The sequence below is a fragment of the Staurois parvus genome, unplaced genomic scaffold, assembly GCF_062004578.1.
Source record: "Staurois parvus isolate SC_StPar_1 unplaced genomic scaffold, SC_StPar_1.0 ptg001032l, whole genome shotgun sequence".
NCBI classification, from domain to species: domain Eukaryota; kingdom Metazoa; phylum Chordata; class Amphibia; order Anura; family Ranidae; genus Staurois; species Staurois parvus.
The window spans coordinates 108,628-166,742 of record NW_028318828.1 but is presented as its reverse complement, the minus strand read 5'-3'; the positions used below and the strand labels follow the sequence as shown (position 1 = coordinate 166,742).

At 44.5% G+C, this 58,115-nt stretch overlaps 1 long non-coding RNA gene across 1 annotated transcript; it reads right to left on the bottom strand.

The window, feature by feature from the left end:
- Positions 1 to 15,527: 15,527 nt before the first annotated feature.
- LOC149441048 (uncharacterized) lies at positions 15,528 to 31,342 on the bottom strand. The gene is made up of 3 exons (XR_016307442.1): positions 31,255 to 31,342; positions 15,971 to 16,060; positions 15,528 to 15,597 (listed from the first exon to the last, which is right to left on the bottom strand). It is a non-coding gene; the product is annotated as an uncharacterized LOC149441048 (long non-coding RNA).
- Positions 31,343 to 58,115: the final 26,773 nt, after the last annotated feature.

The window sequence follows — 58,115 nt, the reverse complement described above, 5'->3', positions numbered from 1 at the left end:
AGGCGCTTCATAAGTTCTATTCCCCATCCTGTCCATGAGGGGAACCAAGCCCATGCCTGGTCGCCCTCAGAGAACAGTTCCCTGCGAACTCTCCCTGCCATCCTTACCTTCTTGTGGACCATCAACTCTTCATGGTCCATCACTACATAGGATGCGGGGACTAGCTTTATGAGGGCACACGAACCTTTCGCGTTCTGGGGAAATGTTCTATAGGCTGCCGAACCACACAGAAAATAGTATGGACCTGTCAGAGCAGAACAGGAGGAGTTCCTCGTTCTGCCTCTGGCACTGAGCAACAGTTGCACAGACTGGGGGATTGCTCCCTCAGTCTGCACATCACATCCGTCCTTCCAACAAACGTGGTCTGGTCGGTCAGTGTGGTTACTCAGAAGGGAAGTCTGGTTAGTCAGATTGACGGTTATACCTCCCTCACAGGTGGTAGTCCCAACAAACTTGTTACCTGTGCCAAAGCTGATGTTAAAGCACACCTGAGGGCTGCCTAGCTGTCCAGTTACCCATAATGGACTGACGAGGGTCCTACAGGAGCTAGAGCTAATATTGGTGCTGAAACTGATGTTACCTGCTAAAAATGTGTCATTAAGTTCTACCGATAAATGTCTACGTGGGGGCTGACCAGGGGTCCCTTGCTTTTTCATGCCGACGCGGATGTCATATAGGGCATGAACCGCGGCCATTGCGGACATGTGATGACTGGGTGGGGGCTTAGAGCATACCCAACAGTTGGTTTTGTTGGCGGTTCTGGCTAAACGCAGGTGCATTTTAAATAAGAGGTTGGGGTATCTGCCATCTTTTTCACCGTTCACACACATGTATGACATACAAACAAAAAGAAAAAGGAAAATGACACCCCTCATTCTCTGGTGTAGCTGAAAAGCTTCTTGCAGTGGCTTGCGTGCACCCAGTTGTCTCGTCCCTCGAGTTTGAGTGAGGTAGGTGTCGTCAGCTGGACTTGGTATGGTCCGGTGAACCGTGGCTCGAGTCCAGTTCTTTGATGTTTCTTTAGGACGACCCAATCACCTGGCTCAATAGAAAGAACACCTGTTATTGTATTTGGATCGGGGAGCGATTCGCGAACCCGATGGTGTATCTTCTGCAGCTCCCGTTGCAGAGATTGCACATAACCTGTAAGCTGTGAATGCAAAGACGACAACTGTTGAGGAAAGTACAACCCTGTTTTGGGAGGTCCCCCAAACAACACCTCGTAGGGTGACAGCCCATGTGGTTGCCGAGGGGCATTCCGGATGGAATAGGGGGCAATGGGGAGACACTCAGGCCAAGGTTTTTGGGTATCGGAAGACGTTCAACCTTACCGCTACTCTCGGGGTGATATGGGGTGTGTCGCCGCTGACTCCAGTTCCACCAAAGAAATGCAGTCGTGTCCTTTGGAAGAGAGGTTAATAGTGGACAAAGAAGACATGTTAGCAGAAGAGGTGTTAGTATTGTTAGTCGTGTTGCAAAATTCAGCACTGTCATTGCTGTCCTCCCCCCCCTTCTCATCTTCCGACACAGGAAGAAGAGAAGCTGGGTTAAGAATAGTGCATCGTTTGATAGTGAGGTTAGTAGGGGTTAGGAGGGCTTTCCCCTGAAAGGGGTACCTTGCCTTGGATGTCCTGTTTTCGCAGGACCGTTCTTGCTGCACTGGTGTCGGTGAGGCAAGGGAGGGGATATTTTAATTCCTCTAGAAAAAGATGGATCTGGGCCGACACCGATTTGTCAACTTCCTATGAGAATTCATAGGAGTTACTTACCATGGTGGTCATAGGGGCGGAGGGCTCATCAGGAATGAACTGCCACCGACCTTTAGGTAATTGGGGACAGCTCCTCCTCATGTGCCCCGTTTGGTGGCACTGGAAGCACCTGGGTGGGGGCCTATCCTTCCTGTGACCCAGATCCCTTGGTTTTTCGTGTGGGGTCTGGGACATAAGAACTTTGGCCTTGTCTTGTTTTCTTCTATCCATTTCCCTCTCTATTGCCGCAAGAGTGGAAAGGATAGCAGGGATAGACATCTCATTATATTCGGGTCGGGCCAGAACCAGCCTTTCCCGAATTTTAGTATCGATGCCTTCCAAAAATTTGGCCCGCAACAGAATGTGCGTCGCGGTCACCTTTACCCCTTCAGTTGGAGCATCAGGTCCAACTTCCAGATCCGCATCCAGTGCCGTCTGCTTGAGACGGCGCCAGAAGCAGGCGCTTTCCTCATTAGGACCCTGGGTGAGCTTCATCATGTCTGTAGTAGAGGTAGCACCATACATTTCTGGAAGCTTTGCCTTTAGCTGTGTACAGAACTCTTTGCCCCCTGAAGTCATCTCCTCATGCGTGGTTATAGAGCACCCTGCAATCACTGTACTGGCCACTTCCATGCCCACCTTTGCCCATAGGATCTGTGCACAATCTGACCCACTCATACCATAGCTGAACTGGTTTTGTCCAAACATTCGAGCAAATCCTCTCGGATTGACTCGATAGTCCGGGAGCTCAGCCAGAATAGTGCGGATCTCTGCCGGGGTGAAGGGGACATGCCAAACTACCCATTCCCCTAAAGTCCGTTCCCCCTGTGCATTGGGAGGACCTTCAAATTGCTGCACCCTGACTGGATAGGCCTCGGTCCGGGAAGAGTGCAAGGGCTGACCCAGCATCATCGGTGGGCTTAGATTAACCACCTCGCTTACTGCACCTTCAGGTTTGAGGTCCCTCAGATCAGGGTATAGCTGGGGGGCAGGGGTCTGATCAGTGGTTCGTAGCGCTTTGATGCAATCTGCCCTGTTTCTTAACCGGGTGTCTATTCCCCTTGATTCACAGATAGTCTGCAAATCGGTTGTTGAGAAGGCTTCATAGTTGGAAACAGAAGGAGCTGGGGTGAAGCAGGAAGAAGGGAGAGGTAGAGGCAGAGGCTGAGGCATAGAGACAGAAGACACAGAAGGTATGTCAAGAGTGACGTCACTAACAGAAGAGACAGGTGCAGTTATACTTATCTCAGCCACTGTTGGTTGTTCGGGAACCCCAGCAGACCCTGATCCTGCCTGCCTTAGTAGAGTCAGCCCTGAAAGAGCTTCCTCCACCTCTGACACTGGATCCTCCTGTTTTATTCCCTCTGGAGGCCAGGTATACATCACCTGGTTCTTCCGGACAGACACCAGTTTATGTATGCCCTGCTTCCCTAATCGGATTGACCTGTGAAGCCATAGCTGTGCGATCTCTAGTTCTGACGCCTGCATCCGTGGTTCAAATTCAGAGATGAATTTTTCCCACCTCCATGCGTCAAATGTACCTTCCCGGGGAATTTCCCATCTGGTACCCTTCGACCATTTATTCCACCTTTTGAGGGGTTCTGTAGACTTCCCCCCCAAACTCACCTTCATCAGTTGTGCAGCTGTCCTTACCCTGAAGAGGGCTGCTTCCCCCTCTCTCTTCATGGACTGACTACTGCCCATCGTGACTAGTCACTGGTATATATCCCGCGTCCGGGTACCTGTTTACCCCCTGGAGCACTCGGTGGGATCCTACCGAGAGGCCTGATTCCACCACTTTCCCAGCACAGCGTAATTTATGTGATACTTATCGATCACCCGAAGCGCATCAAGTGGCGGTCAGACTGAGAGCACACCTCCCACTCCCACAGCGCAATTTATGCGATCCTGACCACCCGAAGTGTTTGTGGTGACCAGGCTAAGCGTTACTTCCCAGGACCGCCCACTCGCACAGCGTAATTTATGTGGTTCTCATCACCCACTGTGTTTGGCAGGCCACACCGCACAATGATGAAAGTGGCTTTTCTCTCCCTGCACACAGTAGCTAACACAAGTCAAAACAAAAAGAGGGGTTCTTGGATGTTACTTAGGGGTCACTGGTTGGGCAGAAACCTACTAACTGACCTTTAGGAAATTTGTGTAAAGAAAAAAACTTTCCTAATACACACAGAAAAACCCTTTTTCAACCTGAAAAACTGTTAAAAAGGACAAAGTGGATCCTTATGAAAAACACGGGACGTTTCACAGTAAAACAATTACACAGAGGTAAACCGAAAAACTGCGCCAAAAGTAACCTTGTTGCTGACGCAAAAATCACTCCTATCAGCACCGCTAAACGCTCCACGTTATACACGCAATCTTCACTGCAACCACCTAGAACCGTTTACACAAAAAGTCTGCTGGACGTGAAACAAGCGACACAGCAGCTTAAAACAAACCCGCTTTACAATAAGGAACTACTTTTAACAGGAAAAACACAAGAAAAACATAATCACTATACAAGAAATCTATGTGCAAAAACCCAGACTTCACTGCGCTCACTAAATGTGGAACACGTGAAGGGAAAACTCGCTTAACACACTTTAAATTGGCTGGCAATACGCAAATTTAAAGCTAAAAGCAAACAAATGAAACTGTAAAAAAATTTGGATTAAAAACACAAAATGGGTCAAATGCATATAGGAAGCTGCATACACATTGCATAGAGATTACTGCACATATGGTAGCCAACAAAATGGCCACCAAACAAAAGGAGTCCATGTGGTTAGTCAAGAAGATGACCCCCCACAGAGGAGCACATGGCAGATACTAGAATTACCCCCCACAGGGAAGCACATGGTAACACTAGAATGGCCCCCCCACAGGGAAGCACATGGTAACACTAGAATGGCCCCCCCACAGGGAAGCACACGGCAGACTCTAGCCTCAAAATTGCCTCTAACCTGTTATATAAAACAGACTTTTAGACAGAACATACACTGGACAATTACACAACAATATACAGCACACATACAACACAATTTGGGCACAATCACAGAACAGACATAAAACACCAACATATCACACTAACATGCACATGTAACAGAAAGAACCCACTGCTGCATGCTTGCTGGGAGCAGTAGTACCACAAAACATTGTACAGACTACATACAGAGATCTTACAGCAGTTAACAATTAACCTAAGCCTTTCAGCACTGTAATAATTACCTCACGTGGAGGGGGTAAAGCAATCACCACAGTACCTACAGCCCACAAATACTTACCTAACACTATGCAACAACTTTTACCCGCTAAAACATATACCCGTTTAATTTTTGGTTGGAAGATTTTTAAACTTGACCAAATCCAGCCAACCAAACCCACCCCTCTGCTGCTCTCCGCAGAGACAAACCCTTGTCTTTCACCCACAAATCAAGAGTTTAGGACAAAAACCGAGGTCCTTGTTAAGCGGTATTTCTTGTTAGCTAACAGAGAGCGAAATCAGCCACACGAACACGCAAAAAGCGATCCTCTTAATGGCAGAGAGACCTGAAATGTGCCAGCATACTTTTTGCTAGTTCATGATAGCTCATTCCCCCCTCGTTCTTGGTTAGCTACGCAAGAATACGCGTTAGTATCCACCAGGCTCGCCAAACTGTCTTGGAAATTCGCTTTAACGAATTTCTCCTTACCGTGAGTACTCGCAGTTGGATGCGCAGAAATCCCCCATAAAGCTGCGCGAAACTCGCTTACCACGACTGCAGCTAAACTACACGATTCCTGCCCATCCAAATACTTTGGTTCTGTTGAAATGTAGGTGATTGGAGCTCCGTTACCCTAGAATGATCACACGACACTCTAAGGCTGGTTGCAATCCACATAAGGGCCGGCTTCAGGCTCAGCTCTCTGTTTTTATTAAAAATACACACATGCCCCCCACATGAATAAAGTCAATCCCCTCCCACCGAACAATGCAATGGGGATTGCCTATACAGAGGATGTACATTCCAATTGGAGCATAGCCTTTGCTATTATCTATCACTGGTCCTCCCCCATGAGTCTTCTGAGGTCAGCAGACTTCCTCCCCTTCCCCCCTATGAGCCATCTGAGGTCATATTTCCTGTCCTACTAGCTTCTATTGGTATGTAAAATTCTCTGCACAAGCATCTCCTAAAAATACCAGTCTGTACCTGGATGGGCCCGATACGATCTTTATTAAAACACATCCATCCAAGATACAGTTCAGATTAGTAATGGGTTGTAAGATATGCATAAGCCTACACGTGGAGTTCACACCGCTTGCGCATTGCGTTATGAAGCCCACGTGGTACTATGCTGCTGATATGTGGATACAGGCCCACGGTCTACTGACAGCAGCATTCGCATGGAATGCTGTGGTGGTATACACGCCGGTCTATAAGCGCAGATCTGCCATCTCATCCATTACCAAGCTGAGTACTGTAATACATACATTGTACATGCGCATGGCCCAATTGCAGCCTTCAGAGCTTTAATTAAGCCACACGAGAGACATATGAATAACACGAATATATGACACATTTAAAGTTCGACCAATAATACAAAATTTCCATGACAGATTCCCCGATCTTAAAAGGGCAGCACCTCTTCGGTTGGCATTTTGGCATCGCCTTGGTTGTATGAAGACTGGAGCGCTGGTTTCGTTCGTTCATCTTTTGGAGTCCTCTGGAGGAGATGTAAGATGGCTGTTAGGAAATGTCTCTGAGACCTCATAGTGAAGACCATAGGATGATGGGAAATCTACGGTGGCTTTTAAGCAACAAAATGTGTAACTCAGAAAATAATCTATAAAACTGTAATACAAAAGTGCCACTAGATGGCGATATTACACTTTACCTTTTACCTTACATTCCCGTAGCATAATAAACTAACAATGGACATAACATAAAAATATGCTGAAGGCATGACATACTACTTCTGAATGCCTGCTTCAGCTGTCCTTCATATCAGCTCCAGTCATCAGTGTGTTCCTGCCTAAAGCCTACTGAGAGCTTCGACACACCACGCATGCACTGTAAAATCCAATTAGTAAACCTTACTTAAAAAAAGTATGCAAACCGATTGGCTCAAAAAAACTAAGTAAACTAGAATAAAAATTGTATTTTCTTCTTACAAATGCTTATTGAGTGTGGTGAACTTACACTTTAGTATACACAACTAACAAATAATAGTGAATAGTACTTGGACATTTTACGTTAGGTGCACTCTTAACTTAGTATGGAGTACTCAGATTTGCCATTTAAAATAACAAAATAATTTTAAGTTAAGTTTACTGTGTAATGTATTCCAAATGACACATTTATTTAGGTTGGGTTAACTAATGTGATATTTTCTGCAACTTTGAATATTGAGTTGTGGTTACTTGCACAGCAATCCGATTTACTTGTTAAAACCATGCAAACCGATTGCCTTAAAAAAACCAAGTAAGCGTTACCCCCTCAGTCTCTGCCCGAATCACACACCTACTGAGCGACATATCCACTTCCTTAAACTGAACCTCTCCAAAACCGAGTTTCTTGTCTTCCCCCCAGCCCGGACACCACCCCCCATTGACTTCTCCATCACATCCAACAACGCCACCATCAAACCCGCCCTGCAGGCCAGAGTACTTGGTGTCATTCTGGACTCCAACCTATCCTTCCAGCCCCAAGTCCAATCTTTAACAAACTTGTGCAGACTCCACCTCCGCAACATCGCCAAAATACGCACGTTCCTAACCCCAGAAACCACTAAACAGCTCATCCACTCCCTCATCATATCATGACTCGACTACTGCAACTCCCTCCTCACTGGCCTGCCTCACCGCTGGCTATCCCCTCTTCAGTCGATCCTGAATACGGCTGTCAGACTCATTCACCTTTCCAACCGCTCCGTTTCCGCCACCCCCCTCTGCCAATCCCTCCACTGGCTTCCAATTGCGCAACGGATCAAATTCAAAATCCTAACACTGATGTACAAAGCTGTCCACCATACTGCCCCGAACTACATCACTGACCTAATATCCAAGTACCGCCCAGCACGCACACTCCGCTCTTCACAAGACTACCTTCTCTCTAGTTCCCTGGTCTCCTCCTCTCATGCCCGCCTCCAGGACTTCTCCAGGGTGTCACCCATCCTCTGGAAGTCCCTGCCCCAACCCATCAGATTATCACCTACTCTCCTCTCCTTTAGGCGCACCCTGAAGACCCACCTCTTCAGGGAAGCCTATACCACCCCCTGCTAACTTGCCGACCTCCTCCACTCTTCCTACCACCCCATCCCCCACAGCTATCTCCTCCTGTACCACTATCCCCTCCCTCCTAGATTGTAAGCTCGAAAGAGCAGGGCCCTCAATCCCCTCATGTTTTGCATTGTATTGGTATTGTTCTGTCACATGTTCTGTCCCCTTTGTAATGTACAGCGCTGAGCGAACTATTGGCGCTTTATAAATACTGTATAATAATAATAATACTTGTTTTATTTTAGTTTTATCCAAACATCTATTTTACATTAACATCTTGCATCTGCCCAGTACTGCAGACAAGCGGCGCAGGCAGGCCAGACTATCTAACTGTATGGCATGGGCCTGTTTCTGGGTTTGGCGCCCCCTGCCTACCCATGCTGTGATTGGATGCAGTACACATCAATCAACAGGTTTCAGCCAATGATTGTGGCTGAAACCTGCTGACCGGCTCTTTCAAATCACGTTTACACAGACACAGCCAGATCATTGTGCTGTGAACAGAGGTCGTGTTTCTTCTCCCTGACAACTAAATCTGTTAAGAGCAGCACATATGACACACATTACACTTCACAGATAACCACCCCCCCAGTCAGTGTCATTAATACAGTGTACATTATTGTCTGATCACTGTATTAGTGTCACTATTGATGTCAGTTGGTGTCCCTCCCAGCCAGTGTGTTAGCTCTAGATTGCCCACCACTCCATCACAGTCACACTATGTTGCTGTACCGTCATTACAGTATAGAATCTATAGCTGTGTAAATTCCATATGTGTAGACACAAACCAATTAATATACACTTATTTGGATTTTGTTTTAACCAGAATACGATCATTTTTTTCAGAATACCAATTTTTTTTATTGGATGTTTTGTAACAAATCTATATCTATTAAAAACCTAGTGGAGATCAAATACCACCAAAATAAAGCTCTGAGTGAAAAAAAAAAAATTGTATATAAAATTTAATTTGGGTACAGCGTTACATGGCTGAGCAATTGTCAGTTAAAGTAGCATGGTGCTGAATAGAAAAAAAATGACCTGGTCATGAAGTGGTTCCATTCTCACAGGTACATATAAATAAATGACTGTTCCAAAGTTCAAATACAATTTTTTTTTATTTTTCTTACTGTTATAAGAAATAACATTGTTCTTTAAAACTTTGTTACATAACTCGCTTTTGAAAACATTTAGGCCTCATTCACAGCATGAGGTTTTGTGCACCTTTTTCTGCAAGAGAATGAAAACATCTTCTGCGCTATGTTCATACCACAAAACTGGTATGTGCGGATTTTGCCTGAGCAGGATTTGGCCTGAGCAGGAACCTGCAACAATGTATGCAATTTTCTGTGTGAAGAAAAAAAAAATAAAAAGGAAAGGACATGACATGAGCATTGTGGAATGAACAGGGCACATACAGACCTGTTTATTGCCATTGTAGAGAATTTACATATTAATTACACAAACTGTTAAAGTAAGCAACAGCCATAATAAGAAACGTTGATGCTTGGTTTAAAACCTGACAAAATATCCAGAGTTTTCCATGACTGCCTATTTAAATATACCTTTTCATACAATTAAAGTGGTTGTAAACCCTTCCATATACATCTAGTGAAGTGACTGGCCTTAGGTGATACAAAGATGAAACATCCTCCTACACAAGTTATACCTGTTAATCTGCAGTCTTCACTACAGCCATTTAAAGTGCTGTATTTATAAAGCTTGTCCGAAAGTTCAGAAAACAGAGGGTGGAGAGCTGAAATGAAACTCTGCAGAAATTCAGTGAGGAGAGCTCTAAGAACTGTTTGGTGGGATGAGACACCTCCTTCACAGGAACAGAGCTGAGGCTGTCAATCTGCTAGAGGGCCCTCCAGTCACCTTTTTTCTCTTGGTGTCAGGAAAAAAAACTTGTCAGAAGTGATTCATGCCGATATGGAGAAATGAAGCAGCAGAAATGAAATTATATTCATTGCTTTTAATGGAGACAAGTACACACTATAGAGGGATATACTTTGTTCATATTTCATGTCTGAAGTTTACAACCATTTTAATAGTAGTTTTCCTCCATGCCATTTTACACCATACTCACAATAGGTCCACTAAATTAACTCTGCCTGCAAGTAAAGGACCTTTTACAGGATGAGTAGGAACTAGTGAAAGAAGGACCACTTTGCATATACAAGAGATGTACAAGCTGGCCAACTGTATCAAAATGATCTGTCTCTGGTCCTTGCATTCCAAATCACCAAAATAGAAAATATAGGCATAGCTCATTGCATATATCACAATTGACATTAAAGCTGACCAACTGCCTCAAAGTGATTTGTACTTACATGGAATAAACTCAGTGCATATATTATAGAGATGTACAAACTAGACAACTGCATCCATGAGTTTATTCCACGTAAGCACAGATCACTTTGAGGCAGTTGGTCAGCTTTAATATCAATTATGATACATGAAATGAGTTTAGCCCACATTGGTAATATACAACCACTCAGGTATGTTTGTTGTATGATCAGAGATAGATTACTTTGAGGCAATTGAACATCAATTGTATTATATGAAATTACTTTAGCCTGTATTGGTTCTGTACAACCACTGAGGTATGCCTATATTTTCTATTTTGGTGATTTGGTATGCAAGGACCAGAGACAGATCATTTTGATGCAGTTGGCCAGCTTGAACATCTATTACAATAAATTTTAAAACAGCACACTAAGGTTTCTGAGCTCTGTGACGTCAGCTAACTTTAGTCTACTGAAAACAGGTCACAGGCATGCAGAAAAACAAAACAAAACAAAACAAAACAAAAAAACAGACATTCTAACACAACAGGAGATTCTTCAGACTTTGCAGTTTTGGTGGGAGTTTGTTCTCCCATGTGCCAAGCATCACTCTTTGAATTAAGTTAAAAGTGTTTTTCATGGCTTTAGGGTATTCCAGGTGTAAAGCATATAAAAGTCCAAAGAAGAGGCAAAGTGCTTGAGGTAGGTTCTGGAGATCCTCCATTACAGTACCTCCCTTGGCTATGATGGCGATAGACTTTGGGTCAAGCTGGAGATGATTTGGAGAAGCAGGCATACTTTCATCAATGACAGTCATCAGTCCAACAGGTAAACATGCCCAGACCTCATCGCTGTCAGAAGGCTATACAAAAGCAAACATGATCATTTGTCACTGTGTTGTATATGGTTAGTTTTAGCTTCAAGGTAAGTCAATCTATTTTTGGAAGGTTTCTTCCTTTAAAGCATTTTTTTAAGCGGTTCTAAAGGCAGGTTTTTATTTTAATGCATTCTATGCATTAGGATAAAGCACCTTCTGTGTGCAGCAGGTCCTCATTAATTGAGACAGCAGTGGGGCACCATTACCTCCCATTGCATTCAAAGTCAGTGAGCCAATGAGGAGAGAGAGGAGATGGGGCCAAACCGCAGCTCTGTGTCTAAATAGACACACACAGCCTTGGCACAATTGCCCCATACAGCTGCTGGCTGTAGGGGCACTCAGCAGGAGGGAGGGGCCAGGAGTGCTAGCAGGGGACCCAAGAATAGGAGGGTCTGGGCTGCTCTGTGCAAAACCATAAATATTAAATAAAATGGTGCAGCGCTAAATAATAGAGCACAGTTTATACACACAATATATGCACATGCGTGATATCACTCTGATGGTGATCAATAAATGCAAAAGTTCAATATAATAGTGCGGATCATGGAGAGATCCTAATTCCAGGTGAGTGGACGTCCTGATCCAAGGTGTGATGATAAGTGTGAACCACACAAAATAGGTGAAAAACGCACTCACCAGATGTGCGTTTAATATACGCAATATGTAATCCTGCGTCACCAGGCCATAGAACGATCATCAGATCCCAGATCAGATTGTACCCAGATCACCATCCCGGCTCCACAGAAGTAAGGTCATCCGAAACCGCTACCAGGTGTCACCACCAGGATCCTGAGTCCTCCAAATGGGCACTGCGAATGATAGCACTCACACAGAGTGCCCAATAAGAGACCTCATAGCGTGATACTGCTTTAAAACCTTTATTCAGGGTTGGTAGGTGTGGGGTACATGAAAATTTTAACCAAAAAGTTTACTGACCATATGCATTTCAAGGTGGTTAGGTGTCCTGCTGCTGTTGCTGCCCCCCTGACGCGTTACGTGCGATGCACGTATTCATAGGGTTCAGGGCCAGCAAGGACATCCTCTTCTGTGCTATTTATAAATGTGAATGGCAATTCTGCCTAATGCGACCGCCATTTTCTCGACTATCTGCGCATGCGCAGAACGTCGGCGTCTTCTTCCCGCGCTACTGCGCATGCGCGAACGATCGGCGCCATTTTGTCGTGGATCGCAGATGCGATCCACAGCAGGAAGTCCCCTGCAGTGCGGCGCCATTTTGTTGGCAGTATAAAGGGATACAGGAGCAGTATTAACTGCTCCAGGATTTATTCAGCCAAAAGCTTTAAAATAGCGCCTTTGTGCAGACTGGGGGGAGAGATTACTCATATTTCCAGGGCTCTAATTAGGTGCACAGGGAATTATTCCAGAGATAATTATACATTTAAAAAACATGGAGTTTACTCAAAATTATATATATGCATATATATAAAAATTTGTATAATGATACAAAATCCATCCTGTTTTGCTTAAAATCAAAACCAGGTTAGGGATTAAAACCGACATAAATATTCTCCATGGGTATGTAGATATAAATAGCACTCCAAATATATGGTCAGATAAAATACAATGTATGTGTACAATTTGAATTAACAAATAATGTATATAAATATATATGAAAACATATGGTCATAAACTCCAATAAAATGCAAAATCTTATGAATACATAATAAAAACACATGATTAAAATAATGTGATATTGAATCAATATATCACAATAAAATTCCATTTAGAAACAGCTTAAAAAATGATGACGAGAAATGGGGAGAAAAACTCCATTAAAAGGTGATAACAGGAAATCGGCCTGATGTTGTATGTTGATAACATATATATAATTATATTCATAATGGTTTGGTGTTTAATCTTAAAATGTTTAAAAAAATTTAAATAAAAATCTATATATATCTGTAAGAACCCGAAAGGGCTGGTGTAATTCCTCCTTCTGTTATCTATTGTCTAAAAAGCAATTTAGATCGAAATCTATATTCAATCCCTTGGGGTACAAAGACCCAAGTTCATAGATCCACCGCGATTCAAGCTGAGATACCGCCCGTTTTCTATTTATTCCTTGCCAATGAGCATTTACAATACCTATGCCCATGAATCTGAGTGACGAGGGATCGCTATTGTGGTGGATTTTATAATGCTGTGACAGGGAGTGGTCTTTGTATCCCTTTTTAATGTTGTTAACATGCTCCTTCAATCTGTCTCTAAGGCGTCTGGCGGTACGTCCGACATATTGAAGGTTGCACGGACATTGGAGCAAGTATACCACAAATTTACTTGTGCAAGTTATAAAATCTTCAATGTCATTATGTTTACCCCTCGTTGTAGAAATAAAGTGATTGTTCTTAATAGTATGTTTACTGCATCGACAGATAACACATTTTCTACAGGGATGGAATCCTTTTAGATTAGTGAACATAATTGTATTTGTGGGTGGATCCACTATATTGGGGGGCGATCTTGTTTCTAAGCGATGCCACTCTCCTAAAAATAATTTCCGGTTTCTCTGGCAATAGTGTATTTAATATCGGATCAGATTTCAGAATCCCCCAATTTTTATTGATAATGCTCGTGATCTTTCTGTGTTGCAAAGAGTAATTTGTAATAAACGGACATATTTGTTTTGATTTTTGTTTAGGAATGTTATATATCATCAAATTTCTATCTGATTTACCTATGATATCTATGGTCTGATCAAGGGTGGGGCCATCATACCCTTTTTGCACAAATTTATCCTTAATTATCTTAGCCTGTTTGTAGTAGGTCTCCACATTAGTGCAATTCCGCTTGATCCTGGAGAACTGACCCTTTGGTATATTACGTAACCAAACTGGATGATGACAGCTATCAGTTGAAATAAAGCCGCTTCTATCCGTTGGTTTAAAATAGGTTTCAGTCATTATTTTACCATTATAGTTTATTAATACCAGATCCAGAAAGTTAACACTGATCTGTGCAAAACCAACTGCACAAAAGGTGGTAAGTATAACACGTTTGTTATATTTAAACAGAAAAACACACAAGGACTTTAATATCACTGTAAATTAGATAGCTATATACACACGCAAAAAAGGGTATAATCCATCTGGATACACAAAGTAGTTGTAATGATACAGTTCTACTAACATGTCTAAGTTGCAAGATTGTGTTCAGGCATTAACATTTGTTTTACCCTCCCTCACTAAGGGATTACATTTTATAATCTGCCATGCCCACCACTGTACTAGTGATATAATAAGTATTAATCTATATTTCTAAGGAATACAAAGCGAATCCTCCCCACAACTGCCAAGGTGCAACTTTGAAAACTTATGAAGCAGGTGATGTAGAATGTACTGGGGTCATCACCAAGTAGAACAGGGAGGCCTCGAAGCACAAGGTGTGCATTGCTGTCACATCAGGTTTCTAGAAGTAAATTATCAAAAGTTCAGTTTAATATTGCATAAAATGTAAACCTACATGTTTATGAAACAAATATCACACTATTTGACAGTTCAGGAAAGTTACTGATTGAAGTTATTTAAATTACACCCATAGCTTTGATGTTTTAACATCATTGGATCACAACTTCTCAAGACGACTTTAAAATATTGAAATCAATACAGGTAGCAACATAGGCCAAAAGGGATAGTAGTAGAGGTTACAGGTTGTACATTTATGGAATCTTACATATTTCTGTATATTACAACAAAGTGAATCATGAAAGGTTTTGTAAGTTGAGAACAAACAAAAAGAGGGTTGCAGTAGACTCCCCTCTGAATTAATTTGCTGCACAAACATGGACAATGTCTCTCTAACGCTTCCTTTCTTTGACTTGGAGATTGTGACAAAGCATGGTGTGTATCGATCCAGGGCATTAAAAATGTTATTCTGCAGATTTGTGGTGGCTATTCTATTGAACTCTGCAAACACCTACAACACAAAAACAAAACAAAAAAAAAAATCTCTTTTGCCCTAATATTTGAATAAGTTTCTCCCAAATTCTCCAGTGCCCCAGCAGGCAGATCCTTGTCCTCCCTCTCTCTATGGTTCCCCCAGCTTTTCCCTCACCTTTACCTGTGAAGTTCAATGGTTTGTAAGGTAGACTTTTCTTCCTTACAAACTACTAAACTCTGCATTCAGAGATCATTGGTTTGTAAGCCAACACAAAACTGCTTAACTCCTAAATTTACTTACCAACTACTGAACTCTGCCTTACAAACTACTGAATTCTACATGTATAGTTCAGAAGTTTTGTGAACCAGAGCTCAGAAGTTTGAAAGGCAGATTTCTAGTTAGACCTATTGCAGGAAAATCCATTAAAATATTACTAGCTATTGGCATCTTACCTCCAGTGTACTGAAGCCCACTTTGACAGAGTCTGTTCAAGGAAGAGATCTCAGGCAGCTGCTGTGAGCAATTCTTCTGAAAAGGACAAAATTCCTTACTTAAAAATAAGTTCCCCCTTACAACCTAGAGGTTAGTAGATTACAGACAGACACAGTCTTTGATTCCGTATGTGCATTCTTTATAAGCATAGGAAACTACAGCAAGCATTGAAAAAAATACTACAATAAAATATTAAATGAAACATTCAATTTTAAGTTAAGTGGTTAGGATAAGTTCAATGGTTTAAGGCAGCATCCAGAGTTCAGTAGTTTGTAATGCAGAGTTTATATTTACCGCCTCCATCCTGAACACAGGCTTTTGTGCCCTGTAGCACCCCCCTTCGTGGTGGGCAGTATCTGCATCCACTCCCCCATATGGTCAGTGTTTATGTACCTCAGAAAATACTCACAATGGCAGAGACTGTCCAGTCGGTAATTATGGATCAAGGATTACCATTACACAAGGTAAAATCTTCCTCTGTGGAATGGATCGTTGTTGACTGAAAGAGTAGAGTACAGGAAAAATGGTCATAAATAACTGTAATAAAAGCTGTGTCTGCGCCCCTTGTCCTTTGTGGTCAAGTGTCTTTTCATCCAGTGCCCCCCCCCCCCCACAATAAGTTTGAAGATTGCCACCATACAAGCATTCATAGAGCAGAGTGATTGTAGAGGGACAGCACAATGTTCTCCTGGTGGTCAGACGCCAAGCCCCTGGTGATCAGTGGCTGCTCCCCCATTCAAATAGTGCTTGTTGGCTGCATTCTTTTCTTGCCAGTCCATGGCCGCATGCACCCCTCCCCTTGCTGGTTGGTGGCCACACCCCCATATCCTCCTTGCTGGCAGTCAGCATCTGCACCCCCCAGGCCCCAGATGATCAGTGTCCACACTCCATCTACAGTGTTGCCAACCTACCAAAATAAATTTACTGATAAGACACCCACGAATTACTGACACAGCCAAGTTTTTACTGCCATTTTGACAATTACAGTTGTAAGTGCAAATTTCAGTATTTAAGTTACAATTAGGTACAATATATAATTAGCAATGTGAGAATCTGAAGGCAAAAAAATTTTTGATAAAGTAAGGGCAGTTATTAAAACCCATTAGTTTTTTGTCATCCCTGTCCAACTCAAGAGATTTCTTATTAACTACTTTAGCCCCAGAAGGATTTGCCCCCTTCCTGACCAGGCCATTTTTTGCGATACGGCACTGCGTTACTTTAACTGACAATTGCACGGTCATGTGACACGGTACCCAAACAGAATCAATGTTCTTTTTTCCCACAAATAGAGCTTTCTTTTGGTGGTATTTGATCACCTGTGCGGTTTTTACTTTTTACGCTATAAACAAAAACAGAGCAACAATTTTGAAAAAATATAAATATTTTTTACTTTCTGCTGTAATACATAGCCAATAAAAAAAAATGTAAAAAAAAGTCAATTTTCCTTATCAATATTCTGCTACGTTTTTAGTAAAAAAAAATCCCAATAGACATATATCGATCGGTTTGAACAAAAGTTATAGTGTCTACAGAGTACAGGAAAGATTTATGGTTTTTATTTTTGATTTTTACTAGTAATAATGGCGATCAGCAATTTTTAGCAGTACTGTGACATTGGGGTGGACACATTGCACACTTGTGAACCATTTTGGGAAACAGTGACACCAATATAGAGATCAGTGCTAAAAAAAAAAAGCACTTTTTCTGTATTGGTGTCACTGGGTGGGAAGGTGCTAACACTAGTGAGATAGGGAGAGGTTAAGTGTGTTCCCTGGGCATGTTCTAACTGTGAGGGGAGCTGGGCTGTCCAATGGAGCAGAGTGATCTGTCTCCCAATGACAGGAAGGCGGGGATCATTCCGTTCCTTACCGAGAGAACGGTGAGCTGCCTTGTTTACATAGGTGGCTTGCCGTTCTCCTCTCATAGTGAAGATTGTCGGGTAGCTGGTGGCAATCGAGCCTGCTGGATACCTGTGCTGTCTCCCTCTGTGTGAGGAGACAGTGACAGCGGCGCTGGGGGAACGCATGGGCACCTCCCCTGCCCGCCTGCGCCCTCGACGTACAGTTACGGGATTTAGCCTGCATGTGCCACCCTGTTGCCGTATATGTGCGTGGGGGCGGTCTGAAACAGGTTAATTTCTGTTTCATAGCCAACACTGAAAGTGAAGGGAAATCCATGGTAGCCACCAGGATCACCAGAAATTATGTCTCCAATTCAAAAATTTTGCCTTTATTCCTGTTTTAGATTCTTCTACTCTTGGTGATAGCAGTAAAAGGAGAGGAAAAAAATCTACCAAACTGGGGCATGAGAGAGAGAAAAAACACACACTGAGATTGCTGCACATTGCACTCCGCCCCAGACTGCAGAGGGACACAGATATGGAAACACACATTGAACAGAACTTAGTTTTTCCCATGCACTTCCTCTCTCAAGATCACAGTGCAACACACACTCACCTCCAGAGATGATACTGTAAGAAATTAATTCACCATAAAACAGACGTCTGTATCTTTTCACGTCAGTATCTCCTCTAATATGACAAGTAAAATCACTGAGAAGTAATTTTTAACTTTGCGTGTGTATGATGGCTTTGAAAACAGGTGTTAAAGATGAACCATGGTATATTCATGTCTAAGAGGTCAGCAGGTCATAAGCTTCTCGTAAGAATAGAAATTGGAATGTAAAAAAGATATTGGTATGCAGTAAAGCAAAGAAAGGATATGTCTTTTATAAAGAAAATCATGTCTAATCTATAATATAGTTAGTTGGATAATTATTTCATATAATCAATTTATTAGTTAGGAATAGTGTGTGATAAGTTTAGTATCAATTATTGTTGGTTATATGCATTTATGTGAACATTGTCCCTTTCTAAAGATATGTGAAGCCATTGTATATCATGTATCATGTATTTCTGTCGTCTAAGAGGTTTGAAGATAACGTTACACTAAGAATATAAGTTTAGAAGGTTTACATATATGGACACTAAGGCCCTGATTCACTAAGATGTGAGTCTATCAGCAGAGTCTGACCATTCAGGCAGACTCCGGTCAATCAATCAGTCGTCTGACCAGCATCTAGCAAGCTCATTAACGAGCGTCTACTTTGCCATTAGTGAATGTGGTATCCTGTCTGGCACATTTTTAGGTGCAATACCGGATATATTCGCTAGATGGCGCACAAGCACAGGCTTTATTAACATTGGCGTTTTTTCTGATAGCAAAAGAGAATTTTTAGAATGTAATAAAGAGTACAGCTGTATTAGAATTTTCTATTTTTTATTTTTGCTGTTTCTCCAAAATGATCAGGAAAGTAATGCATTTACTAATGAATGTCATACATTCTATTTTCAAATGTTAAACATTTTTACACTTATATCTCAAATAATTTATATACTTCTAATTTCCCAATATAGTTATATATCTTCATTCTCTTTAATCACATAACTATTCTATGTTAAAGACAAGTGCAGCGCTATAAATGCATGTGATCTATAATGAACGCATGTAAAAACCAAAAAGTGCAAAGAATTGCAATAATGATGTAAACTGGTAAATCGTGCTAAAATAAGTTCATATAATCATTCCTGAATAATGGAATGTCCTTCGTGTGAGAGTACCAACTCAGAGAGTGCCTATGAATGGCACGTGTGGTCTCTCTGTGACGGACAGTAGTGCATGAACTCGTGAAAGGTAAACCACCCTTGGGACTGGTCTACACTCACCAGAATAAAAGTATTAATGTGCATGGGTTATACACATCGCACATCTGGGGGTGCAGCGGTATGCTGGCAGCTATGGGTTAGTCATCCAGCTCCATCCATCCATCCATCAGGGTGGGTGCCCAAATGGTCCTGGGGAGGAATTAGCTCAGCCACAGGAGCCAGAAAGGTGCTCAATGGTGTAGTACACTGTCACAGCGGTGGATGACCTTTCACGAGTTCATGCACTACTGTTCGTGGTTATATTTATCTTGTGTAATACCATTTTACTAGTCTATATCATTTGACCAGCGCTCGCTTTATCATTTTTAAACAATGTAACCATTCTACATTATAACTCAAACTGTGTCTCCCACAGTGGTTTAGTGGTTAGAGCTCAGAACTTACAGCACTTGGGTCATGGGTTCTAATCCCAGTCTTGGCAACATCCCAAAAAAATGGAGATCAATTTTCTGGGTTGTGGCAGGAATATTGATCAATCAATTATGATTTTGCCTAATGACTAGAAAGTGGATGAATGTTACTTGCGTACTATTCTTCTGCCAATTAGGTCATGTGCAAGTTTCATGCCGTGTATATTTCATTGTAACTTTTTTCTCTTTTAAATCTGTCTCCTTATACAACTTGACCCCCTCCCCCACCCCATCATCACCTGTCCCATATGCAAATCTATGGATCACCGCCCCACTCTTTAACTATCTATTTACTGATCAAGTGAATGTGTCTCATTTTCTATCAGCTACAGCTCAGATCTCACATTATTATACGATTGCTGATTGTATCTCACCACTAGTCTGATTGAATTCACAATTTCTGGTCAGTCCTGTTCCCTGACCTCTAATAACCTTTAGGGCCAGTTCACACTACATGTGTTTCAGTTGCTTTTTCAGCATCACAAACGCACAGAAAGAAAGTTATATGGTTGTCAATGTCATAGTTCACATCAGCGCTTGCATTTTCAATGCATTGCAGGTGCTGTAATCAAAGTTGACCACGCTGCATTGTTTCTGCACAGAACTGTACTGGAACACATTGAAACGTCCTTGAATGTACTAAAATGCACATGTCCCTAACTACATTGAATACAAAGAAAATAGAAAAAAATAAGTGGAAGGGATACAAAAATGCAATGTAAACACGTCCAAAACGCATCCAAAATGTACTGGAACACACTAACCATGCATGCCAAAAGGGCATGAAAAAAACCCATCAGGAACACGTCTAGACTGTTTCTATACTGTGAACCGGCCCTTAGGACTTGTTCACACCATTGGTGGTGCAGAAACGCATGCAAGAACACACATTTTCCAGCACAGCAAAGAAATGCAATGCCCTATGTAGATATGCGCAGGTACCATGATGAAAACGTTGTTGCACCTACACACGTCTATTAAAAACAGCCCCATTCACAGCCACAAATACGCATGGCACCACACTACTGTGCGGTTAGGTGCGACACACTTGGAAAATAACATAAAAATAAGCCAACATGGCTAAAACATATCTTGAAAATATGGGGACTCTGATATCCGGCAACAGTCCGTTCACGAACGAGAAGCAATTCTGCACCCTAAAACCAACATAGAGGAAAGGGATGGTCAAATTGCTGTGCTGCTTCCAAACCACCTCTGGCATGCCAGGGTCATTATGCAGGTCCTCGATGCCAGTTCTTGCCTGCGGCCACAAAATATCCACTGGCCACAAGTGAAGGTGAGTGGAGGACGTGAAGGTGGATTTCTACCAGCTTCAACCGCAAGCAGTACCACTCCTGAAAAATGAGAGCAAATAATCATTGAGATGTCATCATGACAGTCAATTCTCAGTGCAGGCTATCTAGAGTGTCTTTCCTTTTTAACCATTTCAAGAGTTCAAGGAAACATTCTTGGAGCATCTACTGTTTTTTGAAAGGCCAAAGGTCCCCCCCTCCCCCAGGCACACTAATGCTTATGCAGGCCATAGACGGGGAGAAAAACAGCCGATTTTTCTTTTAAAAAATGAAAAATCGGTTGTTCAAGCGGCCGACATTACCAGCAATGGTAAAAAAAAAAATTGGCCGATTTTCATCCCGTCTACAGCCGGCAAAAAGTGTCCCTGCAGAGAGCTCCGCTATTTCTTTGACAGTTCTTTGACATTTATAGCGGTTGCAACAATGTATTTGTATCCATTTCGGATACAGATGTTTTTATTCGGAAACAAATAGATACAATGTTGCAACCGCTGTAAATGTCAAGGAACTGTCAAAGAAATAGCGGAGCTCTCTGCAGGGACACTTTTTGCCATACTGGAATTCCTCTCATTTTTCATCCTTCTTCTTCCTCTTCTTCTTCTTCTTCATCATCATCCTCTTCTTCTTCATCATCATCCTCTTCTTCTTCTTCATCATCATCCTCTTCTTCATCATCCTCTTCTTCATCATCTTCATCATCATCATCATCCTCTTCTTCTTCATCATCATCCTCTTCTTCCTCTTCATCATCTTCTTCTTCCTCTTCATCCTCTTCTTCCTCTTCATCATCATCCTCTTCTTCATCATCATCATCCTCTGCATCATCATCCTCTTCTTCATCATCATCATCCTCTTCTTCTTCTTCATCATCATCCTCTTCTTCATCATCCTCTTCTTCTTCATCATCTTCATCATCATCATCATCCTCTTCTTCTTCATCATCAACCTCTTCATCATCATCCTCTTCATCATCATCCTCTTCATCATTATCCTCTTCTTCTTTTTCTTCTTTTTGTCTTCCTCTTGCAGGTCACTGCTCATGTGCAGATTTTTTATCAGTAAAAAATCGGCCGATTTGCCCATCATTGCCGCAAAAATCGGCCGATCGGCAAATTCGGCCGTTTTTTTCCAACTTTACCGAAAAAAAAAAAAATCTGCCAAAATACCGAAAAACGGCCGAACAAATAGCCCACTAACGATCCGAAAATCGGGCCGATTTTATTTTCGGCCGAAAAATCGGCCGATTTTCGACCCATCTATGGCCTGCATAAGATATGGTGTGGCCCTAGGGTCAATGTGTGTTTAGAATACTTCCAGAATGCACATACAAAAACACTACATCCAAATGCATGTTGCATTTCTATAGCATGTTAAACAGAAGAAAAATGCACTTACATAATGTTAACATGCGCAAGTAAAAATAGACAAAATCCACATCCTTTTATTCTGGCTTCACATACATGCATTGTGGTCTAACACCGCACTCCTGGGCAAATCACATGCAATTTGTGTGCGTTGCAATTAGAGACAAACATTTTGCACACCTCAAATTGCACCGCATCCGGGCCAAAAATGTGCAGGACCCTTTTTCAGGGTATGCACATGGGTGTGAATAGGCATGCCATCCAATTTGGCAAATCGCAATACGCTTTGTGTACCAATATTGGTGTGTTGGTAACTTCACCTAGAAAGCCGCAGCAGGTGGCATGAAGGGGTTGCGGTTGTGATGCGGTGCAGCGCTTGCACAGAAAACACTGCAAATTTCACATCGCATCTGTGTGAAACCAGAATGTGCCAATATGTGGCTTGACAAAGCACAGTGGTCAGTGCAGATTATTTTCAATCCATGTTTTTTTACACTTTTCATTCACTGGTTTAACTCAGGTGATCGTTAATCACAATTATCTCCGGAGATCACATGCAGCCCCTCAACCATCTACACATATCTCTGGAAATCTATACAGATCTCCTTGAAAAAATGTCTCCTCTCTTCTTCGGAAAACAATTGTCCTCCACCTCATAAACAGGGGGACAGAGAAGACTTCTCCTTGATAACTAAAATCAGATTAATTATCTGTGCTTAATAAACATACACCAATACTGCAAATGCATTGTACTGTCGAAGGCATTGCACACTAGAAATGTCAAATGCGTTAGTGTGTACAGTGCATGAGTGTAAAATGCTTTAGTGCACACTGCAGTGTACAATGCATTGCACACTGTAATACACTGTACAATGTAATACCGTGTACACCCACACATTGTAGACTGTAATGCACTGTACACCGTCATGCAGGATGGAGCAACGCATTGCACACTGTGATACCGTGTACACCCACACATTGTAGACTGTAATGCACTGTACACTGTCATGCAGGCTGGAGCTACGCATTGCACACTGTGATACGCTGTCCACTGTCATGCAGAATCCAGCAACGCATTGCACACTGTAATACCATGTACACCAACACATTGTAGAATGTAATGCATTATACGCAGTATACATGTCCAGATATTCAAAGATTAGCCATGAAGGCCTAGCTGGTTTCCTATTTGGCGACCGCAGATAGCCGAATAACGCTACACTGCATCCAGGCAGCTCTGGGAGGGTGTCATATGACATCCTGGCAGAACGCGCTCTCCGTGATTGCTGTGTCCTAAGGACACAGCTGATCACGTGATGTGGTAAAGACCAATCACAGCGGCTTTTTACCATGTGATCAGCCATGTCCAATGACACGCTGATCACCGGGAAATGCATTTGCCGGGTCATGGCTACACTTTCATCACACTGTCAGAATGTTTGGAAAGTACTGCCGAGAACCAGCAGTTATCAAAGCAGGGGTCGGCCCCGATAATCAGTGCCCACCAGTGCCACCCAACAGTTCCGCCCACCTGTGGCCAGCAGTGCCACCCACCAGTGCTGCCTCATCAACGCACATCAGTGTTGCTAAATTACCAGTTTACCAAATGTTATAATATAAACAGACTTTTATTCATTATGAGCTATTTTGTGGTTTATCGAGCAAAAAGTAAAACTCACAGCAGCAAGTCAATACCACCCAAAGAAAGCTCTATTTGTCTGAAAAAACTGATACAAATTTAAGATGGGTACAATGTGGCATGACCGCACAATTGTCATTCAAAGGGTAACAGTGCAGAAAGATGAAAATTGGCCAGGACAGGAAGGGGGTATGAGTACCCAGTAGGCAAGTGGTAATATCATTAACCCATCAATACCCAGGAGCTAATGTACAGATAAGTAGCATGTGCACCAAGTGAGATTCTGCTAGGCCCCACCCACAAAATTGCAATTACCTGTCCCTCATATGTTATAAACATATTTGCAATGGCCACACTTACTTTACATATAAGGATCATCTCCTCAGTTGAGAACTGTGCTCTCGCCATGTCCAAATGCCAATAAAGTTATCAAAATTTTCAACCAACACAAAACCTCCAACCACTTCTCATCCACTTACACTCCCCACAACCACTTCCGGGTGCGCGCGCACCAGATGACGGACTTCTGGGAGGATAGCTGCTCGTGCGCCATGGGGGACACCTGTTTGGCGTTTATTTGTGCACGATCGCGCATATCTATGCACGGCTATGATAGCTTTCGCGAATGTGTGTTTCTTAGTGATTTTTTTTTTTTAAACCTTGGCTAATATATATTTGTTGCCAAAGGCCAAAAATCAACATACAGTGGGGACTATTTTATTACTGTAAATCAAATTGTAGAAAACCTGTAGCTGGCTGCACAGTGAATGTGACATATTCATTAGTACATAACAATATTGTGGTGCAAGCAGGTTTTTTATTTTTTTATTTTTTTGTTTGGTTTTGAAAAAGCCAGTTTGCACCCACTTGCATATTCACGCTCTTACAAGCTACATTTGAGCAGATTATATAAGTATACAAAGTAACTATTAAGGTTGTTCATATATTGAACATAAAATAAACAAAAACATCGGTGAAACATTTATTGATCAAATATATCTTCATTTATTTGGTCAGCAGGAACAAGTAGGTACAGTCAATATCTTGGTGAGTCACAAAATAGGATTGATGTGGCAAAAATAAAACACTCCTGCTCATAAGAGCTTACAATCTAAAGATACTTCTAATGAACTGTGTGTGCTCAGGTTATAGCAGGAAGCAAAGGGGAAGATGAATCAAGTAACATTTTCGTGCACATAAGGTTTACTTACACAATCATTTAGTATAAAGATCCATTCACAAAAAAAGTCTACAGATCAAAATATCAAGAAAACAAGACATATGTGAAAAACCCCTCCCACCTCTACAAATCCCCTACACATACATTTGTCAGCAGGTTTGTAAGAAAAATGCATTGGAGTCTAAATAAGCAAGCAAAATTAAAACAAGAGCAGATTTTAAACAAAAACGATTGACACGTGTGAGGCTTTCAATGCAAAGAAAAAAACAATCATTGTGCAATAACACACAAACACTTTACAAGGCCAAAAATATGCAAACGTTTCCAGCCCACTTCCAAACACAGCCTGAGTGGTGTCTGGGGCAATTCAGCACAAAATCTCTTCCTCCCCCAAACCACTACAAGCAAGGACTTAGTCACAAACCACCCGGCCTAGTAACAGGCCAAATCACTCACTACTGCACGTCTTTATATAAGCTAGGTTGTATTTGGAGCGTGCCAAACAAGGCCCCACACCCAATGAAGCCTCACCCACCACTGACCTTAATTTGGTCAGTGAAAGTGTTTTCACCTGATGAATCCGCTTCCTACCTGTATTAACCCTTGGTATACAAGCCCCACAAATCAGAAAGATATGAAATAGTGAAATGTACGTGTGCAGCATACAACAGAACATTGAGCAGGGATGTGAAAGGGAACCCCAATTGGAACCTTTATTGCTACTATGGTCACAATTCCCTCCAGATTCTCGCATGAGTTAAGACAGTCACATGACCACATCTTGTATGCAATACTGAAAATGACAAATCGATTTGACTAGTATGGTGAATTTCCCATCAATTGGTAAAACACTCCAGAAATCAAACATCACCAAACATTACACTCTGGGCAAAGCGGATTTACAAATCATGCAACTTACAGTAAAGTTGACCATTTCAATGCAATTTTCAAGACATCTGACACAGATCTCTATGCAAATTGCCACTAAAGTAGTACATGTACTGCTATAGAAATCAGTGTTTGAAACGCACCCATGTGGTCACTCTAATAGCAGACAATAGGGTGCGACTTTGCAGACGATTTACAACTTGCATGTTGTGCAAATCACATGCCAAGTTCCACTCAATGTGCACGCTATTGGAGCGTTCATATTGTTGTGGTTCAAACTTGGTAGGAGCCGCAAGTAATAATAGAGTAATGAATACACTACTTTTCATGCAATTTGCTGAGAGATCGATGTCGAATGTCTTGCAAATTGCACTTGAAATCACCATGTACCCCGACTTTGAAATCATGCAACTTCTATGCAAGTCACATGATGTGACTGTGGTGTCAATAACACCACTTAGAAATCTTCTTTAATGTGACCGGGTAGCCCCCAGTAACATTGTTTGCGATTGCCATGCAATTGGCATGACAGGCGACTTGCAAATCGTAGACCAAGTTGCACCCTATTGGCCACTGTAGGCTCTGTTCACATCCAATTGGATTGTGAACTCGTGCAACTTCACTGTAAGTTGGACAATTGCCGCATCGGATTAGATGTGACAGTGGTGTTGGCCCCCAGTAACATTGGGTGCAATTTGCCATGCAAAGAGCAAGCTGCTGGCCATGCCAATCACATGACAAGTCACATCCAGGGTGTGCAATTTCAGGTGCGATTTGTGCTTTGACATCGTACCTGATATTGGATATAATGAATGTGAGTGTATTAACATACACCATTTGTTGCAGCGAGAGTTCAAAGGTATTTGAGAATTGTGGCCATTTATTAGCAATTTAACATCTAGACTCAAATAGAAATCGCAATGCTACACACAATTGAAAACACAACTAGTTAGTAATTCTCTAGAAAACACAGTAAAATTGGCAACTTAAAGAGTAATTTTCAATTGCATATAGTGTGAGCGAAGCAGGAAAATCAACAAAGGAAATAAATCTTTGAAGGCGTGCGGTACCTGCCTGCTGGGATAAGGGTCTGCTATGCATTTGGGGGAAAAATGCACGCCAGGATTTGTGACAAGTTTGATGTGTGGATTCACCAACCAAGTCTTTTCTCTCTCGTTCACTCTTCTGAATGTCTCTCTTTATCACTCTTCAGTATGTATCTCTCGCTCACTCTTCTTTGTCTCACTGGCTCGCTCTTCTCTCTCGCTCACTCTTCTGAATGTCTCTCTTTATCACTCTTCATATGTATCTCTCGCTCACTCTTCTTCGTCTCACTCTTCTCTCTCTCTGTCAGCTCTTTGCTTGCCAAATCCTTCACAAAAGTGGGTGGAGTGTAAACCATCATTATCAAATCTATTAGTGATTCAGGCCCTTATCTTATACCATGGTATGACATTCCCATAAGGTGCAGCTTTGAAGGTGTTTCAACAGACAAGGCCTCATTCTAATTCACATTTTAGGGATCATTTAGACAGAAAGCAAAGATGTTGCCAGAATATGTATGTGAAGACAGCCACACACGGAGATCATGCTACTACCTCGCCGGGGTTGGGATTCAAACCGACAACCCTAGAGTTATGAGGCAGTAGTGCTAACCACTAATCCACGGAGCTACATTGCTAACCCAGCCTGTATTTCTGTGCTGTGAATCAATTCTAGGTCCCTGGGCAAGGTCAGTATAACTAGCCAGATATCTCCAATGTGACACAAATGTTATGCTATGTTGCCAATTCAGATGTATGTTGGTTCTATGTATCCCAATACAAAGGATTGCAATACTAATACAGGCGTACCTCGGTTTTCCAACGCCTCAGGGAACGTCATATTTGGGGTACAAATGTCAAACCATTTCAGTTAATTGGTCTGTTTACAAATGTTTGAATAATTTGGTATGGGCATGTGGCCTGGTATGGTTCAGGAGGGGGGAGGCGCTCGCTCGTCCCCCCCCCCCTTTCCTGACCTGCCGGGCTGCATGCTCAGAGAATTATGTGTTATGGATTTAGGGGGGTACCCCATGCTGTTTTTTATTTAATTTCAGCGTGGAGTTCCCCCTTAATATCCATACCAGATCCGAAGGGCTTGGTACAGATGGGAGGGGGGACCCCACGCCAGTTATTTAAAAAACAGTTCCTAATTTCCCGCAATACTTTGACATTCAACTGTCAGTGGGGAAATCCGCCGACAGCTGAAACATGAGCGCTGCATTGGTTTTCACTACTAAAATGCTGCATGAGTTGATAACATAACTCATGCGGGACTGTAGGAGCGACAGCCATGAGTTAATGTTTCAGCTGTCAGCGGGGTTCCCCACTGACAGCTGAATGTAAAATAATTCCCTTTATTGCATAAATAATAAAAAAAAAAGCGTGGGGTCCCCCCTCCCATCTGTACCAAGCCCTTCGGATCTGGTATGGATATTAAGAGGGAACTCCACGCTGGAATTAAAAAAAAAACCAGCGTGGGTCCCCCTCAATATCCATACCAGACCCTTATCCGAGCATGCAGCCCGGCAGGTCAGGAAAGGGGGGGGACGAGCGAGCGCCCCCCCCTCCTGAACCATACCAGGCTACATGCCCTCAACATGGGGGGGGGTGCTTTGGGGCAGGGGGGGCTCCCCCCCAAAGCACCTTGTCCCCATGTTGATGAGGACAAGGGCCTCTTCCCCACAACCCTGGCCGGTGGTTGTGGGGGTCTGCGGGTGGGGGGCTTATCAGAATCTGGAAGCCCCCTTTAACAAGGGGGCCCCCAGATCCCGGCCCCCCCCCCCTACGTGAATGATTCTGCGGTACACGGTCCGCAGACTTATTCACAAAAAAACTAAGTGTGGTGTAAAAAAAACACAGTACAGGGTCTTTGACAAGTCCTTTATTAAAACAATGTCCCCCGAAGTAGATCCAACGTCAATCGCGGCGGCGGCGGCGGCAGGGACCCGAAAAAAAAAAAAAGTTCCGCTCCCGTCCGAGGCTTCCAGCCTTGTGAAGAATAGGCTAGCTGACATTTCTTATATAGGTATGGGGCGGGGCCAGCCGGGGACATCATCTGAGTGACCCGCCCCATGTCACATGCTTGCTGTTCCCGGCTGGCCCCGCCCCATAGCTATATAAGAAATGTCAGACTGTCTCCTGCATTCAGCTAGTTAGCCTCAGTGGAGAGACAGGGTGACATTTCTCAAATAGGTAAGGGGCGGGGATGATGTGCCCGGCTGGCCCCGCCCCATACCTATATAATAAATGTCAGCTAGCCTCTTCTTCACAAGGCTGGAAGCCTCGGACGTGAGCAGAACCTTTTTTTTTTTTTCTTTTTTCGGGTCCCTGCCGCCGCCGCCGTGATTGACGTTGGATCTACTTCGGGGGACATTGTTTTAATAAAGGACTTGGCAAAGACCCTGTACTGTGTTTTTTTTACACCACACTTAGTTTTTTTGTGAATGAGTCTGCGGACCGTGTACCGCAGAATCATTCACGTAGGGGGGGGGGGCGGGATCTGGGGGCCCCCTTGTTAAATATCCATACCAGACCTGAAGGGCTTGGTATGGATGAGAGGGGGGACCCACGCTGTTTTTTTTTTTTTTTTTTTATTGCGGACCTTTATTTTTACATTCAGCTTTCAAAATAAATATTATCTAGACCTTCAAAATAAGTAAAATCATTACAGAAATAATTATAAAGGATAAGAAACAAAAATAGAATCACTAAAACTAAGGAAATCTAATTAGAATACATGAAGATATGCCGAGTGCTGTTTATTAAACACAGTAGTCGCGACCGAGTGCCGGCTGTCAGAGGAATCCACAATCAGATTCACTATTAGTCAGTGGCTAAAAAGCAAACGCCCATGGCAGAGGTCTAAAAGGTGTTCTGCACATGCTCAGTTCTATCTGCCAAAGACACTGCACGGGCATCTAGATTTTTACTGTGTCGATTTCCTTGAAAAAAACGATTTTTAACACATTCTAAATTTTTTTGGAAATAGCAGATATTGTTTAAAGTGAAGTCCTGATATTTGGCAAAGCAAATTTCTAAGCGAACATGTCTCTACAGTGATTTTTCATGGTTTTAGACGTGCTTCTTAGCAAGTCTGCTTTTGTGAGTCTGATTCCGGGCGTGTGTCTTTTTGTGAATTAGATTGGGCGTCTGCTTATGGGCTCTGGTCAATAGTGAATTAGGTTGCAGGGTAAAAAATGGACGGACGCCCATGAAAATTGGGCTTAAGCCCATAAATATGCGCCCAGGCCCAATAGTGAATCAAGGCCTAAGAGTATAAGTTTAGAAGAAGTACAAAAAAAGGTTTACTCATTTAGCTCACACTGAATTAGGAAATAACTGTTTAGTGGGTTGGTCTGGTAAAATATATATAAGATGTGCCTTAGAGATAGAGAGACACATACACTCACTCACACTCATACATCAAGACATTATACAGCTGACACGCACTGACATTTTTGTTTTCTTAAGGCCTGCAAAGCCTTGATACACCTGTTGTCTTCCTTGCCAAGACTGAAACACTTGTCATAGAACAGGCAAGAGATTAGACATTTCTCCAAAGCTTATTTCTTTTTCCATAATCTACAACTTTTGTTATATTTTACTCTGTATTTTATTTTATCTTTTGTAGTCATTTTTGATGCCAAGTGTGAATTAAATAAAAGTCACACTGTTTTAAATCAGCCTGGCACAAGAACACTTTACCTCAAACGCCTAAAGACAGACACTTAAATAATATAAGTGTCACTATATTTAACAGATACTAAATCCCAAGAGGGATGGCAGTCAAAGAACTCAGCTTTTCCCCCACTCTTCCTCTCTCCAACTCACACAGCCCCCACCTTCCTGATCACACACAGCCCTCAGCCCCCACCTTCCTGATCACACACAGCCCTCAGCCCCCACCTTCCTGATCACACACAGACCTCGGACCCCCTCCTTCCTGATCACACACCGCTCTCCGGAGAAGCAGACACTGAACACCAAGGAGGAGTGGCATATTACAGCACATGGACTTTCCCGCGCGCTTCCTCTCTGCAGCTCACACTGCTCAGGCACCTCCTCTACATCTCAGATCTGTCTTCAAGTCCATCCTTTAAGTCCAATTGCCCATATTTCCCACTGTACTCACTCCGTGCCTCTCTCACACCCTCTTCAGCAGCTCTTCTTTCTCCTGGACGTCCATCCAGTCTGATGTCCACGTGCCTTCTGCCTGCATACTGTTGCAGCTTAGCTGGGACCTCTGCTTCTCATTGGTGCAGACAACTGTCTGTCACTAATAAGCCCATGTCCTATTGGAAGTAGGGAGGAGGAAATTGTAGGTGGCTGGAGATAGGACAAATAATGATTGAGGCTCTGAGGCTGTGTATGGCTATACACTTGTATTCCTGTGTGCATGTAAATGGGTATGTACAGACACAAACTAAGTGTACTTTGTATTTTTTTCTTGCACACTTTACTCAGTGCTGTTTATTAGTGTTTAGTCAGTAGTGTGCATTGTGTCATAGACATCAATACATCTGATTAGAGATCAGTAAAACACAAGGTGATTTTCCCTCCCATGTGCAAGAAGCCTAGCCCTTTCTCCTCATTAAATGACCAAAAAAAACCAGAAAGGCAGCACTGTGAAAAAAAGAGCCAGCAGGAGAAAATGTACTGTAACTGGCTGCCTGTTAGGGCATTTTTAATACATTTGCAGCAGTACTGAAACACTGGACTAAAGTGATTGTAAACACAATTTAAAAAAATAAGAAAGGTTTATACTTTTCTGCTGTGTGCAATTCCCCCAATTGTCCTTTTTTGGCGCTCATGGCTCCTCATGTTCTAAGTGTGCTTCCTATGGTGGTACACCTGCAGGCGCAATCCTGAGCCGCTGTCTATGTCAATTGACAGTCTCTGGCTCTGCCTCAACCTCTCTTCACTGGTTGTGATTGATGACAGCAGGAGCAGCTGCCTCAGCAAAGCCTGTTAGACCTGGAAGTCTGAAGAGAGAGCCACTATACAGACAGACATAGCGCTGGATCAAGTGTAATAAGGGGAGTGAGGGGGCAATAATATTACCAAAACATTTATCACCTTAATGCAGGAAAAATTGTTTAGACTTTACAATCACGTAAAGCCCAACTCCAGGCAAAACAAATATTACCTCGCAGTGGGACTGCAAGGATTAACTACCCATTTTTGTCTAGTGGTGAGAGAAAGGAGATATACTTACCTGATCTTTCAATTCTCCCTGTACAAAACTGATCCCTGCAGCTCATGCAACTCCACCCCCCATGATCTAGCATTCTTGAGTAGTGAACTGGTCCTGATGTCAGCAAGCCCATAGACCTGCAGGACATGAGGATGTCAGGAATAGTCCACTGTTGGATCATGGGGGAGTGCTATTTGCAGTATTGGAGGATCAGCTGAGTTTAAGCTTTTTTTCTCCCCTGCAAAAACAGTTAACCCTTGCAGTGCAAGCAAAGCTCCTCTGCATAGGAATTTCTTTCTTTTTGCCCAGAGTTGGGCTTTAAGGACAGTTAATGCATTGCTGCCTCCTACTGGTGTAGTATTGCCACTGCGTCCTTTGTTGCAACTTATTTTAAGTTGGTTTCACTCAAAAAAATAAGTAAAATGGTTTCATTACCTTGCAATTAACTCTAACTTAATAAACACTAGTAAGAAGTCATATTTTTGATATATGAGTAAAATTAACAAATATATCTAAGTTGGGAAAGCTATTGGATTTTACAGTGTGCAGAACCTGCGGTACATGCAAAGTTCACCTTTAACTTTGGCAGGTCCAGCTTGCAACACCTCTGCTCCTGGCCTGGCCTGATGTCCAGCCTGACCTCTTTAGCCTGCATCTGCTGTTGCAAGTTCTGCTATCAACACCTGCGGGAACTACCCTCTGTTTGTTTTACCTTCTGTGGGGCCTGAGATGGAGATACAAGAGAGGCCAACCTCATCAATTCAGTCTGCTACCAGGTACCTGAAAGTACCAGTCAGCCAGGGATGGAGTATGAAAGGGAGTCCTGTTCATCGGAAGATGTTTATCAATTGATCTCTGCTTTATTCTACATCATGCAGAGTTTGCAAGAGAGCCTCAGGCGTGACAGATGCTGTTCTTCCCCTTCTCTTCCTACAGTCACAGACTCTTCCATCCAGACAAAGTGTGGCATCTTCTGTGTGGATCTCTCTCCACCCAAACCCAGGATACCTATACCTGAATGCTTTTCTGGAGGCTCCAAAAGATTTCTGGCTTTTCTGAAGTCCTGTAAACTGTACTTCTCCTTGTTACCTCAAATTAAAAGTGGGGTTTATTATCTCACTTCTTCTAGATGAACCCCAATCCTGGGCTCATCTCTGGGAACAACTCGATCCTGCTCTGGCTACCATGGACTCATTTTTCTCAGTAATATCCCAATTGTACGCTGACCCTTTTGTGCTTCAGACCACTGAAACAACTCTCTGTAATCTATGGGCAATGCCCAAGGCCTGTATGGAGTACAGGCACCAAGTGGAATGATCCAGCACTTTGTCATCAGTTTTGCCTTAGACTGATGCATTAAAAGGATGAACTTGCCAGAGTTGGGATACCTTCGTCCTTGGAAAACCTGATGAACCTTGCCATCCAGATCAATTGCCTTTTGCAGGAGAGACAATCAGGGAAAGCGAGCACGCACCTAAATCCTGAAGTGCTTGCCTCAACACCTGTAGCCACTAGGTCCAGCACTCCTTCCAATAAAAATAGGCATAAAGGTCATCCACGGAGGAGTTTCTTGAGACCACTTCTTTTCTCTACCGAACGTCTCCAACACCAACACTCTAGCCTTTGCTTCTGCTACAAGGATGCTGGTAATTTCATACAGACCTATTCCAAAAATCCCTGCAAGCCTATGCCTAACTGGTTCTCCATTATACATCCCCCAGGAGAGGAGTCAAGCCCCTCTCACTCTCCTGTTGTTCCTGCATGTCTCCAAAAAGGGGCTTTTTCTGCTCCAGCACTCATCGACTCTGGAGCCTGTAGCTGTTTTGTGGACACTGCATTTGCCCTACAACTTGGACTTCCTTTCTGTGTTAAGAAACAGAGGTTTTTTGTCCATCCAGCCGATGGCTCTGATATCCGAACTGGGCTTTCTGCATTTTGGATGCCATACGTCTCCCATGTTCCACATTATCCTGGGCATGCCCTGGTTGAAGGCACATAACCACTGTATTTACTGGCTCTCTGGGGAGATTACTTTTTCTTCCAGTTACTGCCAGGCACATTGTACCCCAAATAAACCCTTGGCTACTCCCCTCCTGAGTCTTTAGCCTGACCCTGAATTAATGAAGCTGGTTCCAGTTCTCTATCATGAATATCTAGATGTGTTCAATAAGAAAGACACAAACACCCTACTGCCTAAATGGACACACGATTGTCCCATAGGATTTCCAGGGGTCCAAATTTCATTCTGCTGTATTTATTCTCTCTCTGAATTGAAACTGGAAGCCCTTCGTAACTATATTAATGAGAGTCTAGAAAAAGGATTTATTTGGCCTTCTACCTCCACAGCTGGATTAAAAAATAGCACCACACTTTGAGGCCGTGTGTGGACTATCGTGACCTAAATAAGATTACAGTATCTCCTTCCTCTGATCCCCAAACTCTTTCAGAGGTTGCGGAGAGCATGTGTGTTTTCTAAATGTTAAAGAGGGGCATACAATTTCAGAAACAGGGAAGGGGACGAATGGAAGACTGCCTTTCGGACACTTCAGCCATTTTGATTATATGGTCATGCTATTTGGCCTTTGCAACACCCCAGAAACTTTTCAGCATTTTGTAACATATATTTTGGGACCATCTTTATTTATTTATCATTATTTACTTAGATGACATTTTAAAGTTTTTCCAACTCAGAGCTACATCGAGCCCATGTGAAAAAAGTGTTGGACAGACTTCGCACATAGCACCTCTAAAGACGAAAGTGCGAATTTGAGAAGCCAGCCAATCAGTTTCTGGAACTTGTTATTTCTACTGATAGCGTTACAATGGACCCACAGAATGTTGCGGCAGTTCTTGAATGGCCTACTCCAATGGACAAGAAAGCAGTACAACGATTTGTGGATGTTGCTAACTTTTATAGGAAGTTTATTAAGAACTTTTCTGAAATTATTGCACCAGTCACTCAGTTGACCAGACAACATGTCCCATTCACATGTACCCCAGAGGCTCAAGCAGTTAAATACTTTTTCTGTTCCTATTCTGAAGCTTTCTGATTTGGCTTACAGTATGTACTGGAGGTACAGGTGAAACTCAAAAAATTAGAATATCATGCAAAAGTTCATTTAGTTCAGTAATGCAACTTAAAAGGTGAAACTAATATATGAGATACTCATTACATGCAAAGCAAGATAGTTCAAGATGTGATTTGTCATAATTGTGATGATTATGGCTTACAGCTCATGAAAACCCCAAATCCACAAACTCAGAAAATTAGAGTATTGTGAAAGTGCAATATTCTAGGCTCAAAGTGTCCCACTCTACTCAGCTAATTAAGCCATAACACCTGTAAAGGGTTCCTGAGCCTTTAAATGGTCTCTCAGTCTGGTTCAGTAGGAATCACAATCATGGGAAAGACTGCTGACCTGACCTGACCTGTGAAGAAAACCATCATTGACACCCTCCATAAGGAGGGAAAGCCTCAAAAGGTAATTTCAAAAGAAGTTGGAATTTTTTTTATTTGAAAAATAACTTGCAACCAGCAACAATTTTTATATAAAAATATCACAAATATCAAAAGAATAAATAACGTTAACATCCTACTTGGTAACAAACAAAGGAAAAAAAAAAACGGATTACCCTCCTATAATAATACCCATAACAGACAAAGAAAAACCTGATCATTAGGACCAGGACATATAATTTTTACCTACTTTAGGATCTTGTCTTTATAAACCTCCATTTTTTCAGGAAAAAGTAAACAAGACAACAAAGGAAGGCTTTAACAGCCTACCTATTATCCTTCTATACATGCATTCCACAGCTTTTAGCCCTTTACAGGGGAAGACACACTTGTTTCAAGCATACCGGCCTTTCTGGCCTACCAACCTATACCCACAATGTACCCCTTACCCGGGAAAGCCTTATACATTATAAATTAACCTCTACGGCTTTTAGAAAACATAATGAAAAACCTAATACATTACCCAACGAAGGTTAAGAAACCTAGACCATCAAGCCCTCCAGCAGAGCAGGTTGGGGCGGGGCCTGAGCATGGCGGCAGGGGAGAGCTCGATGTAGGAGCTCTTGGATGGAGCTCCGCTGTCTGACCTCCCCAGGCCTCCAGGTCTATCCCCTCAGGCATGTTAGAGCCCTGTGGTGTGGGACTTACCCTGGCCTGACGGCTCCCTGTGGAGGAGAGGTGGATGCTGGCGTGAGGAGAGAGGGGAGCGGCTGGAGACTGGCAGTGAGAGAGTCCCTGGATGCTGGGAGACGGAGGAAGCTGGCGCGATCGCGTGGCCGGCCGCAAGGCATCACTGGGAGATCGGGAAGCCGGCCGGCCGGCGTTTTGCAGTGAGAGAGCTGCGCCGACCTGTTTGCCGATGGCCGATTCATTCTCCCCCTATCCCCCTGAAACCCCTTGAGCTAAGAAGTAAAGCGGGAGGAGAACTACCGAGACCTGGACAAGGAGATCGAGGAGATCCTGGGGAGTTCCCCCCCATGAACGGAACCTTAGGGGAATTGAGCGAGAAAGCACTCACAAGAAGAAAACATATGAGGAGGGTGAGTGATCATGGCTGAACTCTGACTTGCATTGGTGTGAAGTACTGAGTTGACCCCTAAAGAGAAGCAGAGTGTAAGTGAAAGGGGGGACCCCCGGAGACTGTATAAAAGGTGGAAGAGGCCCATGGAAAGAAAAGCTTAAAAAATTAGCAGGGGGATAGGGCAGAGATTTGAAAGTTAAAGCATTGTTTCCCCTCCCTACCCACGAATTTATAAAGGAGTATAAGAAGGATAAGAGCTACAGAGAAAAATGAAAAATAAAAATGTAAAAGGAAGTGGGCTTAAAGGGTCCCAGACTGGTACAATTAAAAAATACACCTCCCAAGGAAACGTAACCCCAGAAAGACCCCAGAGCAGGACTGAAAAAGGAGAAGCAGATCTTAGTATGGAAAGTAGTCCTAGAGTATCATTAGGCCTTGATACTAGTAACCAGCAAATATCAGGCAATATAGAGTTGGAAAAAGATCTACAAATACCTAATAAAAAAGAAATGGCAGAAATGTTTAAAGAATTGGAGAAAACAATAAAACAAGAAATGGTAAATATCCGCAGTGATCTGGGACACCTGTTGGAGAGAGTTGAAGAAACGGAGGAGAAAGTTAAAAGTCAGACCCAGGCTATCTCTGAACTAGAAAAAGAAATAATTAACATAGGGAAAGCCCAAGAAAAATTGTTATATAAGGTTGAGATACAAGAAAACAAAGACAGGAAGAGAAACGTCTTGATACGAGGGGTCCCAGAGAACTCAAAGGGAGAAAGAGGTGGTTTGTAAAATATTTAATACTATAACAGACAGCTCTGAAATGGAAAGGACTAAAATAGAAGGAACCTTTAGAAAAGGAAAAATTCAGAGAATTCTGGGGAAAGAAAGGCCGAGAGATATACTAGTTAAAATTCTATGAGCTTCGGGATAAAGAAAAAATCTGGAAGAGGATCAAGGGAAAACCAGTAATTAAGTATGAAGGAGGAGACATACAGATATATGCGGATCTGGCCTCAGAGACTCTGTGGAGAAGGAGAGCTTTGAGACCCCTATTGGAAAGGTTGAAAGAACATAATGTGCAATATAGATGGGGGACTCCCGAATGCTTAATAGGATGGAAAAATGGGACTACAGCATACCTCAGGTTTCCAGAAGTTTGAAAAATGTTTGTGACAAAGAATGGAAATCCCTGGCTGGGAAGAAGAACAATGGGAAAATAGAACGAAGAGAAAAGAGGACTGGCAATCTGTGTGGGGGGGGGGGGGGGGGCGGGGGGAGGGGGAGAGGGGGAGAGGGATGGAGGAGGAGAAATATGTTTTTTTTTTTTTTCTCTCCTCTATCTCTTTCTGTCCTCACCCTACCGTCCATGTCTTACTGTGCCTGAGATAAACCTGGGTAGGACTTGGGGGGTTATAGGGAGATTAGACAAGGGGATAGTCGTCCATGGACAGAGTTTCAGCCCAAGGATCAAATCAAAAGTGGATTTTATTTTCCATAAATGATTAGTAGGCAAATGATAGGCCTAAAAAGAGGGGGGAGGGGAGGGGGGAGGGAGGGGGTTGGAAGGTTGGAAGGGTGGGAAACGGGAGAGGGTTTTTTTTTTTCTGCAAGATAAAAGAAGATATAAAAGCAAGTGAGAAGGGAGAAGGAGGAGAGGAGAAGAAGGGAGGAGAAGAGGAAATGAGAAAAGGGGAGAGAAAAGAAAAATATAGATGGAGGAGAAAAGAGGAAATTTAAGGAAGATGGAAGAGATTCAGTTTATAACATATAACGTAAATGGGTTGAACTGCCCTGGGAAAAGATATAGATTATTTAAAGAACTACACCATAGGGCAGCCTCAGTGATATTTCTACAGGAGACACATCTTGAGATAAAATCAAATGTTAGGCTGAGGTCTAGAAATCATCCAACATGGTACTAGGCAGACTCCCCGGTTAAAAGAGCAAAAGGGGTAGCAATAGGTCTGGCAAAGAATATTAGGTTTGAGTTGGAAGATAGAAAAACAGACCCAGAGGGGAGATTCTTGTTTTTAAAGGGCAAGTTACAGGAGATCGAGTGTACACTGGCCAATATCTACTGTCCTAATAAAAGACCAGAGGCGTATCTGAAAAAAGTGTTGAGGAAGTTGATGGACTTTAAAAAAGGACATCTGATTCTGGCAGGGGATTTTAACTTTTGTATGGAACCACAAAGGGACGCTACCTCCCATATACAGAGAGAAGGAAGTAGGGCCCTGAAATTATTGAAAAAAGAATTACATATAAGCCAATTGGTAGATGCCTGGAGAATTACACATATGCAAGATAGAGATTATACTTTCTTTTCAAACATGCATAAGAGGTATTCAAGATTAGATCATATATTAATAGAACATCAACTAATTGATCATCTGGTCCAGGTAGAAATAGAGACAATATCTCTATCAGATCACGCCCCAGTTATTATGAAAATGGAATGGGGGAGGAGGAAAATCGGAGGGCTGGGATGGAAATTGAATGAGACACAATTAGTAGAAAAGGAAATAGCTCAGAAAATAGGGGAAGAGATCGAACGCTTTTTTAAGGAGAATGAGACAGGTGAGGTATCAACAGCCACAGTGTGGGAATCTCACAAGGCATACATAAGAGGAATATTAATAGCGATTGGGGCAAGAAATAAAAAAGAAAGAAGAGAGAAAATGAGTGGGCTCTTAGAAGAAATAAGTAAATTAGAACAAATACATAAGAATAGAATAACAAAAGAAATAGAGCTGAAGTTGAAAAAAAAGAAAGAAGAATTGGAAGAAGTGATAGAAGAGGAGAGGAGAAAAGTATATAATAGAGTTTTGAGTGAGAGATATAGATGGGGAGAAAGACCTGGAAAGTATCTGATGAGAGCTCTGAGGAAAAAGAAAAATAGAAATTATATAGAAAAAATAAAAGATGCTAAAGGAAACCTGATGCATTCAAATAAAGATATCATCAAAGTCTTCATAGAATATTACAGGAAACTGTACAATATAAGCCCCCTGGAAGGTTCAGAAAATATAGAAAGTGAGAAGAATGAAAAAAGAAAGAAATATCTGGAGACGGCTGGGTTACTAAAATTAAGCGAGGATCAATTGAACTCCCTAGATGCAGATATCTCACAGGACGAAATAAAATTAGCATTGAAGGGGACAGTGTCGGGGAAAAGTCTAGGACCAGATGGATATACAGTGACATACTATAAAAAATTTAGTGAAATCTTAGTACCAAAACTTAGAAATTACATGAATGCACTAGGTGGAGAGATGGAAGTAAGAAGAGAATCATTACAAGCCCAAGTCGTGCTCATTCAAAAAGAGGGAAAAGATGCCTTACAGTGTTCGAGTTATAGACCTATTTCATTATTGAACACCGACACTAAGTTGTACGCAAAGGTCTTATCAAATAGATTGAAAGAGCTAATGCCTGAATGGATACATGAGGATCAGGTGGGCTTTGTTCCAGGGAGGGAGGGTAAAGAAAATGGGTTACGATCACTGATGTTAATCCAAAAGAGCAAAAAGGGAAAAGAACCAGTGGTGTTACTCTCTATAGATGCTGAAAAAGCGTTTGATAGAGTGAACTGGAGATTCATGATGGATACTCTATAAGCCTTGGGAATTGGGCCTAGGATGAGAGAGTGGATAGGAAAGTTGAACAGATACCCTTCTGTGGTTATTGGGGTAAATGGGGAGAGATCAGAACCCATTGAGATGTCAAACGGAACAAGACAGGGATGCCCATTGTCCCCATTGTTGTATGTTATATCATTAGAACCATTGTTGTCAACAATAAGGCTGAATAGAGACGTAAAGGGAATCCTGATAGGGGACACAGAACATAAAGTTGCTGCTTTTGCAGACGACCTGCTGTTCTACGTAGGAAATCCCAGGATAACACTTCCAAACTTAATGAAGTCATTAAAGGAATATGGAGAACTATCAAACCTAAAGATTAATCCAACAAAAACGGAGATTCTAAATATAAACATCTTAAAAAATGAAAAAGAAAAGATACAAAAGGAATTTCCCTTTAAATGGAAAGACAGAGATATAAAATATCTAGGAGTAAAACTTACAGCCTCATATAAACATCTATATAAATTAAACTATATTTCATTGATTAATGAGATTAGAGAGGAGTTAAAAATATTGGAGGGAGGAACCCCGACATGGATAGGCTGTATCAATCTGGTAAAAATGGTAATAGTACCAAAAATTATACATAGATATCAAATGATCCCAATTAAATTCCCAGAGATCTTTTTTAAAATAATTAAGAAACTGATAACAAAATACATATGGAGGAATAAAAAACCAAGATTGTCATACGAGCTGTTGAGTAGGAGGAAAGAAAGAGGTGGTTTAGGGCTCCCAGATTTTAAAAGTTATTACAAAGCTGTAATATTGGCAAGAACCATAGATTGGATATATAATTATAAAAAAAGCTGGGTGAGAATAGAGAATGAACTCAGTGGAATAGACCTGGGTAGGGTGATATGGGTGCCAACACAGTATAGGGGTTTAAATGATAATGTAAATACATACACTTTGAATGTTTTAAAAATTTGGGATAATCTACACAAAAATATGAAATGGACTTTTAATTCAACACTGATTCCACTAAAAAACACAGTTTTTTCCCCCAGGCAGAGAAGAAATAGGAGGGAGGTGGTTTAAAAAGGACAAGGTGCAATTAAGAGATATTTTGGTGGGGGGTAAAATAGGATCATTTGGGGAATTGAAAAAAAAAGAGGGAGAGATCTTCACTAAATTAGATGAATGGCAGTATTTTCAATTGAGGTTTTTTGCTGGAAGTTTGCCAAAACCTTTAAGGACAAGAGACAATTGGAACTTGTTTGAAAAGGTATTGGGAATACAAGGTGATGGCAAACATGGGATTGCTAAAGTTTATAAAATACTCACTGAATTAGATACATACACAAAGCCAACATATATAACAAAATGGGAAATGGATATGGGAGTTGTGATAGATGAGGAAAAGCAGAGGAGAATGTATAGACTAACTCACGAGAACGTTTCTATGAGAGAAGTAGAGATGAACTATAAGTGTTTGACAAGATGGCACATTACACCAAATGTAGAAAATAAGATGTGTGGAGAGAGTTCACCACTGTGTTGGAGGGGATGTGGAGAAATAGGCACAATATACCATATATGGTGGGGATGCCCAAAAATCCAGATATTCTGGAAGACAATAATCCACTTGATAGGAAAATTGACAGAAATAGACATAGATCTAGATCCAGAAATATGTATTTTGCATAACATGGACATAACAGTAAATAAATATAAAAAATCAGGGATATGGTACTATATAAATGCTGCAAAAGCTCTGATACCCAAGTTCTGGCGGCGAATAGAGATACCGAAGGAAGAGGACTGGATTGAAAGAGTTGAGCAGATCAAAAAGATGGAAAGGTTGTGTCATATCCAAAAAGATAGGATGGAGGTTTATTATGGGAAATGGGAGAACTGGGAAAAAGCTAGATTATATATGAAGTATAGGAAAGAATAAAGAAAACAACAGAAAAACTTCACTTGCTGATATAAGAAGACGCAGAGAAAAGGTAGGATAGGCAGAGGGGATTAGGGTGGGGGGTGGAGGTGGGAGGGAAAGTTGCATAGAGTAAATAAAGTAGAAATGTTGGATATTATAATATTATAGAATATATTTATATATATATATATATATATATATATATATATATATTGTGATGATGAAATGTATTTAAAATGGAAAATTAATAAATATTTAAATTATAATAAAAGAAACCTAGACCATCAAGTATGTATAGCCATCTTTCAAAAAGTAACCTACAGACAAAAATCTAGGGTGGGTGAAAAAGGAGAAAACACAGGACAGCAACTCCACAAAGAGATCAACAGACTGCCGCTACAGGCCTGATAATGCTCCACACCTTTATCCAGACCCTTCGCCGCAGCCTGTCTTTCTCGAGACCCCGAATTTTCCCAACCTCACCAAAGATGTCACGCACCACCACCTGGACAGGAAGGACCTTCTGCCGCAAGGAGACCTGACACCGTGCATTCCACATGTAAATAACGGACAACTAGACAAACTAGAAAAAGTGTATTTAAATCATACCCAGTATGACTTTCTAATGCCCCATATACCCACTCTGCATAAGACATGTAGTGCAGGAAAGGGATGTCTAGAGCCCTCCCCACCTCTTTGTACACCTCTACATTGAAGGGACACTGAAGCAAGAAGTGGTCCATACTTTCCACTTCACCCCCACACTCCGTCCTCGGACAACCACGGTCATCCAGAGAACGGTGCTTCAAGTTTCCCCTCATGTAGAGCCTGCCGTGGAACACAAGCCAGGCCTGGTCCCTAAATTTTAAGGGAATCCTTTCCATATTTAATAAATGCAGACCCTCCCTCAAGATATGGCCCAGGCAATCCTTCAAGGCCAGCGGTGCATGAAACGCAGCGGCCACAATCCTCTCCCTTAAGGAGCCGCCCAGGGAGCGACCTGACCTCCTCCGCAGTCACACACCATCGCCTAAGAATCTTCAGACACAGGGCGACATAAGCCGGGAGCTTACCATGCTTGACCCACAAGCTTCTTACCAGCCCGCCACTCTCCCAGCAGCCCAGAAAAGGTCTAAACCAAACTTGGAAAAGACTTACCCATGCAGGCAGGCTCTCTTTTAGCATACTACCAATATTGTGCTTTATAAACACAAAAAAACAATCGGGTTGACCATACCTAGGCCACCCTCCCACCTGGATAGGTAAGTCACATTCCGCTTCACAAGGTTCAGGCTGTTCCCCCATAACAGCTGGAAGAAACAACTGTAAACTCTCGAATAGAGAGACTCTGGCAAGAGACAAACGAAACTGACGTATAAGAAAATGGCTACCAAGTAGGTTTTAATTAGGTCGACCCTTTCCCTTAGTGACAACCGCCAACCCTTCCAGCATCTTGCTTTGACATCGGCATCTGACAACCTGGATTCCCAATTTGTTTTACTGTAATCATCAGGTCCAAATTCGATGCCTAGCACTTTGATCTTCTGACGGGGCTCTGGGAAGGCATCCGGCAGCTCGAAACGCTCACCTTCCCTACCCATCCAGAAAACTTCACATTTGTCGTGATTAATCTTGGAGCCTGATGCCTCCGCATACTGCTCCATCACCGAGACCACCTCCTGCGCCTCACTAGTCCCAGAGATGAAGACAGACACATCATCAGCATAGGCCACGACCCTCAGAGGTGACTCACCAGTAGTGCCTCCCGACACCCCGCCCTCTAGCCTCCTGACGAAGGGGTAGATGGCAAAGGCATAAAGCAAAGGGCTCAGCGGACACCCTTGCCGCACCCCCGAGCCAACCCCAAAGGGCCGCCCAACCATTGACCAACATGAAGCTCTCAGCCCCTTTTATACAGTGTCTGCAGCCATCCAATGAACCTCCCCTCCAGGCCATACCTGCCAAGGAGGTGCCAGAGGAACTCGTGATCAACCAGGTCAAAAAGCCTTAGCCTGATCCAACGCCACAACTAGAGATGAGCGAAGTATTCAAAAATTTGATTCGGCTAATTCGGCGAATTCGAGGAATAAATTCGATTCGATGCGAATATATTCGCTGCGATTTTAACTTATAAAAGGGTGTTTCTAGGCTTCAGAGAGCCTTTATATTAGTGCAGAACACTGTACCTTTAATTTAAATGCCCTTGGAGTCTGCTGGGGAAGAGAAATAATACTGTCAGTCAGTATGACATGCAGATGAGTGCCGTCGATCTTAGAATCACCGCACACTTCACTCATTTGGGCAGTCACGGGGCCAAAACCAGAGTGTGGAGCCACAGTGCGGCGGTGGAGGCACCAGCAATGGGAGGCCATACAGCACCCTATGACAAAAATGGAACCCACCAGCAGTGTGAGGAGACCTGAAAGTGGCACATGGCAGAGTGTGGCGATGGAGACAGCAGCAATGGGAGGCCGTACAGGGACCCATGACACACTCTGGACCTGGCAGCAGCATTAGGAGGCGGTACAGGGGCCCATGGCAGATTACGGGCCTGGCAGCAGCAATGGGAGGCCCGTAATCTGCCAGCACCCTATGACAAAATGGAACACACCAGCAGTGTGAGGAGACCTGAAAGTGGCACATGTTTGGGGCATGATTCATGGCGGATTTAGTCAGTTGTGTCAGGAACTGGTGGTTTGAAATCCAGACTAATTCACGCCTGATTCATTTTCACAAACGTGAGTCTCTCCACACTTTGGGTGGACAGTCGTGTCCTCCGCGGAGTTACAATACCTCCTGCCGCACTAAACACGCGCTCCGATGCCACGCTACTGGCCGGGCATGACAGCCTTTCAAGGGCAAATTCAGCTAGTTGGGGCCAAAGGTCAAGTTTCGTTGCCCAGTAATCAAGGGGATTGTCTACCTCCGTTGGCAGGGTGCTGTCCAAGTAGGCCCAAGCCTGTTGTTTGAGGTCCTGCTCCAGGTCCACTTGATGCTGCTGCTGCTGCGGCTGGTTAGTAGTTTCCTCAGTGCGCTGGTGAAGAAAGCTACTCATCATCGACTGCAGACTGAGGCAGCCGCTGCTGGTGGAGCTGCCACTGCTCCTACCACCCCACCCCTCCCCTGCTGCCATGGCAGCGGAACGCGAGCGCACAGGGCCCACAGTGTCTGAGGATGGACGTTGGCGCAGAAAGGCAGAGACCAGCTGACTATATAGGTGGTTTTTATAGTACTTTATTTTGGCCTCCCTCTCAGCAGGTGTGAAAAAGGCCACCATTTTTGACGGTAGCGAGGGTCCAACAAGGTGGACAGCCAAAAGTCATCCCTCTGTCTGATGGTTATTATTCGGCTGTCGCTACGCAAGCAACCGAGCATGCTATGGGCCATTTGTGCCAAGGAATGCGAGGGACTCCCTGCCTCCATCTCCACAGCATACTGCCACGGTGCGTCTGGGTCCTCTGTCTCCTCCTCCTCTACCAGATGCTCCTGCTCCTCCACTCCTGTCCGCTGAGTGGAAAAACCACCCATTTCACTCAATAATTCCTGAGCACCAATGTCCTCCTCTACCTCCTCCTCTTCTTCCTGTCCTGCCCCCACAGGGGTCATGTGGCGTTGAGATCTGTGCGCCACGTCTACCGCACCCTGACCAGCCATTGTTAACAGCATTTGTTCCAGGACGTGCAACAGAGGAATGACGTCGTTCATCCCATAGTCTTGCCGACTCACGAATAGCGTGGCCTCCTCAAAGGGCCTGAGCAAGCGGCAGGTGTCACGCATGAGCTGCCAATGGCTGACATCTAAGTTACACAGGGAGTACCTTTATCCGCTTGTAACATCAGGAAATCTGTGATGGCCTTTTGCTGTTCGTAAAGGCAGTCTAACATGTGTAGGGTTGAATTCTACCTTGTTGCAACGTCGCAGATCAGGCGATGCTGTGGAATTCCGTTCTGCCGCTGCAGCTCAAGGAGGGTGTGCTTTGCGGTGTAGGAATGGCTGAAATGCATGCAAAGTTTACGTGACATTTTAAGGATGTCTTGCAGTGGGATGGTGGATTTTAGGAACCGCTTGACAACCAGATTGAACACGTGAGCCATGCATGGCGCATGGCACAACCTTCCTTGACGCAGAGCAGACACCATGTTCTTTCCGTTGTCGGTCAACATGGTTCCGATTTTCAGTTTGCGCGGAGACAGCCATCTGTCGATTTCTCTGTTCATTACACTCAGAAGTTCCTCCCCTGTGTGACTACGTTCGCCAAGGCATACCAGGTGCAGCACAGCGTGACACCGTTGCGCCCTGCACATGTGATATGCCGGTCGGGTAATGGAACTTGGCACGGGGGTGGCGGCTGAGGACACGGCGGAAGAAGAGGTGGTAGAGGCGGACATCTTTTGTGGACCAAGGACGTGCAAACGTGGAGGCAAAAGCGGCGTGACCTGTCCAAGTTGCTGGTGCGGCTGTGCCGGCACCACGTTCACCCAGTGGGCCATAAATGACATGTACTGTCCCTGACCGTAGTTACAGCTCCACACGTCGGCGCTGCCGTGCACTTTGGCAGAGACCGACATGCTCAAAGACTGGCCCACCATCTCTTCTACATGTGAATGCAGGGCTGGCACTGCCTTTTTGGCGAAGAAATGACGGCTTGGCACTCTCCACCGCGGCGCGGCACAAGCCATCATTTCTCGGAAAGGTGCTGAGTCCACCACTTGGAAAGGGAGGGACTGCAGCACCAGCAACTTGGACAGGAGGACGTTCAGCTTTTGCACCGTCGGGTGCGTGCTCGCAAACTGTTGTCTCTTGGAAACGGATTCCAAGAAAGACTGCTGACGGAATCCGTGAAGAGGAGTAGCAGGAGAAGGAGCATCTGAACGAGCGGAAGATGCCAACGAGCGACAACTCCCCTCAGCAGAGGTGTTGGAGCCTTGACTGGCTGATAGAGGGCGATTGACGTCGGGTGACGGAGCAAGTAATGGAGCGGGTGATGGAGCGGGGGCTGGGGCAGGCAGAACCGCCGTATCTTTATCACGGTTTTCCCAGGCCACCAAATGGCGACGCTGCATATGCTGCCGCAACGCTGTAGTCCCAACATGGGCCCCCTGGCCACGCTTGACTTTCTGGCCACATAGTCGACATACGGCTACATTTACTTCCTCGGGCGGCTTGACGAAAAATTGCCACACCGCCGAGTAGGAAACTTTGCCCCCGATACTCCTCACTGGCTGACTGCTACTTCCTCCGTGCACACCGGCACCACTACTGGCCGTGGTGGTAGGCTGCAGTGGAGCTGGTGCTCTACTCCGTAGCCGTTTGCCTCCACTGACACTGCTGCGACCCTGCTGCCTCCTGGGCAACCCACCGACTGTTTTGCTCGCTGCCAAGCTGCCACCCTCTTCTCCTGATGATGCGGAAGCAATAGCCTGATGACGACGAGGCTGCCAAGTGCGATCAGCCTCATCATCATCAATTAGGGTCTCCGCGTCACTACTAGCCCCCTCGGCTGCGTGTGGGTCAGGAGACAGACCTGTCTCTAGACCGGATACCGAGCCACTCTCCTCGCCAGTACTTCTTCGCCTGGCTGCTGAAGAGGCGGATGTCTCCCCCCGTTCCTGACCGCCCTCCACTCCTGTCCGCTGAGTGGAAAAACCACCCATTTCACTCAATAATTCCTGAGCACCAATGTCCTCCTCTACCTCCTCCTCTTCTTCCTGTCCTGCCCCCACAGGGGTCATGTGGCGTTGAGATCTGTGCGCCACGTCTACCGCACCCTGACCAGCCATTGTTAACAGCATTTGTTCCAGGACGTGCAACAGAGGAATGACGTCGTTCATCCCATAGTCCTGCCGACTCACGAATAGCGTGGCCTCCTCAAAGGGCCTGAGCAAGCGGCAGGTGTCACGCATGAGCTGCCAATGGCTGACATCTAAGTTACACAGGGGAGTACCTTTATCCGCTTGTAACATCAGGAAATCTGTGATGGCCTTTCGCTGTTCGTAAAGGCAGTCTAACATATGTAGGGTTGAATTCCACCTTGTTGCAACGTCACAGCATGAGGAGTCGGTACGGGGGCCCATGGCAGATTACGGGCCTGGCAGCAGCAATGGGAGGCCCGTAATCTGCCAGCACCCTATGACAAAAAATGGAACACACCAGCAGTGTGAGGAGACCTGAAAGTGGCACATGGCAGAGTGTGGCGATGGAGACAGCAGCAATGGGAGGCCGTACAGGGACCCATGAGAGACTCTGGACCTGGCAGCAGCATGAGGAGGCGGTACAGGGGCCCATGGCAGATTACGAGCCTGGCAGCAGCAATGGGAGGCCCGTAATCTGCCAGCACCCTATGACAAAAAATGGAACACACCAGCAGTGTGAGGAGACCTGAAAGTGGCACATGGCAGAGTGTGGCGATGGAGACAGCAGCAATGGGAGGCCGTACAGGGACCCATGAGAGACTCTGGACCTGGCAGCAGCATGAGGAGGCGGTACAGGGGCCCATGGCAGATTAGGGGCCTGGCAGCAGCAATGGGAGGCCCGTAATCTGCCAGCACCCTATGACAAAAAATGGAACACACCAGCAGTGTGAGGAGACCTGAAAGTGGCACATGGCAGAGTGTGGCGATGGAGACAGCAGCAATGGGAGGCCGTACAGGGACCCATGAGAGACTCTGGACCTGGCAGCAGCATGAGGAGGCGGTACGGGGGCCCATGGCAGATTACAGGCCTGGCAGCAGCAATGGGAGGCCCGTAATCTGCCAGCACCCTATGACAAATAATGGAACACACCAGCAGTGTGAGGAGACCTGAAAGTGGCACATGGCAGAGTGTGGCGATGGAGACAGCAGCAATGGGAGGCCGTACAGGGACCCATGAGAGACTCTGGACCTGGCAGCAGCATGAGGAGGCGGTACAGGGGCCCATGGCAGATTACGGGCCTGGCAGCAGCAATGGGAGGCCCGTAATCTGCCAGCACCCTATGACAAAAAATGGAACACACCAGCAGTGTGAGGAGACCTGAAAGTGGCACATGGCAGAGTGTGGCGATGGAGACAGCAGCAATGGGAGGCCGTACAGGGACCCATGAGAGACTCTGGACCTGGCAGCAGCATGAGGAGGCGGTACAGGGGCCCATGGCAGATTACGGGCCTGGCAGCAGCAATGGGAGGCCCGTAATCTGCCAGCACCCTATGACAAAAAATGGAACACACCAGCAGTGTGAGGAGACCTGAAAGTGGCACATGGCAGAGTGTGGCGATGGAGACAGCAGCAATGGGAGGCCGTACAGGGACCCATGAGAGACTCTGGACCTGGCAGCAGCATGAGGAGGCGGTACAGGGGCCCATGGCAGATTACGGGCCTGGCAGCAGCAATGGGAGGCCCGTAATCTGCCAGCACCCTATGACAAAAAATGGAACACACAAGCAGTGTGAGGAGACCTGAAAGTGGCACATGTTTGGGGCATGATTCATGGCGGATTTAGTCAGTTGTGTCAGGAACTGGTGGTTTGAAATCCAGACTAATCCACGCCTGATTCATTTTCACAAACGTGAGTCTCTCCACACTTTGGGTGGACAGTCGTGTCCTCCGCGGAGTTACAATACCTCCTGCCGCACTAAACACGCGCTCCGATGCCACGCTACTGGCCGGGCATGACAGCCTTTCAAGGGCAAATTCAGCTAGTTGGGGCCAAAGGTCAAGTTTCGTTGCCCAGTAGTCAAGGGGATTGTCTACCTCCATTGGCAGGGTGCTGTCCAAGTAGGCCCAAGCCTGTTGTTTGAGGTCCTGCTCCAGGTCCACCTGATGCTGCTGCTGCTGCTGCGGCTGGTTAGTAGTTTCCTCACTGCGCTGGTGAAGAAAGCTACTCATCATCGACTGCAGACTGAGGCAGCCGCTGCTGGTGGAGCTGCCACTGCTCCTACCACCCCACCCCTCCCCTGCTGCCATGGCAGCGGAACGCGAGCGCACAGGGCCCACAGTGTCTGAGGATGGACGTTGGCGCAAAAAGGCAGAGACCAACTGACTACATAGGTGGTTTTTATAGTACTTTATTTTGGCCTCCCTCTCAGCAGGTGTGAAAAAGGCCACCATTTTTGAACGGTAGCGAGGGTCCAACAAGGTGGACAGCCAAAAGTCATCCCTCCGTCTGATAGTTATTATTCGGCTGTCGCTACGCAAGCAACCGAGCATGCTATGGGCCATTTGTGCCAAGGAATGCGAGGGACTCCCTGCCTCCATCTCCACAGCATACTGCCACGGTGCATCTGGGTCCTCTGTCTCCTCCTCCTCCTCCTCTACCAGATGCTCCTGCTCCTCCACTCCTGTCCGCTGAGTGGAAAAACCACCCATTTCACTCAATAATTCCTGAGCACCAATGTCCTCCTCTACCTCCTCCTCTTCTTCCTGTCCTGCCCCCACAGGGGTCATGTGGCGTTGAGATCTGTGCGCCACGTCTACCGCAACCTGACCAGCCATTGTTAACAGCATTTGTTCCAGGACGTGCAACAGAGGAATGACGTCGTTCATCCCATAGTCCTGCCGACTCACGAATAGCGTGGCCTCCTCAAAGGGCCTGAGCAAGCGGCAGGTGTCACGCATGAGCTGCCAATGGCTGACATCAAAGTTACACAGGGGAGTACCTTTATCCGCTTGTAACATCAGGAAATCGGTGATGGCCTTTCGCTGTTCGTAAAGGCGGTCTAACATGTGTAGGGTTGAATTCCACCTTGTTGCAACGTCGCAGATCTGGCGATGCTGTGGAATTCCGTTCTGCCGCTGCAGCTCAAGGAGGGTGTGCTTTGCGGTGTAGGAATGGCTGAAATACATGCAAAGTTTACGTGACATTTTAAGGATGTCTTGCAGTGGGATGGTGGATTTTAGGAACCGCTTGACAACCAGATTGAACACGTGAGCCATGCATGGCGCATGGCACAACCTTTCTTGACGCAGAGCAGACACCATGTTCTTTCCGTTGTCGGTCAACATGGTTCCGATTTTCAGTTTGCGCGGAGACAGCCATCTGTCGATTTCTCTGTTCATTACACTCAGAAGTTCCTCCCCTGTGTGACTACGTTCGCCAAGGCATACCAGGTGCAGCACAGCGTGACACCGTTGCGCCCTGCACATGTGATATGCCGGTCGGGTAATGGGACTTGGCACGGGGGTGGCGGCTGAGGACACGGCGGAAGAAGAGGTGGTAGAGGCGGACATCTTTTGTGGACCAAGGACGTGCAAACGTGGAGGCAAAAGCGGCGTGACCTGTCCAAGTTGCTGGTGCGGCTGTGCCGGCACCACGTTCACCCAGTGGGCCGTAAATGACATGTACTGTCCCTGACCGTAGTTACAGCTCCACACGTCGGTGCTGCCGTGCACTTTGGCAGAGACTGACATGCTCAAAGACTGGCCCACCATCTCTTCTACATGTGAATGCAGGGCTGGCACTGCCTTTTTGGCAAAGAAATGACGGCTTGGCACTCTCCACCGCGGCGCGGCACAAGCCATCATTTCTCGGAAAGGTGCTGAGTCCACCACTTGGAAAGGGAGGGACTGCAGCACCAGCAACTTGGACAGGAGGACGTTCAGCTTTTGCACCGTCGGGTGCGTGCTCGCAAACTGTTGTCTCTTGGAAACGGATTCCAAGAAAGACTGCTGACGGAATCCGTGAAGAGGAGTAGCAGGAGAAGGAGCATCTGAACGAGCGGAAGATGCCAACGAGCGACAACTCCCCTCAGCAGAGGTGTTGGAGCCTTGACTGGCTGATAGAGGGCGATTGACGTCGGGTGACGGAGCAAGTAATGGAGCGGGTGATGGAGCGGGGACTGGGGCAGGCAGAACCGCCGTATCTTTATCACGGTTTTCCCAGGCCACCAAATGGCGACGCTGCATATGCTGCCGCAATGCTGTAGTCCCAACATGGGCCCCCTGGCCACGCTTGACTTTCTGGCCACATAGTCGACATACGGCTACATTTACTTCCTCGGGCGGCTTGACGAAAAATTGCCACACCGCCGAGTAGGAAACTTTGCCCCCGATACTCCTCACTGGCTGACTGCTACTTCCTCCGTGCACACCGGCACCACTACTGGCCGTGGTGGTAGGCTGCAGTGGAGCTGGTGCTCTACTCCGTGGCCGTTTGCCTCCACTGACACTGCTGCGACCCTGCTGCCTCCTGGGCAACCCACCGACTGTTTTGCTCGCTGCCAAGCTGCCACCCTCTTCTCCTGATGATGCGGAAGCAATAGCCTGATGACGACGAGGCTGCCAAGTGCGATCAGCCTCATCATCATCAATTAGGGTCTCCGCGTCACTACTAGCCCCCTCGGCTGCGTGTGGGTCAGGAGACAGACCTGTCTCTAGACCGGCTACCGAGCCACTCTCCTCGCCAGTACTTCTTCGCCTGGCTGCTGAAGAGGCGGATGTCTCCCCCTGTTCCTGACTGCCCTCTGTTAGCTCTTCCTCACTGTACAGTGGGGCTGAGCCCACAGCATGCGATACTTCGCTTGGTGAGGGAACACCAAAGGACAGGGGCAGGTAGAGGACACGTGATTTCAGTGGGCTTGCTCCCGGGCCATGCCAACTAACGGTTGTGTCTGACGTACCCACCGACCGTTGGCTGTAGGTGTCAGAGGTGACCTGGGAAGAGGAAGACGACCGAGCCAACCAATCGATGACGGCAGGGTTGTCGGTGGAGACAGGACCGCTGGATGACACCGGGAGCAATGGCCTCTGGCTGCGACTACTGCTGCCTCGACCCCTTCCTCTGCTGCCACGTCTGCTCGCTCCTAAAACATTGCCTCCTCTGCCACTCCTCTGCATGTTGTCTGACATACTCTTTAATTCAACGATTATGTGTCCCTGAGTAACAATTCTGTGTCCCTGAGTAACAATTCTGTGTCTGTCTCTGAGTAACAATTCTGTGTCCCTGAGTAACAATTCTGTGTCCCTCAGTAACACTTCTGTGTCCCTCAGTAACAATTCTGTGTCCCTCAGTAACAATTCTGTGTCTGTCCCTGAGTAACAATTCTGTGTCTGTCCCTGAGTAACAATTCTGTGTCCCTCAGTAACAATTCTGTGTCCCTCAGTAACAATTCTGTGTCTGTCCCTGAGTAACAATTCTGTGTCCCTCAGTAACAATTCTGTGTCCCTCAGTAACAATTCTGTGTCTGTCCCTGAGTAACAATTCTGTGTCTGTCCCTGAGTAACAATTCTGTGTCCCTCAGTAACAATTCTGTGTCCCTCAGTAACAATTCTGTGTCCCTGAGTAACAATTCTGTGTCTGTCCCTGAGTTACAATTCTGTGTCCCTCAGTAACAATTCTGTGTCCCTCAGTAACAATTCTGTGTCTGTCCCTGAGTAACAATTCTGTGTCCCTGAGTAACAATTCTGTGTCCCTCAGTAACAATTCTGTGTCCCTCAGTAACAATTCTGTGTCTGTCCCTGAGTAACAATTCTGTGTCTGTCCCTGAGTAACAATTCTGTGTCCCTGAGTAACAATTCTGTGTCCCTCAGTAACAATTCTGTGTCCCTCAGTAACAATTCTGTGTCTGTCCCTGAGTAACAATTCTGTGTCTGTCCCTGAGTAACAATTCTGTGTCCCTCAGTAACAATTCTGTGTCCCTCAGTAACAATTCTGTGTCCCTCAGTAACAATTCTGTGTCTGTCCCTGAGTAACAATTCTGTGTCTGTCCCTGAGTAACAATTCTGTGTCTGTCCCTGAGTAACAATTCTGTGTCTGTCTCTGAGTAACAATTTTGTGTCCCTGAGTAACAATTCTGTGTCCCTCAGTAACAATTCTGTGTCCCTCAGTAACAATTCTGTGTCCCTGAGTAACAATTCTGTGTCCCTCAGTAACAATTCTGTGTCCCTCAGTAACCATTCTGTGTCTGTCCCTGAGTAACAATTCTGTGTCCCTGAGTAACAATTCTGTGTCCCTGAGTAACAATTCTGTGTCCCTCAGTAACAATTCTGTTTCCCTCAGTAACAATTCTGTGTCCCTCAATAACAATTCTGTGTCTGTCCCTGAGTAACAATTCTGTGTCCCTCAGTAACAATTATGTGTCCCTCAGTAACAATTCTGTGTCCCTCAGTAACAATTCTGTGTCTGTCCCTGAGTAACAATTCTGTGTCCCTCAGTAACAATTCTGTGTCCCTCAGTAACAATTCTGAGTCCCTCAGTAACAATTCTGTGTCCCTCAGTAACAATTCTGTGTCTGTCCCTGAGTAACAATTCTGTGTCTGTCCCTGAGTAACAATTCTGTGTCTGTCTCTGAGTAACAATTTTGTGTCTCTGAGTAACAATTCTGTGTCCCTCAGTAACACTTCTGTGTCCCTCAGTAACAATTCTGTGTCCCTCAGTAACAATTCTGTGTCCCTCAGTAACAATTCTGTGTCTGTCCCTGAGTAACAATTCTGTGTCCCTGAGTAACAATTCTGTGTCCCTGAGTAACAATTCTGTGTCCCTCAGTAACAATTCTGTGTCCCTCAGTAACAATTCTGTGTCCCTCAGTAACAATTCTGTGTCTGTCCCTGAGTAACAATTCTGTGTCTGTCCCTGAGTAACAATTCTGTGTCTGTCCCTGAGTAACAATTCTGTGTCTGTCTCTGAGTAACAATTTTGTGTCCCTGAGTAACAATTCTGTGTCCCTCAGTAACACTTCTGTGTCCCTCAGTAACAATTCTGTGTCCCTCAGTAACAATTCTGTGTCCCTCAGTAACAATTCTGTGTCTGTCCCTGAGTAACAATTCTGTTTCCCTGAGTAACAATTCTGTGTCCCTGAGTAACAATTCTGTGTCCCTCAGTAACAATTCTGTGTCCCTCAGTAACAATTCTGTGTCTGTCCCTGAGTAACAATTCTGTGTCCCTCAGTAACAATTCTGTGTCCCTCAGTAACAATTCTGAGTCCCTCAGTAACAATTCTGTGTCCCTCAGTAACAATTCTGTGTCTGTCCCTGAGTAACAATTCTGTGTCTGTCCCTGAGTAACAATTCTGTGTCTGTCTCTGAGTAACAATTTTGTGTCTCTGAGTAACAATTCTGTGTCCCTCAGTAACACTTCTGTGTCCCTCAGTAACAATTCTGTGTCCCTCAGTAACAATTCTGTGTCCCTCAGTAACAATTCTGTGTCTGTCCCTGAGTAACAATTCTGTGTCCCTGAGTAACAATTCTGTGTCCCTGAGTAACAATTCTGTGTCCCTCAGTAACAATTCTGTGTCCCTCAGTAACAATTCTGTGTCTGTCCCTGAGTAACAATTCTGTGTCTGTCCCTGAGTAACAATTCTGTGTCTGTCCCTGAGTAACAATTCTGTGTCTGTCTCTGAGTAACAATTTTGTGTCCCTGAGTAACAATTCTGTGTCCCTCAGTAACACTTCTGTGTCCCTCAGTAACAATTCTGTGTCCCTCAGTAACAATTCTGTGTCCCTGAGTAACAATTCTGTGTCTGTCCCTGAGTTACAATTCTGTGTCCCTCAGTAACAATTCTGTGTCCCTCAGTAACAATTCTGTGTCTGTCCCTGAGTAACAATTCTGTGTCCCTGAGTAACAATTCTGTGTCCCTCAGTAACAATTCTGTGTCCCTCAGTAACAATTCTGTGTCTGTCCCTGAGTAACAATTCTGTGTCTGTCCCTGAGTAACAATTCTGTGTCCCTGAGTAACAATTCTGTGTCCCTCAGTAACAATTCTGTGTCCCTCAGTAACAATTCTGTGTCTGTCCCTGAGTAACAATTCTGTGTCTGTCCCTGAGTAACAATTCTGTGTCCCTCTGTAACAATTCTGTGTCCCTCAGTAACAATTCTGTGTCCCTCAGTAACAATTCTGTGTCTGTCCCTGAGTAACAATTCTGTGTCTGTCCCTGAGTAACAATTCTGTGTCTGTCCCTGAGTAACAATTCTGTGTCTGTCTCTGAGTAACAATTTTGTGTCCCTGAGTAACAATTCTGTGTCCCTCAGTAACACTTCTGTGTCCCTCAGTAACAATTCTGTGTCCCTCAGTAACAATTCTGTGTCCCTGAGTAACAATTCTGTGTCCCTCAGTAACAATTCTGTGTCCCTCAGTAACAATTCTGTGTCTGTCCCTGAGTAACAATTCTGTGTCCCTGAGTAACAATTCTGTGTCCCTGAGTAACAATTCTGTGTCCCTCAGTAACAATTCTGTTTCCCTCAGTAACAATTCTGTGTCCCTCAGTAACAATTCTGTGTCTGTCCCTGAGTAACAATTCTGTGTCCCTCAGTAACAATTCTGTGTCCCTCAGTAACAATTCTGTGTCCCTCAGTAACAATTCTGTGTCTGTCCCTGAGTAACAATTCTGTGTCCCTCAGTAACAATTCTGTGTCCCTCAGTAACAATTCTGAGTCCCTCAGTAACAATTCTGTGTCCCTCAGTAACAATTCTGTGTCTGTCCCTGAGTAACAATTCTGTGTCTGTCCCTGAGTAACAATTCTGTGTCTGTCTCTGAGTAACAATTTTGTGTCCCTGAGTAACAATTCTGTGTCCCTCAGTAACACTTCTGTGTCCCTCAGTAACAATTCTGTGTCCCTCAGTAACAATTCTGTGTCCCTCAGTAACAATTCTGTGTCTGTCCCTGAGTAACAATTCTGTGTCCCTGAGTAACAATTCTGTGTCCCTGAGTAACAATTCTGTGTCCCTCAGTAACAATTCTGTGTCCCTCAGTAACAATTCTGTGTCCCTCAGTAACAATTCTGTGTCTGTCCCTGAGTAACAATTCTGTGTCTGTCCCTGAGTAACAATTCTGTGTCTGTCCCTGAGTAACAATTCTGTGTCTGTCCCTGAGTAACAATTCTGTGTCTGTCCCTGAGTAACAATTCTGTGTCCCTGAGTAACAATTCTGTGTCCCTCAGTAACAATTCTGTGTCCCTCAGTAACAATTCTGTGTCTGTCCCTGAGTAACAATTCTGTGTCTGTCCCTGAGTAACAATTCTGTGTCTGTCCCTGAGTAACAATTCTGTGTCCCTCAGTAACAATTCTGTGTCTGTCCCTCAGTAACAATTCTGTGTCTGTCCCTGAGTAACAATTCTGTGTCTGTCCCTGAGTAACAATTCTGTGTCTGTCCCTGAGTAACAATTCTGTGTCCCTCAGTAACAATTCTGTGTCCCTCAGTAACAATTCTGTGTCTGTCCCTGAGTAACAATTCTGTGTCCCTCAGTAACAATTCTGTGTCCCTCAGTAACAATTCTGTGTCTGTCCCTGAGTAACAATTCTGTGTCTGTCCCTGAGTAACAATTCTGTGTCTGTCCCTGAGTAACAATTCTGTGTCCCTCAGTAACAATTCTGTGTCCCTCAGTAACAATTCTGTGTCCCTCAGTAACAATTCTGTGTCCCTCAGTAACAATTCTGTGTCTGTCCCTGAGTAACAATTCTGTGTCCCTCAGTAACAATTCTGTGTCCCTCAGTAACAATTCTGAGTCCCTCAGTAACAATTCTGTGTCCCTCAGTAACAATTCTGTGTCTGTCCCTCAGTAACAATTCTGTGTCTGTCCCTGAGTAACAATTCTGTGTGTGTCCCTGAGTAACAATTCTGTGTCTGTCCCTGAGTAACAATTCTGTGTCCCTCAGTAACAATTCTGTGTCCCTCAGTAACAATTCTGTGTCTGTCCCTGAGTAACAATTCTGTGTCCCTCAGTAACAATTCTGTGTCCCTCAGTAACAATTCTGTGTCCCTCAGTAACAATTCTGTGTCTGTCCCTGAGTAACAATTCTGTGTCTGTCCCTGAGTAACAATTCTG